At 43.3% G+C, this 72089-nt stretch overlaps 2 protein-coding genes across 2 annotated transcripts; one reads left to right on the top strand and one right to left on the bottom strand.

The window, feature by feature from the left end:
• Nucleotides 1–42612: 42612 nt before the first annotated feature.
• Nucleotides 42613–43920, bottom strand: LOC118793708 (small integral membrane protein 19-like). The gene is made up of 3 exons (XM_036551964.1): nucleotides 43636–43920; nucleotides 43147–43271; nucleotides 42613–42955 (listed from the first exon to the last, which is right to left on the bottom strand). The coding sequence occupies exons 1-3, from the start codon at nucleotides 43764–43766 to the stop codon at nucleotides 42894–42896; spliced, it is 318 nt and encodes a 105-aa protein (XP_036407857.1). The 5' UTR covers nucleotides 43767–43920; the 3' UTR covers nucleotides 42613–42893.
• A 612-nt stretch (nucleotides 43921–44532) lies between these two features.
• Nucleotides 44533–47667, top strand: si:ch211-175m2.5 (uncharacterized protein LOC568697 homolog). Its single transcript, XM_036551489.1, has 5 exons — nucleotides 44533–44635; nucleotides 45633–45803; nucleotides 46252–46351; nucleotides 46572–46702; nucleotides 47340–47667. Exons 1-5 carry the CDS (start codon nucleotides 44579–44581, stop codon nucleotides 47634–47636), a joined length of 756 nt encoding a protein of 251 aa, XP_036407382.1. The 5' UTR covers nucleotides 44533–44578; the 3' UTR covers nucleotides 47637–47667.
• Nucleotides 47668–72089: the final 24422 nt, after the last annotated feature.

Genomic DNA, 72089 nt, shown 5'->3' with positions numbered 1-72089 from the left:
TATATGCACATGAGTTGAGGAGGAGTGAGATCAGATTTAAATTCCAATGATGGCAAAAATGCTTGCCACCAAAGGAAAACATAAATCCCCACCAACACATGGACCGAGAAACAGATTCTCTTGCCAGCAACATCAAAGACAGATCAGATCGCCAGCAGATCGTATTTTAAATAGCAAATACGTGACATCTACAACTAAACATCCCCTTATTATCTCAACACATATTGGTTTATGTTGCAAGGCGATCGTTCAAACATTTTCTTTTCCAGGCAATTCCATATGGTAGTTTATGTCATTCAAGGAAAACAAAACAAAATGTAAAGGGATTGTTATTCTGTCCATACAATACAAGGATGAAGTGGAATTGAAGGAGAGAAGACTAGAATGAGGGTGTACAGCTGATTAGGTGCTGCATTATAGCAAATTTACCACAATCTTAACATTTAAATGGGCCTCTGGGACAACCAGAGCACAGATATATTCAGTATAAGGGTATACATGCTGAGTATAATTATTTAAATATCGAGGACAATTGTGTAAGTGTTGTATGTTAGAGTACACACATTGAGAACGATGATATAATATGTTGAATATCAGTGTATAAATGCTCATTATCTTTATAAATCTTGCATGTTTTGATTAAAAAAAAAAAAAAAAAAAAAAATATATATATATATATATATATATATATATATATATATATATATAGGGCACCTGTTACTTATGTAGAAGCTTGAGATATTTAATATTTAATGACATTTCTGACCATTATCTGCACTCTTCCCTCCTCATGATTTTACCTACGAGTCATAATTATTTTCAGAACATATGTCAAGGTTTATGAAGTTTTGAATGATTGCTTTCACAATGGCGTTCCGGGCTGACTCGAAGGTCAGGTGACATCCATTCTCATTGCACACCTTACATGGCCGGGCCATGGGCGCTGGGCCATGTAAGGTGTGCAATGAGAATGGGGCTGGGCTGTATCTTAACAAGGGGCAGCCTTGAAACAGCCCTCTGCTGGAAAGAGCAATAGCCATGAGAACAAGGTACTTAACCTGTTGCACAAGTGAACACCCCAGTTGCATAAACGGATGATATTTGAACTATGTAAGTCGCTCTGGATGAAGCAAATAAATAATGTAACAATGGACCATAACTCAGCTGGTCAAATCCATCAAGATAGGGCAGCTGAGCGGTACTTGACCATTATGATATTTACAATAAGCACAGAGTAGTCAATGTAGCGGAAAGCCACGCTCAGCCTGTGCCCGTAGATTTGTCTGCAATTACAGCGTCAGTAAGGAACTCGCACCAGGAATCAACTGACATGATTTATAAAACCTGACTTGCGGCATCATTGGTCAGAAAGACCGGGGTCATTGCATGTGTAATGCACCGTGGCTTTGTGATTGGCTAGCGAGCTTCTCTCACCCAATATCAAAAAAAGGGGTGAGAGAAAACGAAAACAGTGTTTGCCTTTTCAGGGATAAATAAGATATAGGGTGAATTTCACCCATGGAAAAAGAGTGGCTCGTCCCATTTTTGTAACGCCCTGGGGATTTGGCTCAAAAGAGCCCTCTGCCACCAGACGCACTGAGGACAAGTCACGCGCAAGATGAAGAGCCGGGTCACTGCACACACTGTGAGTCACCCAATGAACTTGCACAAATGTTGTCAAACACTGACACTGTTAATAACTGAGATTCGCTCAGCATAGCGAAAACAATTTTGTGACAGGTTGAGAAAGTAGATGGCTTGTGCCTGTCAGCGGTGTGTGATGTTGTGCGCTCTTTGTCTCTACAACATGAGTCATTGTAACCAAAAAGGTAGTGAACGTGCACATAACTATTACAGATTATTCACAAGCTCACGCTCCATGCCGTTCTCGGTCTGCACTGCAGACCCGTCGGTGGTCCAGTGGACGTGAAACACCACTCTTTCTCAAGAAGGTGCAGGGGCCCTCATCAGCTTTTTGAGACGTAGTGTCACCAAGAGGTGAGAGAACAAGGCTAACTGAAGAGCAAAAAAAAAAAACTTCTCATATGAAGTGAGCCTCGCGGAGTTCATTCACACACTCGGTCGGAATGAACTTGCTCTTCTCGCTGCCAATCAGTTTGCTCAGCCGGAATGAACTCGCTCCTGTCGCTCTCGAAGGCGGTTCCCAAACGCTCATTACAAGCCCGAGATAATAAGAGGGCCATTATGATGGATTGGCTGTGGAACCCACTGTAAAGCAAGCCTGCGATTTGCATAGCTCTGAATATAAACAGAGAGAGGTTGAGCGGTACTTGACTGTGTTCGGGCTGAAGGTGGCTGTGTTTGAACATCGCGTTTCATCAGTCATGTCTGTAGTGACACGCTTGTTCTCAAGAAAAAAAAAAAGAAAAAAATAAGAAAAAATGCTGGCAGATTACAATAAATCCCCGCTGTGACAGGCGATCAGAGGAGCTCTGCAATCTTCAGATGAGGAGACTTCCCTGTGGGAACACAAGATAAGCAATCAGATTTTTGTAAAACAGTACAAAAAATATGACCAGGTTGAACAACTGATAGTGTAGGGATTGAACACACGCTGCCAAGTTCAATTTCAGAAACTAACACAATGTAAAGACAACCCCCTTAAGAAATATATGAATAATAATAGATATCTTTCCTTTCTTCACATTTCATGAAAGGATGTGACTGAAAATATATTGCGTAGAATATAATACATATGACTCCTATAATGTTTAAGAAAACTCCTCATTGGCATCACCAAGAAATGTTCTAACTCAGCTCCAGTAATTAAACTTCCAAATGAGGTTTTCAGCCCCATTAAATGTTTCTTTTAAGTCACCTTTTGGTGACAATACAAATCTATCTGGAAATGACTGGCTCTGTACAAAGGAAGTGTAACACTACTCAACATAATGCATGACTTCCATGGCTGTAGCACATTTTCAGATCCAGATGTCTATTAGTTAGATATGGGTATTTAAATTCATTGTTTTTTTGGTGGGTGTCGAGTTTATGGAAAAGAGGAGGTGACTTAATTTAGTGACGTGAAGTGCATATTACAGTCTACAGCTCGGTTCTAGATACTTTTTTAGTGACAGTTGAGACCTCACTGTTAAATAGCAGAAGCACAAACAGAGCTAGAACTACCTGCATCACCTAAGGGCTTTGGTACCCTAACAGTAATGTAAGTAACTGTATGCCAGTAAAACTACTTTAATTTAAGTTTCAACCCTGTTACTTTACTTAATTTTTATACTTTATTTTTCCATTGCATTTAAGTAGAAATTACTGAGGTGCATGGGAGTTACAGTGAATTAAAAAAAGATTGATAATTAATCGCGTTTACTTAAAAGACAAAAGTAAAAGCTCTACTATGATTAAAACAAGCTAGAATGAGAAGACTAAAATTACCTAGTATCATCATTTGTCCTATATTGGAATTGTCAAATATCATCCAGCACTGTTATATTAAAAAGCCATTAATCAATCTGCCATGAAAGGGAATGATTTTTCTTTCTTTCTTTTTTTTTTTTGGTAATGTTCAGTTCTGGCTCAAAGAATATCCGGTTTTGTACAATCACGGGTAAAACTCTGTCCAGTCCGTTAAGCAGACAAACAGTGTCTCTGCAATAACGTCAGTGCTCTGCTGACATACCCAACTGTTTTTGCCACCCAAAGACACACTCCCACGCAGACATGTCTCCTTCCATCAGTGTGATCGCTGGAAAGAGCCCAGCTACATGAAGCCAAGAGCACCTCTGCAGCCATGCTACATACAACAGTGCACATTGAAAGCAATTATTCGTTAGGTAGAAAAGGAGACCGTTGCATTCCTGAAAGCTGACTGTTGTTTCTTTTCTTCAGGTAGCCAATAAGAGGCTCTAAAATCCCCTCTTTTGTGATGTAGGGCAGACTGGGAACAAAACATTCTTTATTCGGAGTAGGGGTCATGGCTAGCCGGTGGTGTTAACTTCTCTCTCTACAGAGGCAGTTTGCTTTTCCATAGTGAGGAATGTATCTTGAATATAAAAGTGGGGACGGTGTGATGTTAATATTATAAAATGGCCTCTTACTGTTCATCTAGGCCAATAATTGAGTCCCTGGAGTGAGAGCAGGAGCCCGTGTGGATGTGAGTGGGGTTGATGGTTTCTTAGATGTGCTCCTAACGATTGCCACAAATGCCGGCTTTCCATCTGCACCTCCTACTGTCTGCGCTGCTCGTTTTTGTCTGTTTTTTTACAAACCGGTGCTTTGAAAGATTTTCGTTGTAGTAACGGGGGTCGGCCTCCCTCTGACTACGGACAAATAGCAAAAAATGGCACAGGATACCTACATTATGCGAGCATTTGAAGACTCTCTTGCTGGTGAGTGGAGATATATCAAATGAGATATTCCAGATACCTTCTTCAGTGTATGTATGTTTGTATGTTTTTACATGTGTGCGTGTGCATGCATATATGTGTCTAGGAAGACCATCACAGGGGGAAGAGAAGTTGTAACCCATGCCATTCATTTACTACTTATTGTTCCTGGATCAGTAATGGGTAAGCAAGCACTGGACATGGCTCAATGAGCACTGATCAGAGATCAGTATTAACCGAGAGGGAGCTAGGGAGCAGGATGGAACATAGTTTAATGAATTTAAATGTTAATGTAAAGAATTCTTTTCTCAACTAACAAGGTCATAAAATCTGTTGATTTACATCCTTTTCCAGTCTAACCACCTTGGGCTTTGCCCTCAGATGTGAGCACTGAATTTAATCATGCTGCTATTTTGATAATCATTCAACAATACGCGATTGCAGTCGCTGGGTTTAATGGAGGAAGTGCTTAACATTTTCTCTGAAGGCTTACAGCCTCTGAGGAGAGGGCAAGCTTTGCTTACTGTCACTTTTGTCAGCTGTTTTGGCTTTTGTGCCCTAAAGAAATCTGTAAACAGTTTTCATCGAGCACCATCTTCCCATGAACTGCGCTGAAGTGCACCGAGGTTACATCGAATAGAGGCCCGGTGAAATATGTGACATTGATCCTTTTAAAGCGCACTGGGAAGACAGAAGGCAAATGCTATTTCAAGTGCTCTGTTTACGTTGAATTTCTTTTTTTTTTCTTCTTCAGATACCCTTAAAAAGGTGAAATAGCGTGCTCTCTCCGGCAGATGCTCAGGCTGGAAACAAATAAACAAAAAAAAAGGTACCACATGCCTCCTAAACCTGCTTATCACTTTTTAACTAATATTCAGTCATTTTGCCCGCCCCTTGATGAGGAAGGTGTTACTTGAAAGAAAGGAACTGTCACTCCTGTCTCAGTGGAGGAAAAATAAACAGCCCAAGTCAGTTTAATGGGGTTCCTTTCTTTAAAGCTGAAAGCTAGGGAGAGAGCTGCGGTTTTCATCTCATTTTGAAATTGTCAAAAGAGGAATAAAAAAGTGTAATACTCAATGACATAGTAAAACTACGGTCTGCGGGAGATGTTTACGGTGCGACAGGTTTCGTGTGGTTCTCGTGCATCCAGTAAATGCATTGTTTATTTCTCCCAGCTTTACGATTCCCTGGGGGGTTCGGCAGTTTAGCTGTAAGCACCAATTAAGCCCACACCAAGGTTACAAGGCCAGGAAGAATTGCACTTAAAGCACCATTTAAAGCATCAACATAATAAAGTGCATGCCCCCTGTTTTGTTTTTTTGTTTTTTTTCCACAACATGACTCTATCTTCAGAATGGGAAGAAAGAGAGGCGTTCATTTTTTAACCATGAGAGGCAAATCTTTAACACTCATTCATTTAAAACTCATTGAGCTGGTGCTGTCTTCACTTTGATCCCAAAATTCCTAGCTGAGTCAGGGAATGTGTTGCATGTATAAGTTTGCACCCTTTTATTGTGCTAGGGAACACAGAGATCTCTTCCCTTATTTCCTGTTTCTTGTCTGTGACACTGTGAGAGGGGTTGTGTGGAAAGGGGGAGGGCTGGCTCTGCCATTTTGGCACCAGAAAGACGGTCCTGTCGTTTTCCCACAGCCTGGGAGGCTTTCGGAGCGGTGGTGATGTCTCAAACAAGTCCTCACACCTGAGGTTACTTGGTAACCAACACAGGTGTGGCTCACTGCCTTAGTCAGGCTTTTGTGTAAAGACACTGCCCGTGCTCATTTGTAGAAGAGACCAGCATGGTCACGCGTCTCTCCTGAACTGCCTCCAGCCCATTTGAGAAAAGCAGAATCGTGGCCCTTTATTTGATTTTAAACTCTTTTTATTAATTTCATATTCACATCACCCTGTCCTCGGGCCACATCGCTATCTAGCATTGTGCCATATATTGAATACATATTTGTCAATATGCTTGTGGATTGTCAATGGCATCAAGAAACCATCTTATGCATGTGGTTTTCTGTAGTTTACTAATTGTGCCACAACTGTAAGCAAGGTCATTAGGTTTAGTTTAAGTACTGTTCTGTACTGTGTTCACCAAATGAGAGCAGACTCCTTAGTATGCAAGAAGGGACAATCTACGTGGAGAGTTCGACGCAGGTTGTCTTGAATTAATTATGGACTGAATCCTTTCTTTTTGACATTAGTGACTATTAATTAAGGCATGTTTGTTAACCTGCACCTTGCCTGGAATTAAATTGGCGTGCAATTTGTGTATATCTAGATCTCCTGGGTCCCTGACATTTTAGAGGTCCTTTTTATTTGGCAGAGAAAAGCTTTGTCATCACATTCACATAGATATGTCACTTTGTACATCCTTTATGACCTTAAGATTTTTTTTTTGAAAGACTAATATTATTCATTTCATTAAAGAAAAAAAGCACAAATGCAACAAAAGACTAAAGCCATCCCCACGGAGCTGTGCGTCCTAAAATGGATGAATGATCAACTGTGCCACCGCCCATGTGTCCCTGTTCAATTTAATTTCAGTGTTCTTTGTCTTTGAACAAGAAATTTAAGTGAGCTGCACATTTTAATTTATGATGCTTATGAACTGTGTGGATAAATTCCGGAGCACTTGCGTGAGACTGTTGCTGAAAAGGTCTAGAGACGTGGTTACACTGAATGTGGCCCTCTGCTTAATGCAGGTCAGCTTTGAGTTCCTTTTCTGTCCAGCGCAGCTGGTGTCCGTCAAATGGGGAGTCAATAATGAAGTCTTGAAGGAGACCCGCTGCCTCTGCTGTGTCAGGAGTTGCCCTGCTCACAATGCTCTAGACTCTGAGTATTAGGAACAGTGGGCAAGGATGCAGAGGCAGGTGCTGGCTTTGATGTGGTCATAGGAAATAATTCTTATTATGCCGTTTCTCCCCAGTGACACGCCCACAGATTAGTCGGCTAATGGGAGCGAGGCATAGAGGGTCGCTCCCTCCCTTGCAGAAGGGCAACTGGACAGCTAGCCTGCCACTCTCTCTCTCTCTCTGTCTAAATGTCTTGGCTGTGGCTCCTCTTGGTGCAGCAGTGTCCAACAGCTGCAGGGAGCTTCCTGGCATAAATGGGCTGGCCTCGGACGAGTGCGTGTCACAACCCCTCACAGTCAAAGTAATGGTGCATTTGGCAGGAAATTACCGTACGTGGCATTCACACAGAGGTGCGTATGGGAAGTGAAGTCCGGCGGAGCACTCCTCCGCCTTCAACTCCCATCAGCACTTGCTATAAATGTCTGAGCTGAAATCCACCAGGCTTTCAACACTTCTGTAGCCACAGACCGCTGTGTGCGACAGCTCCAAGCAAAATGACTTAAACTCACGAATCCCAGATTTGCTGGTACCTCACCAGCAGTGACAGCACAGGGGGCACAACCTGGGATTTGAACCCGTGACCCCAGGACTTGAAACATCCCCCTCCAGTAACAAAGAGGGAGCCTTAGGCGAGCTTCCAGCGGGCAAGGTGAGAAGCGTGCCACGAATAGCACAGATTCCCGAGGCAGCGGCGTCACGGCCGCCCTCCCTGATTGCCGCCACTGCCGCCACCGCTGCTGCTGCTGTTAGCTCACAGACGCTCTATCCGCCCCTCCTCATGCAGCTCCCTTTTCCCAGAGATACATTCACAGATCGAACTCGGAGCGGGAGAGCGCGCACGACCTGCCACCGAACAATTATTCCCCTCAGTGACGGAGCGCAGCAGCACAGAACCCCCCCAACACACACACACACCACCACACGCACGCACCCAGGCCGTCGTCCCAGGATTACAGAAAGGGGAGGGGAGCGTAAATCCTCCTATCTGTCCTGTACCGAACGCGGCTCCTGTTTGCTTTGGAGCCAGGCCCGAGAGGAATCCAATCTCTGAACAATCCTATTAGCCCGCACCACTCTCGCTCCTGCCCTGGCTCCGGACGGCTCCGTGATATTTAATCAACTTAATTTTTTTTCAGCGCTTCCAGTTTACCCCTGATGAAATCGATACTTTATTTATGTAAAAATGGAAATTATTTATGTACTTTGTTTTTTTTTTTTTAGTTCTTTTTTTTGTGGCTGTAGCCTTGTCTCCGGTTAGTATCATTCAATTTGATCGTCACTGAAGTCCAGTCAGTGCTGTTGACCTCAGTGAAGAGTTATACTGCCATCTATTGGCACAGGTCAGTACTGAATGTCTCTCTCTCTCTCCTGTGCAGGAGAAACATGGAGTGTCTACGAACAGAAGATTAAACTGAAATTATTTCAGGGTGGTGGGGAAGGGGAGGAGGGGCTGTAATCTTTTAGTGGCTGCATTTTGCTGTGTGCTTTTACACAGGTCTTGTGAGTAAAGGAGGCTGGTGTGTGACTCTGGGACAACCTCCATCCCTGCCATGACAACGAGAGAATGGTTAGAGAAAGCCATCGTATAGCAGTTTCATCAGACAGAAAGTGGTTTTGGTCTCAGCTCAGGATTATGGGTGTCCCCTGTGTGAAGTGCCCTGAGACAGTGTGATATTTAGTTACACTATTACCTTAATGACCATTTTGTGGATCTCATATTTGCCCTTAAACTTCATCATCATCATTACTGTTATCAAGACAATTACTCTTAACAGAGGCAACTGCAGACAGTGTGAGATGTTTCACTTGATTGTGGCTGTTATGCATCATAGTGTCATGCATCATACTGCGTTCCTGTGTGTGCATGTGTTTGTGTGTGTGTGTGTGTGTGTGTGCGTGTGTGTGCGTGTGTGTGTGTGTGTGTGTGTGTGTGTGTGTGTGTGCGTGTGTGTGTGCGTGTGTGTGTGTGTGCGTGTGTGTGCGCGCATGTTGTACACATGTTTGTGTGTGCATGTGCCGAGAGTCTCCTTCAGTATCGTGCGCTAATTATGCATCAGCTTGTGTGAGATGACTCCATTTGACTTTGGCACTAAAACGTGCTCTGGCACCTACTTCTTCCCTCATTTGCAGAACAGTCCAAGCTGCTCACCCAGTTTATGCACCGAGCGGAGAGGCTGCTTTCATCAACACCGAGCTCCAGAGGTGTTCGGTCAAAAGCAACAGGCAAGATGAAAGGCAAATCTTATTCTGAATTGCACTGTATCAAATATCCAGATGTGTGGTAATTAACCGGATAAGATGAAATAATTGTGGAATGACTTAACCAGTCATTTTGTTCCACGTGACATAAAGGCATCAAACGGCTTAGTTTCCACAGTTGTGGAATGCCCGCTTGCCTACTTGGCCTAAACAGGGCTGAATCATATGAATATGAATTATGATATGCATATGAATAATGGTCCTTTAAAAACTGGCCGCTGTAATCTAGCATGTCGGTCTCTGTCTGTCTGTGCATTATTTAACAGCGACAGGAGAGTCTCTGGGAAACCGGTCACGTGTGTCCCAGCCCTCCTGGTTGGGTCACGCCTGAGTGATGCCCACAGAGGGCTCCTCTTACACCCCCCCCCCCCCCCCCCCCCACACACACACACACACGCACACACATACACACACGCACACACACTGCGAAGCGTCTCGCGTGACGGAGCACCCAGCCGCACGGCCGGATCCGCGCCGCTCTCCTGGCCTCTGACAGACGTTGCCCGGCGCGGATCCGGCTGACCCCCCTCACTAGTTGCTTCCGGCCCGCGATTGGCTGGCGCCCCAGGCAGGAGCAGAGCGGCGTGTCTGCGCACCGGAGCGCTGCGGTCCTTGCACCCGCCGGAGACAGAACAGCAGGCCCTCCTTTCGAGGTTATCGAGGAATGCGCAAGGCCCGCCGTCAACAAGATCGATACCGAAGAGCCGGCACGCCGTGCCCTGCAAGGGCATGTAGAGGTACAACCAGAAGGAAACAGGACAGGAAGCATAGCCGAAGGACCACTGGCTATGACCCACTGTGTGGCGATAATCACCTTCAGCCCTTTTCTGACGAAAACTGGAAAATGGAAAGGAAGATTGAACACTTCAGCTGTTGTGACATAATTAATTCTATTCGGTGTGAGCTCGCTCTAGCTGACTGAGACCCGGGCAGCTGCACTTTCACGAGCATGAACTTTCAAATGGCACAACTCATCTTTGATTCTGCTTTAACGCTTTCCAGATCGCAAACCCATAAATGAGTGTTTTTTAATAGCTTTTTGTTGTATTTGATTTTTCCAACCTAAATTTTGGCATCTTCTCCTTGTCTTTCATAGTACAAAAGAAATGGCATTTGGACCCCTGTAACTTTGTTTACTCTACTAATGCATTCAAAAAAGAGGTGTAAACTTGTTATTATTATTGAGATGAGACAGAGATCACAAAAACCAACGGGCTACATCATGAGTTTGTGTTTGCGTTAAGTAGTACTGAAGATTACACTGCACACAGCACTGAATTGGTAATGCGCTGGCTGGCAAAAGCTGGGAACCCTCGATTAAACCTAATATGTAAGATTAACATTCATCCTGAGTCTTGCTCGAGTTTTTGTTCCGAAATAAGCACATCTTTATTCTCCGGCAGCACCCTGGAGCTGAGATTTTTGACCGAACCAGCTGCTGAAAATTCCTCAGAGTGGGGAACACGTTTTTTTCTTATTTCGCTCATCGATATACAAACACTATACCCTTGCCGTACACCTCATGAGCCTAGAGTTTATGTATACGGTGCACTGCTGTGTCTTTGCCATGCATCGATATGAAAAGCGCTTGTTAAGAGAGCCAAAGTAATGCAAGGACAAGGTGTTTGGCCTGGTTACAATCACTCTTTAGAAAAAAAAAAGAATTGGCAGGGAGTTGACAATACCTATCAGAACCAGTGATATAGGATTGGATTTTACAGTTTCCTTTGCCAAAAGGTTGTCCGTCGCATCACCTGGAGACTTCATCCTGGCCAATTGGCAAGCTTGTTTATGCAAAGCACTTTTAATGACTGTTGCAACTTCTTTTTTCCTGTAATTTAGAGGGGCATGACACGCTGTCCAGCACATCAATCTGCCACTTCAGTGGCATGCGCCCGTCGAGTAGCTGTAAGTCCTCTTCCCGCGGCGACGTTAGCCACTTTGACGCTACTTGGCGGCAGCATTTCCTTCTCTCAAGCAGCATGCCATTTGTCACAATTTCTTTTTTTTTTTTATTGCACTCACTAGTTAAGGATCCTCAAAGTAGACAGTGCGATGCCAGCACACAGGTGAATCCATATTAATAATCACAGTAATAATCAACAGCGGTTATCTTCATAATTAGTAATGGATTGCATTTGTACTGCGCCCTTTGGGGGGTACTCAGAGTGCTTTATGCTGATTCGCTCCCAACCATCACCAATGTGTAGCACCAGCTTGAGTGATGCTCAGCGGCCATTTTTGGCTAGAAATGCTTCATACATTAGATGAGGTGGAGAGGGAGAGATTTTTTTTGGCCTGTTAGACTAGAGCAGGGAGCAGGGAGGGGTGGTTAACTAGATGAGAGAGCCCGTTTAGCAATTTGGATGGGACATCGGAGAGCCCCTTTATTTTTCTAATAATTGCCACAAGGTTTTTAAAGACCGCAGCAAGCCAAGTTTAATGTCTCCAGGAGGGACTGATGTTTCCTGGCATTACGCTGCACTGCAAACCTGTTCAGGCTGCTACGCCACTTCACTGCACATAAAATCCTATACTGTTGCTAACAACCCTACAGGAAGCTTTAAAAACCCAAAGTATGAGGCAAGTGATGAGACGAAGAGACACCTCACCATCTGCAACTTTCTAGCCCCCCACCTCTGTGTAGCGTTGCCAACTTAGCACTTCTGTTGCTAAAAGCAGTGACTTTTTAGACCGCTTAGCACCTTTTTCTTTTTTTTTCTTTCTGAAAGTGCGCAGAGAGAAATGGAGTGCAGTTCAAGGTTAGTTATGAAGTTTGCAAAGGGGATTAATTAAAATGGCATGGGGATTTTCTCCCCTTACTGATTTCTGTGCCATCCAGTGTGGTCTGTGCTACTTTGCAAAACCAAGTGGCACCGCATGCTGTGCCCAGCAGGCCCCGCCCCTCTGCTCTGACTGAAGATTGACAGAAGATTGACAAGTGCACAGACCAATCGTGGCATTATGTATAATTGCTTTCCATTGGTGAACATGCATGACACCACGTCATGCGTGTCATGACATAAAGTGCCACTCTCTGGTGCTAGCAGTCCCTCTGGTGAAATCCGGTAAGAGAAAGGCAGTTGACAGTGCTCCCATGATCCTCCAGGCTGGGGAGGTCTCCTAAGAGTATGTTGAGATGACAGGTAAGAGGACAGGGGGAGACATCACTGAACAGAGAACAGTATGAGGAAGCAGAGTGGGTACCAGATGGCTGAAGCTTACGCTGTACACAATGTTCCTGATGCTTCAGAGCATAACCTCCCCCAAATCTAGAAATGACTGTCATGAGCAGAACCATTCACTGAGCCAGGGGCCCTGCCCTCTGAGTCCATTCTCAGCTGTTGTGCTAGTGGTATGAGTGGGACTTACAGTACAATCAACACCGACATTCCATAAAATTAGTAGAGTGCAATCATCCTCTCAACAACCTTGATGTGTGCAGAGTCAAATTATCCACCCATGAGTCCTTGAATCTACCCTGCCCTTTCCTTTTTGCAGATATTTTTAGATTTATTTATTTCATATACATTTTTAGACTTGGTAGATTTTAGCTTTTCTTAGATTTTTGTTATCTTTTGTGTCAGCGTAGTAGTTATTCTGATGATTCTGTTTTGTCCGGGGGGAGATTGGCAAACACTTGTTAATTCAATGAAATGAGACACTTTCTCAGTCCTCCTACGCTCCCAGTGGATCTGACTGGCTCTTTGGCCCCTCTCCATTTCCTCTCTGCACGATGGTACCTCACCCCCACACAGCTGCTAAACGCAGGGTTCTGCCACTCGCGGTCACGGACGCGACAGCCCCGCGTCCAGCCCGCTTTACTCACAGCATGAGAAGCACCCCCAAAATATGCTCGTTTGATTGGGAAATATGCTGACCACGAGAAAGCCTCCGCTGAAAGCCCGTTTACACAGCTGCGAGTGGAATGGAGAGCATATGTCTGCTTTGTCATAGGCGTCGTCAGTAGCTGAAGAAGGGGTGTGAAAAACTCACTGAGTGTGGAGTGGCAGTTATTTTTAGGATTATTTTCCCCCCACTCACAGCCGCAAACCTTGGAAAATGGTAGAACGCTGTGTTCCGTAATCCCTGGTGATGTGCAGACGGTGGCCCAAAACTCACTGCCTGTACCCTATAAAATTAGGGATTTCCGGAACCTCCTCGCTATTTTCTGCTCACCTTACTTTTATTAGCATGCTGTCTGTGGGATAGCGGATTCTCTGCCTTTATGTTTAACACAATGCACATTACATGCAGTTCTATTCAGGATGAGCCTCTTCATTATCCATTTGTTCTTCGTAGCTATTAAGATGACAGATTGGTTTTAGCCTGTGACTTAAAAGGTAATCAGACATAATCAAAAACAACTCTGGGGCGTTATTTATTTCTTCTGAAACTCATCCTGCGGTGTAGGTCTGTGTTCATCCAACTCGGTCTGTGTGTGCATGTGTGTGTGTGTGTGTGTAGACGCAATGTGGATGCAATTATTGCGACATCTGAAAAAAGAAGAGCATAAGGACAGAACATTTATTGAGGTGAATGGGTATTATAAAATAGGCAAAAATTATGTAATGTTCCAAACCCAGGTTTTCAGCTTGCAATTTGCCTGCCAGGGGTCATTTTACAAAGGTGGGAGAAAAATGCCTTTTGGGTCAGCAACTTCACCTGAAATGTTGCACCAGTTAAGCTTGTTCGGAACTGACTCATTGCCTCGTCACTGATCTGTTAATAGGGAGTGCCCCCTCAACTGATTCATTGTTTGCATCTCAGTCTCGATTTCAAATCTATTGCTGTAAAGTTGTCATTGCATGATTTGCTGTGCCCACTACATCCTCAAGACTCTGCCACAAGAGGCAAAGCCGCAGTCCAGAACCTGCTGTCTGAGACTTGAGATGTAAATGTTGTCAGAACTTTAGGCACAAGTGCTGAAAACATCACCGCATACCTCTGTGTTATTGGGATATTTTCAGCTGAATGAAGGGTGCTAAAGGAGCTCGTTGTCATTGTTATTGTTGCTCCATAGGCCAGCTGACACCCGCTACACGCTCGGCGACAGTTTTTGGCTCCTGCTTTAACTCCTGCCACGGCGAAGTCTCTTTCGCGTTTGACATTAGCAGCTTGTCAGGGCGCAACTGGCCATCCTCACGCTGTCCTCACCGAGGACTCGGAATCCAGCAACCCTGACAGCTCCGGGAAATTGCAGCAAAATTTTAGAAAAAAAAAAACCTCTTTTCAAATATCTTGCTGACAGTACATCTGTTGTAAAAAAAAAAAAAAAAATGTCACAGCGACACAGAAATATTTGGCGAGGAATGAGCGGACTTTGATGTTGTACCTGTGAAGTGGGCTGCCTTCAGGTGTCTGGATCCAGAGACCTCAGACTCAAGATTCAAACATGTTCAAAGGCTTTTTTTCGCCATTAGAAGCAAACTCAGAAGCAAACTTAAAATACCTACAGTACCCATAAAGTGGTGACATAAAAAAGAGTTTAACTGTTTTTTTTTTTTTTTTTTTTGCCACCGTCCTTTTTGTTAAGGTTTCTAAGGAATCGATCAGGACCCCCACCCCCTGCACCATATATGCAGATACACCCTGCGATGTCAATTAAGGTCATTTGCGTTGTCTCGTCCCGGTGATTTACTTCTTCTACCGTTCTTATGAAGCGCACCTTTCTAAAGCTATGGAGCTCTGACTCTGACAGCCTTTGCCAATATGAATTAGCATGGAAGCTACACACCGTGAACAGCGTATTATATTTTGATGAGGCGCACTTATTTAATACATCACATGTGCAAAGCTGTCAAAGAGTCTTATAGCTGGAGGGGAATGTGCGACTACTAATGACTCGGCTATTGTTGTCGGTTGATTTTTATGCTTTGCAAATCGAGCAGCCGAGCTGCTTTACATTCTACGCTGATGGTGCGAGGCTCTCAGAGGTTCAGATAAACAGTCCGGTTGAAACGAGGTGCCCGAGTCCGTGACGGTCCAGCTGCGATTGGTGCACCGTGGTTGGAGCAATTGGTGCACTCCTGCAAGGTTTCATGGAGGGGGGGGGGGGGGGGGGGGGGCATATCCCAGCATCCCTGCACTGCTGCCCTCCCGGCTGCCGTGTTCGGTCAGCAAACCAAGCAGTGCTGCCAGACCTCTGGCCAGCCCAGTATAACTGTGTTCTTTTTTTTTTTTTTTTTAATCCAAGGATCATATCCGCTCCCTATCCAGACAGCAGGGAGGAACGGATATAGGCCGCGGTTCCTTTTTTTTTCAGCCCTGTTGTGATCTGAGAGCTAATGCCGGTGCGTGGAGGCATGATCTGAGCATGGCGGTTTAAGCCCTTAAATTCCCAGGTATTAGAGTAGCTTTTTTATTAGCTGGGGCTGCAGCACTGTTCTCCTGTCAAGCCTACCGGGGCAACTCATCCCAGGGCGAGCGAGAGAAGGCTCCCGGCTCAGTATGCTAATGCCGTCACGCCTGTTTGCTAGGCCGCCACACTCCTTTGCTTCCTCCCACCAGACTCCCGCTCCCTCTTCTCTCCCTCTCCTCCTGATCCTCTGCGACTTGGCACGTTATATCCGACTTGGAGGTGCAAGCCCCCCCATCTCCCCCCGGCCCCATCCCCCACCACCCTGCAGCCGTGGCCTTCCGTGCCTGTTCACTCCTGTGTGAAAGAGTTAACCGCATGAGGCTTGGCAAGGTCAGAACAAAATTTTGGGGAGTGTTTCTGTGCCCCCCAGTCCACAAACAAATGCCGTCGACTTCTCATCTTTACAACCTTGACCCGCCTCTACACACCTCCACAAAGTTAACATTATGACCAGTAGACTCTGATATGAGGAGTAAAGAGGAACACACCACAGGCATTGATGGCTTATTACAAAGAGTTCATTTGCCTGATCAGGGCTGTATTGTTCTAATAGTTTATATCCAAACAATAGTAAATCAATAAAAACGAATTGCAGAAGAATTCAATTAGTGTTTGGACACAAGGGATTCAGCATATATAAAGAGGAGTTTTTTTTTTTTTTTTTGCTTTTTTGCTTACATACTTCAAAAGGCCTCTAGATCCATTCTGCTCCCACAGTGCAAAGCAAGTCCCCAAGACACCACAATGGGAAACTGCAAGATCAGCTGCTCATGCAATCCCATTCATTGCTTGGCCACAGTTGTTGTTGGTTCAAATTTAGCCGGTCCTTTCTCATCACAGAAAAGGGGTTTATGACAAGCGCGGGCTGTACTCAAGAGGACACGCACAAAAGCAGACAACCCACCTTCAGATACTAGTGTCTGCATTCCAGGTGGTCACCGCTGTAGAACTTGCGAACAGGACGCGGACAGCTTTGCTTTTCCTTTAAGAGAGGCCGTGCCAGAGTGGCCCTGAATCTCGATTTACCCCGATGCACCTGTCAATACACCTGGTGAGACACTCCTGTGTATGGATGCCAGAGAGATGCCCTGGTTGAAATCCTGCTGCTTTATAATGTGCTGTTGTTCTCTAATGTAATTAAATGACGCTCAGCTCCCCGCTTCCTCTAAAGAGCCACAGTGCCACCTATCGTTCGCAAGGCGGCCTCTCTCCCTGAGAAGAGGCAGAGCCTCCTCTCCGTCGGCAGGAGCCGTCTCCGTGGAGATGAGGAGCGCCTTTCCCCCCTTGAACACGCCTGCGAGATGCCACTGCCGAATTTCAGCCCTCATAAACAATAGCAAAGTGCTTGAGATAAAATGTTTGCGTTTCAGATTAATTGGGCAGTCAGCAGGAGACGACCCCCCTTCTCCGCTGCAGAGCCCCTACCGGTTGCAAATTAGCTGATGGATTAAAATGGAAGTGCGTCTTCGTTCAACGGAAGGCACTTTGGTCCAAATGCTGGCTGCCGTGTGACATTACAGTCCGTCCCCCCGTCCCCCCCGTCCCACTCCACCCCACACAGGGGCGTGGATTCTGCCTGCCACATCGCCACGTTTAATCTGGTCACCACACGTTCCGTGCAGAACTGGACTGATCGAAGATCACCTTTGTCCGCCTTCATATAGTCAATCAATTTCACCAACCACCATTAGGAGGATGATTCAAACAACTAAATGAGAATGTCTAACCTGTTCAGCTGTAGTCCTGTGTCTTTGCAGAGCCTTTTTGAGTAGTGTCCGAGTCTTGTGTGGCATCGATACCAGTCTACACTGCATTCCAGTTTAAAAAGATGATTAAGCGGACATGATTTCAAGTGAATTGACATCTGTGTCACCCCACTAAAGAACATGTAAATCCTTCATGAGAGATCTGAATCTGTACAGGAAATACTCAATACTCCATGAATAAACAAAGCAAAGTAAAGATCAAAGTCAACAAGTATACAGTTAATGTAGGTATATATCATTTTGGACTGAAAATATACACACTTTTCACATAGTGGAAGTTGCAACGCATGTAATAATCCTAGTGTTTTGTAATACAGGATGGTAATCTCGTATTTAATGGTTTCTTTTCCACCTGGCAGGGGCTGGGGAAGGAAGCACAATGCTAAAGACACTCGCCCACATTCTTCAATCCATATCTGTAGAGAAAAAAAACCTTAAAACTCAGAGTGTTGACAGCTATCGATGCTTAACCTAAAATATCCTGAGTGCTCAGCTTTCATCTCTGCAGGAAGCCCTGGTTTCATGCGAGTGGCAAAACAACTGGCCCGTGAGGACACGGGGTATTATTTCAGAGCTCATTACCCAGCAGCCACGAGTGTCCGGTACGTGCATCCGCAATCACGCGGAGAGGAGGCAGATCCGCTCCTTCATTAGTGGGCCCCGCTAAAAGAGAAGTCGACGGCACCGCTGACAGCTGGCGCTTTTTGCTTGTCAATACTTCTCTCCACCGCCTGCTAAGAATTCGGTTTCTGTGAATTCCAAAAAGGAGCGGCCTCCTCTTTGGTCAGACAGAATCTAACGCGTTGAGTAGAGCGCTGGACCAAGGGTTCTCGGATTTGAATCCCGCTTTCCTGGGAGCAAGGTACTTTCTATGAGGTAGCTATGAGGTGTCACCTCAGTTGCCATGGTAAAAATGCAGATGGATGTACAAGACGTTAAACTGTGACCATTGTCATTTATTTCAGACAAGAGCACACGCTAAGTAATCAGATAATAATGTAACAGCAGTGTACTGTACACAACAGCCAACCAAGAAGTCCTGGCTTCAGCACAGTTGGCCTGGACGTCCCTCTCATTCTTTCCCTTCAACTGCGACCGTGGTCTGTGCCAGTCCTGCTGGGACTCACTCTCAGACTCGGGGACGTTTATCCAAGCAGATGGAGAGCAGTGGGATTATCTATTTGCAGCGTGCCGCAGAGGCGCCAGGCCGCGGCGTGCCACAGTGCCTTGGCGACACTGAAAGGCGCTTGCCTGGGGGCCCTCCGAACTGGATTGCGCATCACTGGCAGCCAGCTGAGGGCCCGCGGTCGCACAAGGGGCCCGCCAGGGCCGCCTCGCCCGGCGGAGGGCTGGCTGCTGTGTGTTGTCATGGCGCCGACGCAAAGTGGGACTCCGGCGGGGAGTCTTCGTAAAAGTCTCCCTTTGAGTAGCAGAAAACCACACCTCTCCCGCCCCCTCACCAATCAGATTTGCCAATGGCACCGTTGCCATCAACGCTGTCAGACGTCTGCTCAGTATGTTGCTGTGCAAATAAGTGGAGGCTGATTGTGTAATGTAAAGCAGAACTCTGGGGATAAACAGCGCCTTCACGGATGAGAGTGAAAACCCTGCAACCTGTATCAGTGGGTCCTTCACAGAAAACTCTGCTAAGCATTCAGAGGGATCAAGGGTGTGCTCAAAGTGCAAGGCTATATTGACAACAGCTTTGTCTTCTGTGTATGTGCTCAAGAATATCAGCCATGAAGCTATATCCAATTTAACCACTTCTCACATCCTATGAAAAGCAGCATAGCTCTCATAATGATATAGCTAACTAATATAAAATGATATCCCTTGCATTAACACATAGTGTGACTTTACAACAGACAACAGCTACCTGTACAAATGTATTACATTTGTGAATAATGAATAAACTGAGTCAAAAAGGAACATTTTTGCTGATTGCTGGGTTTACCTGCATGTTTCTTTGGCCACCCTAATCTGACTGCTCTAAGTAGCCCTTCGCAGCGGTACACAAAAAAGAGAAGCCGGAGCCTCACCGCTCCGCACGGCCGAGCAACACGCCTTCCCTCAGACTGCCGCCATGCATCTTCAGGAAGAGCAGGAGCCGCGCGTTAAAGGTCAGGGGTGCTTAGCTCGTGCCACCGAATTAGAGGACATAAACGCTGACGAGGGGCTTCATTTCTTCCACAAGGCAGCCATCAGGGCCCTGTAATTGTTCTTCGGGGAGCGCTAGTTACCACAGTGTGACTGCTCCTCTGTTTCAAATTACCACCGGGGCTGTGGTTAGGGCCTTCCCAGCTCCTCCATCAAACAGTAATTGAATCGCATCCAAGTAGGCATTAAAGTACCAGTCAGCCTCGGAAGTAGGTTTTTCTTTTTTCCCTCCTTCAGCCAAAACATATTAAAACTCAGATTTACTGGTGGAGTAAATCTGGTTATACCAGGAAATTTTCCTTTGGATATACGTTTCTAAATGTGCAGTTGTACTTTCTGGATGAACTCTGAACACTGTGTCTCCAAAAAAAAAAAAGAATTAATAGAAATAATAATCTGATCAAAATATTTTATCATATAAATATAAAAGTTGTTACTTTATTCTTACTATAATAATGAATATCCCTAGTTTCGACTCATCTTGAGCAGCTTGGTGTTTCAATGATAGGACCCTACTTTAATATATATAAAGGTCAGCAGAGGTATTCTGAAAACAGTCACATCTGGTCTCAAACATCCCTGGCCATCTGGGCCAGGTCTGAACCAACATTATAGACCCCACACCTGCATAAGCAAACAGCTCATAAAACGACAATGGGAGACGTTCTGTTGTAACTGCATGCCCCAAAACACCTGGGCTAAGCTGTTGTCAAAATGTTTGAACTGTCCTTCCTGGCAATACAAATCGGAGTCGGGGCTCGGGGTCACGAGAAGATTGTCCCTCGTATGAAGATGAAGGACTTGAAATGGCTCTGTGATTGGCTTGTGCATCCACCTGTGCATGTAGGAGCACTGGAATCACAGCGCTTGGCATGTGTCTTGGCAACTACCCAGGTGTGCATTCTAGGATGTTACACCTTCTCTAAAATAATCAATAGGGGGAGTTTTTGGAAGTGAGACCTACTTAAAAAACAACACTCAGGATTCTGAACACTGTGAGCTGTTCCTGTGCTGAAATGGCACTTAACACATTTAATTTTAACAAATAGGTTTCAGAAATAAACCTTTAAACCTTTTTTTTAATCTCTACATTAGAAACCCAAGCATGAGAAAGCTTCTAGGGAATTTTCTAGAAAGGTTGAGAAATCATTATGACTGTTTTTCCATTACAAATTCAAATGAGACCTATAAAAATGTACCTTTTAGCAAGGAATGAGATTAATAGGTACTAAAAAAGGATTATAGGACATTGGAAGTATTGGTGCGATGTCTGAGCAGGTTTATAATCTCCAAAAAGGTCAACAAAAAACCTGTCACATCGCAGAAATAGTCCAGGAGTTATTTAGGGAAAAGGGTCAATTTTACTGTTGGATAACACTGTCTGGTCTTTTACATTTAATGGACTTGTCTGCTTCGAGTCCTCCCATTATCTATTGGTGACAGACGGTTAGAATCTGTGCTGTACTCTAAAAGGCACCTGGAGTGGTTCAGCAAGGAAATGAAACCCAGGAAAAGTGTTTGTTTGGACCCACTATATGTTCAAAAAAACCTTGTAAGCACCACACTTTGCACATCCAAATAAACACTTTCCTAGAGGCTTGCCTGAAAATACGTAACATTATGGATTTTTTTTTTCCCAAAAACTTCCATTTAATGTCAACCTCCAATACAATAAAGGTAAGGTAAACCCTCCGTGCCCTTTAAGCTCAGGTAGGGTGGAGTGGCTGTATATCCTCTACCAGGAGATATAAGGGAAAGATGGTTTAAAATGTATTATCTCTATGGAACTTTTGGGATTATAAATGCGTACAGTATAAATGTGTCCAGATGTACCGTACTACATCTTTTTTTATCCTGCCTCCATTTGAAAGTGTGAGTGGTCATCATTTAGAGTGGAATAACCTGTGCATATTTGGGTGGAAGTGTGCATGTAGGCGAGCAGTGTTTGGAGTGAGTCTCAGAAACATCCTCCGAATGGAGAAAATCCAGGAGAGAAGATCTATTGAAGTCGACCAATGAGCAGGGTGGAGGGGAGGAGCCAGTGGTGACAAGGTGTGGAAGGGCAGAAATTAGGCGCTGAACCTCCCCGCACCCCTGCACTGCTTCTGTTCCTGCCGCTCATCAATCTGCAAGTGAGACCACCTCCTCTCTCCGGTCGCAACGCAGTGTCCCACAAAAAAAAAAAAGGGCTGACGAAATCTTGACAGGTCTGATCTTTGAAATGTATTTAGGTCGTTTTTTTTGGGGAGACCCAGATTCATTTTAGCGGAGTAGTTTTAATACCTGTGCCAGACTGGGCTGCCTGAATTTACCAGCTGCTGATTATATCGTATTTCCCAATCAAATGGAATCAACAGTGAGGGTGACCTAGAATAACTGGACACAGTGGTGTCATTCTGTGAAGCAGTGGGATAGCCAGTTCAAGGGAAAGCAATGCATCTCAACACTGTCGTATAAACAGATACATATCAATTAGGACAAACTTTATGAAAAACAATGAATAATGATGTCATTTGTGCATGCCACAAATACAGTATATGACATTGATTATTTAATTGCATTGATAGTTCTTATATGTGTTCAACTCCTCATAACACAGTCTCTCTCCTGTCAGCACTAACGTCATATCTCTTCAACCCAGTTATTATATATGTAATATATGTATCACATACAGTATGTATTAGAAAACGATATAAATTTTAGTACTTTTGGGATTTTGAAACTCCATCTCCTTTTGCTGCAGATGGAGGATGAATATGATTAAAAGGAAAGACAGCTGATTGAAGGAGAGGCTTTCAAATCAAAATTTGAATCTGTCCATGATGTTGTGAAACCTCGGTCCATACTGTACCTCTGACACTGAAGTAAATACGCTGACCATTGCTGCAACCCTATTTCTGTCTTCTGCATTCAGTTCTGTTTATAAACCAACCACGTGTGCATGTTCACTGCTTTGATTTAGCTTTCAATTAGCAAAACAATGAGGAAAGCCATCACTCTTTTCACGGCCAGGGAGAACCCTCTGTTTATCAAAGCTAAGGACAGAGATTTATGCCTGTTACCCACTATCAGTGATTCATGTCTTTCCATTTGAGTGCAGGAAAAAAGGAGAGTTATATCTGCAACTAGCTTTATCGTGTGACACGAGCACCTGTTTTTGAGCCTACGGGTTTACACATACCCAGCTGTGTTCGTTTTGTACTCAAATCCACACTGAAAAAACGTTTGATTGGGTCGGGCCTATCCCAGTCATCAGCGACAGCAGTACAAGGACTTGGGTCGCCAAACATAACCAGCCGGCTTCTGAGCGGGGAGAGCGTTCTCTCCGCTCGCAGGTCCTCATGAGGGTTCGTTTACCCAGAGTGCAGCGGGAACCCTAATACTTTATGCATGCATGCTTGCGACTGTCTGTGCCCTGCTAGACCCGGCTGACAGAGCGCTGATCCCAGCCTGCTTTGCTGCGCCGCGTCTCATGTGTCGAGTGACGGCGCTTTGATCCGGAGGGGGCGCGCCAGTAACGATCTCGTTTGATGATGATGAAATCGCGAGCAATGTCATGCCAGTTGTGTGTGTGTTAACTGCGAGCACTTGATGTTTGCCAGTCAATTAGTACAGAAGGTTGGAACACGGGCCCCAGGGTGATATCGGAGTCCCACATAAATCTAAACACTTTGGATGAGAGAATACTTTTTTGGAAGACTTTTGGATATGTCTGATTTGAGGATGGATAGACCTGATATTCAGTACATGCTTTCATTATTTATTTACTATTTATTCTCTATTTTTATTCTTATATTCTGATTTCCATTCTTCTTAAGCCTGCCCCACAAAGACGAGGAGGTAATTTGGTTAAGGGCATTAGCAGATGACATTAGCACACACATTAATTACTTAATGTTCTGCTTCACCTGAAGACGACAATAAAATCATTTGGAAACCCTTATAGAGGGGAGTGTTAAATGTGAAGCATTTGTTTCCGTTTTCTCCATCGAGTAGCGGCACACCTAAATGCCTGCACTTTCGTTGCATCTCGAAAGATTCATTTAAACGCAACCCCCTTTTAATACAGAATGCTCTAATGAGATGTTTTGTCTTTCTTTCTTCCTAGTCTGTGGTGGTGGTTGGGGGAAATATGAAAAAATAAACAACGCGTTTCGATCTTTTTAATAATGCAGGTTCCAATGGGAGGTCGGGCCTTGAGGTTACTCATTCCGCCGGCTTTGAAGGAGCCGCTGTAGCAAAACTCGGCGGAGGAGTAGGCTAGCCGAAAGCTGACTTTCGCCTCCTTTTTTTTCCCCTGCTTGTTGTTTCTCCAGACACCCGTAAAGGTCACCGAGTTGAGCGGGACACACATTTGCTTCTGTTCTTCTTCGGAACCGGCGGTATTTGGATGCTGGTGAGTGCCGCAGCTCTGCCTTCAGAATGCTGAAAGCCAGACCACCTTGTGGTGTAGCGATAAGAGCGCGGTATGCTAAACCTTAGGGTCAAGGGTTCAAGTCCCGGACTGAAAACCTTCTTCTGTACCGTTGAGCAAGGGTATAACAGAAGGGCACCCTTTCCTGGATAAGCGCGTCTGCTTAAAAAAATCTATTAAATACATATCATCACTCATACTTTACATTTATCATATACAGGGGTAGAGCTGATCTGTGGCGGTTTGCCAGTAGTCACAAGCTGGAACGAATGGGTATGAGGCCTCCTTCGAGTTGAATTAGGGACAGTGAACACGCTTCCTCCTCTGGCGCTGTGCGGTATTGTGTCTCAGTAGCTGGTAGCGGCCTGTTCCCCTGCTGAATGTATTAGCGGAGTGCATTAGCCGGGCTCATCGTCAGCGCGCTGTGTCGGCAGGGCCCGGGTCCGGTGCCGGCGGAAAGCCCTTTGATGTGAGCTGCGGGAGATAATGCGATTGCAATTCAGCACTTAAGAGCTCGGCGCTATGACAACAAAGAAATGAGGGGGATGGGGTGGGGTGTGGGATGTGGGGGGGTGGGGTGGGGTGGGGTGGGGTGGGGTGGGTGGAAGAGAAGAAGGATTTAATCAACTTCCCAGCGGTCGGCGAACAACAGCAGCGTCCATTCGCCCCCTCCCAAATCTGTCCTGCTCAGGCTGCGCAGCTAACGATTCGGGTCCGTTTCCCACTCTCGCGGACTCTAATAGAAAGCTGGTGGTGATGAGGATCGTGCTCCGCGGACCCCTCCCCCAGACGCTCCCTCCCTCGACCACCCGTGCTTTGTACATTCTGTTCCCCTCGCTGCTGTTCTCCCAGGCTCGCCGCGCTAACCCGGAGCCCGTGGAACGGCGTGTGCTGAACCGGGGTCGTTCATTAGCCGCCGCCGTGCGGTGCTGCCAAGGTGTGATCACTGAGGTGTGCATGTAAGGTCAGAGGAGCAAGAGGGAGGCTTGGCCTCACCCTGTCTGGAGAGAGCCGACAGACTGCGGTCTTCCAGTCTGTCTGAAAATGATCCAAACCGCAGAGGGAGTCAGGGCCCAGCCGGTCAACTCAGCTACGCTCCTCTAAACTGAGAAGGATTAATTCTCCATTTTTATCACAGAAGCCAGAATAGTGAAAATAAAAAAGGCAGAGACTGAGTGTTGTTGGTAATTGAGCATTGTCCTCCACATACCCTGTCCTTTGATAGTTGACGTACAGGGATGATGTTTTTTCACTGTGTATGTATCTCATTAATGTTTATTCCATTTCCTCATATCCCTCTTTGTTTTTATGTGAAATTTGGTATCACTTTATAAAGTAGGTGACATGAAACTATTTACATTATCAAGTCAAATGTTTGCTGCCATCTGTGAATACCAGGATGAGGACCTGCCATGAGTAGTTTATATGCCCTACATTATTTCGATTTTCTATCTATAGCTCCTTCAGAAAAATAGGTGAGATACATAAAGCCAAAGATCAGGGTGTATGTTTATTGTTATTATTGTGTTCTATTCATAAGACACATGTACGTTTTAACTGTCACCTTTCTGCTGTATCTGTGCCCTAAAAGTTCACTGATACAAACTCCACCAGAACAAAATGTATTCTCACTTCGAGATTAATGTGGCAACAATTTCAGACATACCACAACATTCCTAGAATGTGTCAAGCTATGAGGCACTTTCATGTAAAACAGATATGTAAAAGACACCAAAAAATGGACGCACTATGAAATTGCACAGTAATCCCGCAGGCCGGGAGGGGTTGTTTGCTAAATTGATCTGCAGCCGGCTGCCAGGAGAGGAAAAGGATCACATTCTAACAGTGACAGAGATAGATTTCATTGAACTGCACGCGCACAATTAGAGAAGAGATTATTGAAGAACAACAGAGATCGGTCTGCAGTCACACAGCACAGTTAATGGCACACAGGAGCAGACAAAGGCCATTGCCTCAGTCTATGCAAATAACGATGATGAATTGAGGTTATTTATGAAGCTTTTCGCAGAAAGAGCTTTCTAACTAACAGCAAACATTTTAATGAAATTTAACAAAAACTTCACAATGAATGCACACACAGACAGTGTGCACAATGAAAAACAGCCAAGTATAAACCAAAAATTCCATTCAAAAACATTTCTGAGGCATGCCCATGAACAACCTTTATTTAATGTGATCTTCAAATCTTCTCTAATAGGTGTCCTGTTTCTTTGGTCAATCATGTGAAAGTGATAGCATTTTCTATAAACTGCAAATGCTATAAGGCCTGACCATTAAGGCAGTTACAACCAAGGGAAAAAAGGTGGATCGCAGTGTGTTTCATTTTTTTTCCCTTTGTAGTAGCAGGCTAGAGATATCTTAGTGAAAAGATCCCCCATGGTGTGATCAAATAAGACCCACCATGGTTCCTCACCTCAGGTGTGGTGATCAAACTGCCCAGATTAGAATGAAGATAGCTTGTTTCTTGCAAACTCATGATCGTGGTAACAGGGTGGTTGTGCATACGTAATTGTTTTGTTAGCTTTGCTAATTAGCTTTGTCTTAATGTCATTTATCAATTGAGGTGGTAAGTGCCTGACCACCCGTATAAAAAGGGCGACTGTAGTGGGACAAGACAGAATAGTGGCCCTGTGATGGGTTTAGTGCAGGAGGAGAGAATAAGGTTGCCACCCGTCCCGATTTTACCGGTATTGTCCTTTTTTTATTTGAGCGACTGTCCCAGGAAATTAATAGTCTTTCCCAGGACATGAATTGTCCCGGTTTTTTGCGAAAATGTACTTGTAATTTAGAATTTCATAGTTTCAAATAAAACCTCATTTGGTTTCCTTCTACTGCTATTCTGTTTTCTTCCTGGTTATGTTTATACATCTAATCCTGTGTCCATAAACGGGTAAAAACGGGTAAAACACAGTGATGATTGGCCATGTCTATACTTTTATTTGATTGGTAACGGAAATACAAAAGCTTACCTTATTGCCTAGCAACTTCCCGGGCTGTCGGTCTGCCGCGCGCATCCACATCCACGACCCACCGTGAGTTCAGTAGCTAGCTAGAGGTAATGTTATTATTATTTTTTTAACTTTCTATTGATTTTGTAGGTTTTGTGAAAGGGGGGGTGGGGTGGACGAGGAGGATGAAAAAACAAAATTGGACGAGCCACCAGCGTCAAAGAAAAAACGATTTACAACGTACAACTCAGACTAGTCGAAAAGAGAAAAATTTTCTGAGTGGGTAAGGCCCACCCAAGGAGACCCATTCCCTGCCACCTGTGTTTTGTGTCCAGCCAAAATTTCAGTTAAATATGAAAGAAAAACAGCACAAAATCTAGTCATTTTCATTTTTATGACAAAAAAAGGTTCACCAGAGGAAGACAGGATAACAATAGCGGAGCTTAGCAGTGTAGGCCTATACCACAAAGCGCTTCACGGCCACAGCTACTTATCCACGGATTGTGGCAATAAAGTAAATGCGAAAAAGAGGTGAGAAATTTTTTAGGTTGTTTTAGGTATTTTTAGGTTGTCCAAATTCATTAAGTTAAATAGTTGTTTATAATCTATTATAATACATCTAATCATGTTTTCATTTCTAAAGGGAGTATACCTTTGGACATATCATTACATTTTATAGTAAATTATAATTAGACAGTATATGTTTACACATTAAAGTAAAAAAATCTATTTAATGTAGAAAGGAAGAGCAGCAGACAAAGGAGTCCAGAGTGAGTGCAACTGTGTCAGGGAGTGTGTGTGCATCAGGACAAATATAGGTAAGAGAGGCAATAGGGAGTTCTACAACTGTTAACATAGTATATTTGCAAATATGGTTTAATCCAGAAAAAAAAAAAAAAAATTGCCCAAGTGTCTTGGTTTTTCACAAATCAAATGTGGAAACCCTAGGAGAGAAGCACTCTGTGGGAGTTAAAGAGCAACAGTGAATTTTAAATAGAATGGAACTGCTATAATGCAATTTAAACTGGAACGTCTGGACCAGTCTTGGTGCTTCTCTCAAAATAGTCTTTACCAAAATGATCTGTGCACTGCCCAATTGTTATTGTTTTACATAATGGATGCAAACCAGGGCTACCAGAATAGCCTTTTTAAGGTCAAATTTGACAGTTTGGCTGTTTGCTTGACTGGTTGGCTGAAAAAAAAAAACAGCAGTGGCCACTTGGCCTTTTTGCTTTGGCTTTTTCAGATTTTTTTGTGATCCTTATCCATATTCAGCTTTAATAAATGCACTTCTGGTAACTGCATTGGCTTATTTGTTATGCAGTTATATTGTGAGCGATGACGTGTAGCCCATGTTTGTGTGAGCACAGCAGATTTTCACAGCAGAACTGTGAAGAAGGGCTATGAATTTGCCCCTTTACCTTGGATTCAAAGGGATAACACAGGGAATACGTTTGGCTGCTTTGGCTTTCTCTGCCTACAGGTTTTGCTGTTAGAGTCTGGAAACCCGGACACAAACATGCTACTGTAAAGTACTGTCAGGCATTTTGAAGAATCTGTGCAATGTTTCGGGGCAGCAGTGTGGCACAGTGGTAAAGGAGCAGGACTCATAACCGAAAGGTTGCCAGTTTAATTCCCCACTGGAGCACTGCTGCTGTACCCTTGGGCGAGGTACTTAACCCACAATTGCCTCAATAAATATCCAGCTGTATAAATAGATAACATTGTAAAAACCTGTAATTGATGTAAGTTGCTGTGGATAAGAGCATCTGCTAAATGGCAATAATGTAATGTATATGAGAGGGTCTCCACCGAACAAGGTGATACATCAGAACACCTAGCCCATATTCAATTGTAAGACTTTTGGAGGCAACCAATGAAAGGGTCAAACGACAGCAGTTTGAAAATAAATGGAAACATTGTTAGTAAGAGAGATATTAATGATCATAAGAATATTATAACAAGCCATTCTAAGCAGTCTAGCAGGAATACATTCAATAGAACAAGATGAACATTTCATAAACATTACAGTTTCAGTCATCTAAAAAGATTCAAATTTTACCAAGTAGTGACACGCTGAGGCAATTAGATATCGACCACAAAGCAGAAGCTCATCTTTTCATTCATTTATTTTATTGATTTAGCCAGGATAGGACTCTCATTAAATGTATTACTGCCTTCAAGCAAATTCTGGCTTCTACACAAAGAGAAACACTGTCAACAGTTCAACTAAAATTACAAGCAACTGGTTGAATTAAAAAGATACACAGTGATAACAATGACAAAGACAATATACGAGTGTGAAAGTCCAGTTTGAATTAAGTAGCGCTGTCTTGGCATATTTTACATTCAGTTTGAGCACAAGAAGGTTTGTCAACTTCCATTTGGGAATTCATGCTGCTTCTAGATAGTAGAACCATAGGCTGCCTTGGTATGCTGTATTTTGTGGCCTTTGGAATTGAAAGTAGATGTCATTAGTCACTCACAGTTTTGTCTACCATATTGAAATGTAAACGAATTCCAACTTCATGTGTGGAGTCAGGCTAAGTCAAGAAACGGGGGAAATGGGGAATTCGCAATGGTACTAAGCTAGATTCTGTTACTCCCTGGTGCCACAACATTACAGTCTAAGACACTTCACAGCTAGCATTCTCAGCTGAACCAGACACTGTGACAAACATTACAACTCCGGGTAATTCAGCTCAATCCCCGCTTGGTGACAATATTCATCGCAACACCTGCTAACATTAAATATTAATAAACCATGCAGCCGGATTTGCCCTGATGGTAATTTGAATCATTTTGCAGGGGATACCCCTTCAAAGAGAAGTGGGATATTGAGCATTGATCAGACACGTTTACAACATCGCAGGCAATTTTTCTGTCCAATTTCGACAGATCACACTGAGGTTTATTGGAACGATGACGGCTAAATCATGTGTTGCTTTGGTATGTGGGCAGGGTTGGGACCGGCTTGTCTATAATGTGCAGTCATTTCCTGGATGAATACAGTGCCCACAGTAATTGCTTTGCATCATGTGCAAGTCGGCAAGCCACCACAAAATCTAAATTAATAGCCAGAGCAAAGCAATGATGATAACACACTAAAAGAAGAGACATCTTTAGAACAATATAAAAAACATGCATTACAAGATAGGATGCCATTTGTAAAGTTGACCTCAAAAGGTCAAAGGTCAGGTGGATAGAAAAAACAAGGCCACTTAATACAGTAGTCTACTGCTATATCAATCACAGAATGCAGGAAAAACCAAATCATACAGGTTCATGCAAATTCTCATGAAAGCAGGAAAAAAGGACCCACACACTGTAAGTGAGCAAACAACGTTTTGAACAAAATCTGGTCTTCACTGGCCTCCATTTTAACCTGAAAAGAACCAGACTATGGTCGAAACCCAGAGGTTTGCTCACTTATGCTCATATGCATAAGTTCATCCATGTGTGGGTCCAGATTTTCCTATTTAAATTTATGATCTGCATATGTATTTCTTAAAGCTCATTTATCCTTTTAAAAAGAGAGGAAGGTATGAAAACAAATGTATTACTCACTGTGTATAAAAATAATCACGATAACCTGTAAGTCTCATGAAAGAGACACAGTATTAATGAATCTCCCCCAGGCTGTACTTTTTTCCCCGGTTCTTGTCAGGCAAAGGCAGACTGAAAGAGCGAGAAATAAGCATATTTATGCGTGTATGAAACAAGGCATCTCTGAATGAACATTCCCTGGCTTCTTGGAGATGTCAAGATGACAGCCCAGTTTTAAATAATGATGCAGGGGGGAACCGGGAGCAGGATGGGACTCCAGGAGAGAGGTAATTTCCTCCTGCAGCTGAGAGGAAAGGGAGGGGGTGGGGGGTTGGTAGGGAGGGAGGTAGGGGAAGACACTCACTCTCCCTCTCTCTCGCCCTCTCTCTCCCTCTCTCTCGGCCGCTCTCTCCATCTCCCCAAATGAGATACGAAAATGAGATTTTTCTCTGGGATAAGATTAGCCGAATTATGAAACACCATCGCACACTTTTCATTCATAGCTCATCCAAATGGATGAAATGTTATTAAATAACTATGGAGGGGGGGGTGCAAAGGGAAGTAACAGGGAGGGAGGGAGGGAGGGAGGGAAAGAAAGATGTCTGATCGCGAGACAGGGCCAGGCCCGCCCCCACACCTGCGTGGAGGTATATTCATATGAAATATAATTGAACCTTTCTTCTCTGACTAATGGAGGCAGATACAATATTTTATTAGCTCTGCCAGGTGATATATTACCGCAGTTCCCTTGGTAAGATTGCATTAAGCTGTTATCTGCAAGTTTTTTTTTTTCCTTTCTTTCTTTTCTTTCCTTCTGCCCGGCTCCCCTGGCATGTTTAATCACTCCGGACGAGTGGGGGTAATAAATCGGAGGGATTAAGTGACCTCGAAAGCCACCTGGCTGTAATTCTCGGACAAGGCTGGAGGGAGAGAGGAAGAGAGAGAATGAGAGAGAGAGAGATGAGAGTAGCTACCTTTGTGGCGCGGTTATCATCATGTTGTTGTTATCGTGGTGTCGTGCGCCTGCGTTCCCAGCCATTCTTTAGCTGTACATTGTGAAGTCATGCCGCGATAAAGCATGTATTTTCTCCGGATTTGAGGGAGGGAGAGAGAGAGGTGTGGCATCTTCTATAAAAGGCTGCTGTTTCACTGTGAAAATAAATATAAATCTTAGCTCCCAGCGAGCTGGCATGTCAGAGCTGCCTCTCAGCGACATGGCACTGTTTATTAATAGCTTTCCAGCTGACTGGAGACAGTTCATTACTGCGGCAAGATTAATCCACACCCTTCATAATGGCAAAATAAACGCTTTTAATTGCGTGCATTATTAAACAATATTAAATATTAGCGAGGCGTGCCTAATAATTTTTTTGGGGGGGAGGGGGGGGGGGGGGTTCAGTCCCTTGACCTGCTTGAAGGCGAGCAAAGCAGCAATTCACCGCGCGCAAGCGACGCCGGTGATTGACAGGTGACAGAGGCGGCAGCAGTTAGGGATGCATGCGGCTGAGTGGAGCCTCTCCTCTGTCAGTGAGGACCCCTCTGGGAATCCAAACACGTCGGGTTATTTTCTCATCAGCGGTTGGATTTTGTTTTTTTGTTTTTTTTTGCCCTCCCGTTCAGCAGGCCACAAAACATGGCTGTTAATTTAGATAAGCAAGTTTTCTTTTTTGAATTTAGCCAGCATGTTTTTTTTTTCTCTTGTTGGGACAGATTTAAATTGCCGATAGAAAATATCAACCAAATAAAGAAAAAGGGGAAAACCTCAATTTTAAACCCAGCTGTCAAGTCTCATGTCTTCACAGGAACACTCCTGTCTATAAGTACCGTCTCCACATGAGTCCAGAAATATCAGCAGAGCAGTGAGCAACCTCTGTAAGAAATTCATATGGATTTTTAAATGCTTCAAAACTGTTCACTACCCCAGTTAAGGAATTAGGTCTTTAGAAAATCTGGCTGTTTTTTCCTTTTCTTCTAATGGTTTTACTATGTAGCGGTCAGCGGTCAAGAACACCTTATGACTTTACATAAGTGCCAGTTCACTGGTCAGCCTAAACGCAGATCAGTTGGAGAATCTTCTTTCATCAGGTGTAGTTGGGATAGAAATGAAGACCAGTGTGCATTGAAGAAAAGATGCCTTTTTCTGACTGCAATTGCACTAGTGTTATGAAAACCTGGCAGACATGCATAAATGCAGCAGCATTAAAAACATTTAATATAATCATTCAAAATAAAAATTGTCATTCCTTTTTGTGGAAACCATCAAATCATACCGTTGGACATTCTTGGCAGCAGCTGGCAAGCATTCAACCGAATTTGATTCAAGTGCTGTTTTTCAAAAACTGTTTATTTTTTTGTTCTTTTTGCATTAGTCGTGGGGAAAATCAGGTAGACAGTGACATGGCAAGAACTAAATTCGTATAGCAATGCTATAAGCATCATTATAACATCTTATTTTTTGGTGTGTGTGTGCGCGCATGTTTATTTTATTGGCTAATGCACTGAAACCCATCCATTTTCTCAGTGTGAAGGAGTATATGACATGTAATTTACTAAAGTGGGCCCTCTGCTAATGTAATTCATCCAGTGCTGTCGAGGAGACGGGAGGCCTGGCCTCAGATGCCCTCTTGAAACACTGTTTTTTTTGTGCGAAATCTGTCTCAGAGCACCAAACCATGCAGGAATAAATATTCCTCATCTCCTCCCACCAGCCCCCCTCCCCCAACATCGGCTCCGCCAAGAGCGAACTCATGGTTGTCTGCTGTGGAACTTCGAGACAAATCCGAGGACGCCTCTTTCTGTAAGTCTCAGCGCAAACATCAGACGTGCAAGACAACAATATTACATTACACTCACTTTTCCTAGATTGGAGTCTGCATAATGATGAAGCATACAGACCTGTGCGGGAAGGCCTCGTACTGAGATGCGGGAGCGATCGGTTGGGGTGAGTTTACTGGAAAAACAGGTGTGCTGCGTGTGCCCTCCCCCCCCCCCCCAGAGCAATGGCTTTTTAATTTTGCCAGCAACGAAAGACAGCGCTAATCCGTGAAGCCAGGAGAATTAGCGGGCCGCCAAAAAAAATGCTGTCACTTCATCAACAGATCGCTATCGCTAGCCGTGAGCGACAGAGGGGAAACGACACCATCACCGTATGAAGCGCCGGGATATTGTCTCGGTAGCCGCGTTAATGAAACGGTTATCGTCCCCTCACATCTCAGGGTGACTCTAAACGGGGGGTGACGAATGGCGGGCGTCGAGAAAGCTGGCAGGGTCCATCTACAGCCCCGCCCCCCCCCAGAATGACTGACTCCAGATCAGTTTGACATTATTGCTCTTTTTCTTTTCCCGAGAGCTTGGAATCTGCTTGACAGTGTGGAAGCTACATGAATGGTGTACATTTTAGGTATCTGACATGAGTGGATATTTCATATGTATCACCCCAAAGGCACAGCTATTAACATGTGTTGCTTTAAGCAGGCACCCATATCTGGGACAAATTATGTATCTCAGGTTTGTATTTTACCCGCTTAACCAACTCAGACTGCTTTAATAAATGTTCAGCTAAGTGTCTAGCTAAAGGGTACTGTTCAGTGGTACTGGCTCACCTAGGATTTGAATCCACAGTTTGTTCATACAGTACAATTTTCACCTGTTACAAGTCCTGCTCCATAATGTCTAAAGCAGACTTTCACCCCAATTTGAACACATGAAAAGGCATTGTACGTTTGAGCCAGCCTCTACCATTTGCATTCCCCTTTGGGTCAATATCATAGAAGACTCTTTCCCGCCTTATAAACATCACTCACAGTTTATCGAGTTCTGCATTTAGGCTCTATAGTTTTCCGATAAAGGCAGATAACTCTGGACCATCTCTCTCTGATAAAGTTGTAATTAAGCAATTAACTCTTGATTAACTTGATTGATGTTTCCCATGAATATTTCACCTCAATGGGATTTCACTGGTTAAATATTTAAGGGTTTGTAATTAGTGAATTAATTCAGGGATTAATTGAGCTGCACATAATGATCCTCTAATGAATGGATGCTTTTAATTACTGCTGTTTTTTTTAATATAATGGGGTTATAGTAGGTCATAAGAGTTCCTGCATTGTTTCAGTGATCTCTTTTATTATGAATTATATGACTAAGAACACCCTTCCTTGAAGTGTATTTTCGTGCCCTGCTCGTTACGCTGAATAAAGAGATTGTGGCCAGGATAAAATGCTAGCATGACGGATTCCTATCTCTCTGCCAATCAGAAAGCCCACCTCTACTCAGGGGAACCTAAATGTGGATAATTTGTTCTGTTTTATTTGGTTCAGGTTTGTTGGTATACAAAAATAAAAAGTTTTTATTAACATTAAATATTGTTCCACAGCAAAGACCCTTAAGCTTTGAAGGTCACAAGTACCTTTACACACATTATAAAATGGCCACTGAAGAATCAGAGTCAGATCCCACATTGCACACTGCAATGGCTATACTATTTTATGTCTGTGGAACTACTTTAATGCTATAAGGTGTGTGTGCATTGATACAATTTACTGACACTAAATGTCACATTACAACACTTTGTATTACAACAATTACAACAATTAATTGAATCTCCATCTCCTCACATGCTAATGCAATTATGCGCAAAGTGGGGTAAAGTGATCATACACCACACAAACAAGTTTTTAACTGAAGCCCCCAGGATTCAGCAATGATTAGTGTGTTGACGTCCACTGTTCACGGAACCTAATTCGGGAATGAAATCACCATGTGTGCATAAGTCATAAGTGCAACAAAACAATTAAAGACGATGACAAACTCTGACAAAGTCATGCTTTGTGCTAAAATGTTGGTTCAGAGTCCAGATACAGGAATTATAACCCATTATGGGACAGAGATTAGATTTATACCACAGAGACAAGATTATCACAGATGTGAGATTACAGAAATGAGCTAAGATTATATCAGAAATGAATTAATAGGATAGAGATTAGATTAAATCACAGAGCTGAGATTATAGTGCAGAAATGAATTAATAGGATAGAGGTGAGATTATATCACAGGGGTGAGATTACAGTACAGAAATAAAATAATTTATAAAATAGACATTAGATTAAATTGCAGAGCTGTTGCACAGAAAGTTAAGCAGATTCAGTAAATATGAATTTCCAAACAATAAAAGTTTGCATTTGATGTGGTAATAGTGATACTTTTATTTGGCTTTGAGTCCAGCAACGGGATCGCATCTGTCCCAGTCCTTTGACCCCCAGGTGGTAAATGGGATCTTTACAGTTGTGGATGGGAGCAGTTTGTCTAGGTCTGGTTAATTGCATAGAGATTGTCTGAAAATTCGCCACCCGACTCTTCATTTGGAACTTCAATAAATAAAAACCCAGATCTTGGTTTCTGCCCAATCAAGATCCTCAAATCCAGAAAGATATCTCAATCAGGAAATGCACCATTGGTGCTGATGTGCAGCATTGATTTTAGTATGTATTTAATACACAGATTTAAATTAATTAGAACTTCAGTTTCCTAGTAAGATATACTGTATTATTTTTCTATAAAAATGCATTTTAGGAAAGTCCATTTGCATGTATTCCTTTCTGTCCTGTTCTGAACCTTATAAGTGTTTCATAATTTCTTCAGGGCATAGAAATAATCACATTCATGTTTTTTATAATTATTATTATTCAGTGTGTCATATCATTTAATAATCCATCTTCCAAAATAATCAAAAACAAAGTATTTATGCTTGGAGAATTGTAACATTGGGGAAATAATAAAATGTATTAGTGATCCATTCAGGAAATTATCTTGGTTTTTGAAATGAAGCAAAACATAATTGCTTTTTTTTTTCCTGCGTTGTCTCCCGGGTTCGCTGTTTTAATGTCTTTTCAATAATAGAAACCCAATTCTCTTCTGTATTGCATTAAACACAAACTTCAGAAATTCTTTTCAGCATGGATCGTTAACCTTTAATACCGTGTGGTGCGTTCCCCTGCCATTATGAAATGTCAGTGTATAATTAACTGTTTTGTAAACATGAAGGCAGTCACGTTAGATGACTTCTGCTATGAAGATATAATGAAGAGTTATTCCTTCTCCATTATTCTCCTGAGGCCATCACAACTCTGATACAAGATATCATGAGGTAACCGAGTGGTAACCAAGAGTGAAGTGGATTTTAATTTAAGCCTGACTGTGTCGATGTGTGGGCCAGAGTGTGTATTCTGTGAGAGCCCAGCATCTGAAATTTGAACGTGTCCATCTGTACTGAGAGAAAACTAACTGTAAACTAACATAGCGAGTGCTGTCCTTCCTGTAATGTCCCTATTTATCTGCCATTTGCATTGGATTCACTCACCCAGGGTTTTTCTATGAGGAAAATAAAACCCAGAAAATGACTTATTGGTTGGACATATTTAGCATTTATAAATCAAAGGCTGTTGACTTTGTATGTTCCCAGAGAGTTTATTTTCAAAGTCTTTTTTTTATTCCCCAGAAAGCTTCAAATTAATTTCATGCACCAATTAGATATGCATGTTAAATGATATTTAGAAGCTAAACAAACCAACATTTTTTGCTAAGAAAAAAAGTGCATTGAATTCCCTTTTTAACAGAGCCACATAAACCTCTTCTGTGGTGTCAGGCTGCTTAGTTTTTAAAAATATATCAACATGTCAGGATTTAACAACAGTAATTTTGCCGTTATTACAAGGCGTAGACCTAATGAGCGAGACCTAGTTTCTCTTCTTTTTTGCATTTGAGAATGTAGTCCATGTGGGACAAAGAGACACCACCTGTTTCTTCATCATATTCACCTGGGCCCGAGGCAAGAAGCCTCTGCTAAACAACTGTTGCATTTTGCATCTACTTTGAATGGTCTGTGCAGGTTTCAGTGAGTCACTCCAAACACATAACTAAAATGATACCAAAAACAAACCTTAACTGCAGTTCAGGTACAGGGAGGACTATGTCTCTGATTGGGGCCCACATCAATCACTCAGGAAACACTGAATTAGCTGGTAACCTAAAGAGGAGATAGGAGTGCACATGATTGGCTATAAATAATCTCTTACTTGTGTATCTGAGCATCAGAGTTGATGGCAAGACTTGATTCCCAAAATATGAAAACAGGACTGGAGATTTCTTCTGCGCCACCTGACCTATTGCAGAAATCTAAGAGGAAATTACTTTGAAACAGTATCGTTAGTTCATATCTCCAATATTGAGACCCCCCTTAAAAAGAACAAAAAATGGTCAATATATGTTTGTCCATCTTTCCTGGCTTTTTTGTCACTCTTGCCTCCATGACTCACTCCATAAATATGACAAAATTAGGTGAAATGAATAACTGCACTGTGAAAAATTCAGTTGGTGATGCAGGTTAATGTTTACAGATCAGAACCAGCAAATATCTCCCACAAACTGAAAGTATTCTTTTTCATATCATATAATTTTTATAGGTACTTTTTCCATTTACCTTATTACTACTGTATGTCAAATGAAAATGCTTTAATGAAGATATCTGTAATAATAAAATGAAACTAATTTCAATGACAGTCTCCTATTATTGATGTTATGGTTTATTGTTTTACCCAGGAAGTAATGAAACTTAAGATTGGCTTTCAAAAAAGGAAAAAGATTATGACAGACTTTCATTTCCAGAGTTTTTCTCTTAATTATATCTAACTGCCTTTTGCTAGAGCATGTGGTGCATTTTGTTTTTTTCCTTCAAATGCTGTATGTCTGTTCTTCATTCTTCCCAATCAACAAGCTTCCGGTCTGTAACGGAAAGTTCCGGTGCTGTCTGGACTGGAGGGGGCCACACCACAGAGTGTTCATGATGAGTTAGCAAATCATAACACCTATAACTCCAAAAATGCCAGAGATAGAACTTTCAAAGTGAAGCATGCAGAGCTGAATATCCGGCCAATATATAGTATATCTGTGGCCTGATCCTGCTCGTGTCACGTTACAACAAGCATAGATGAGCCCGGTATCTGCCCCCTGTGCTCTTGTGGGGATATGTGAAAGAATCTCTCCATGTTTGTGTGAGGATGGAGCATGTAATCCCTGCTGTCTTTGTTCACAGAGGCCAGACAGGGGCAACAGTGATACCGAGGAGCTTGTGTGGAGTTCTCGGGGTCTAATCGCTGCTCGATTTCAAACGGAGAGGGCCTAATTAAAAGGGATCATCCACAGCGAGAGATTAGACTTTAGAGTAAAGGCGGATGATCCGCGTGCGAGAAATTCACCGGAGTCATCCTGAACCAAAAGGTCTCCAGTGCTACACGAGCTGGATAAACACAGACGTCACTGGTGGGGAAAGATGTATAAACTGAAGTACGTCACAAGCGCAAGATGGAGCAGGGCAGACCAGGTCTGGTCCACCTATCTCTCAGTTAATCCCGAGCAGCATTATAACAGTGACTCTTGCCCTTTAGATTGCTTTCCTTTTTTAGTTGAATCTAGGGGCCATTGTTCCCTAATAATGTACGTAGCAGTTCATGCAATGCCTTGGTAGTTTTGATTCAATCCCAAGAGATAGCACGGTGCAAAATTAATTTGTAAACCTTTTTTGATTGCACAGCATGTCCTGAAAAGACTTGGTGGTTTTTATTTGATCTAAGGATGCATCCGTTGACAGGAGGAAGATCAATAAAAGTGAATGAAAAGTTAAGAATGGTGACTAAATTATATGCAGTGCTTTCAGCCTGGACAATGTGTCATCATATTCCTACCTTATGAAAAACTAATGTGTTTTATCCTACAGCAATAGTCCTTATTTGTCATGTAATTTTACAATTACACATATGAGGGAAGCAATAATATATATTTTGGAAAACATAAAACACATATTAAGACAAGTGTAGTGCATCCTTTAGCATTGTGGATTTTGCTTTGAAAAGAGAAATGAGGAAATTGCACACTCGCTTGCACTCTAATTGACATTAAATTCAAAAAGAATTCAGCATTTTGGCACAAGGAGTGCATTCATTTGGGGATGGTGATTTCGTATTTTAGAATGTATTACTTCTTCATTGGTGAATGTTTAGGAGGGTAGCAGGACTTTCATTTCCTCCTTTCAGCAGAAATGCTCTCATTCCACAAGGGAACATTCTGGCATAATTGTGCCTCTGTTTGCTTTAACAAGCTCCATTATGTAGCCCCTGGAGAGTCGGAGACCAAAAAACAGGACCTACTGAACCAGGCCTTTGAACGGGTCCTTTGAGGTGAATGGGCCAAAGGACAAACCAGGATATGCGATACTTCAATAAGGTAAGCACAGGGAGGAATGGGGATACAGGTTAAACTGCTTTCTCTGTAGGGCCCTGCATTCTTTTCCAAGAACCTGATACATACAAGCTACCATTCTTTTTCAGGAAGTTGGTTCTCTGTTTTTTTTCCAATCCAAAAAAAAAAATCTTTTCCACGCTGGTAATGTTTACGTTAGCTTTTTATTTCATTTTAAGATGAAAAAATCACGCTGCCTTAAACTGAATTGAGCCTCAAGTCTCAAAAAAATAGGTGGTACAACTTGTTCAGGGCCTCAGAGATAATGTCATAATGGTTCAGTAATAATGGATTTTATGCATTTGTTGATGAGCAATTACTTTGCCAGCTAACAGGCAAAATTCACTTAACATTCCACAGGGCAACAGAAGTGTTTTCAGAATGTTCCATTAGTTGGGCATTTGCCACTTTAATAATCACTGCTATTTAGCTGTGAGCAGGATGTAATTACAGTTGAATGTTCTCAAAAAGATATTGGCTGAAATATATTGTGCATTTGCATCCTGTTACTGAGTTTGTAATAATATTCTTCCCACACACATATAAACATATTTGTTTACTTTTAACAACCGCTGGACTGTCGTAGTTGTGAAAGTAATAAATCTGTCCCTTGCTCAAATGCATGATTGAGTAATTAACATTAGCAGTATTAATAAACCCAGGCCTTACTACCAAGCCCCCCAATAGCATTCTCTAGGTGTCCATGAGATGGCGATGTTGGCAAAAGTTTTCATCACAGTCCCTCAGAAAGCTGTGGTCAGCACATTCAGTCTGGCCCAAATCCGCCAGCCGGTTCAGCAGCTCCAGTTATCCAATCAGAACTGGACTTTGTAAAGCACAGCCATCAGGAGTGTCTGCTGTTGGCCAGAAGAGATTACCGCTTGTGGCTCCACTCTTATCATACTGCATATGCAGTATTCTTTCACTGGCGTTCTTTTACCATCCCCCTTCAATGAGGATACGCTTCTGGGTAGCTTATGATCCCACCCATACACATTAGAGGGGGGTCTCTGCATCACAGTAGGTGTTATAGCAACCACACAGGGTGGGATTTCCACTGTGCAGTGTCAGGGACTACTGTATTCAACTAATTGCCAGTTTTGGTTCTTTCATACTGTGGTTTGCATTCATAGTCACAATCTTCAACTGTTATTGATTATCAGAAGACCCCTCTGTCAGCTGTGCACACAGTACCCACATTTCAAGGTAGAGAGTGTGTTAACTTCTAGGCTGTAGCAAAGCCTCCTGGGTATGTAATATATTCCGGTCTTACTCCTTAATTTCCCTGTACCTGGAGCATGCTAATGCATGGTAGTGAGAATTAGGCTTATGGTTTATAGGCTGCAGATTCAAATCTAAAAACAGGCACAGCTGTTAAACCCTGCATTGTATCTGTAAAAATGTAACACTTATTTATGTCCCTGCACAATGGTATCTGCTAAGCGGATGAACAGTAATAATATTAGTAGAGCAGTACTTCAGTATTTTTTTTTCAACAGGATATCCTTAACAAGAATTACCAACACAAAACTTGTTCCCTTCTGTGTGTGACTGAATGCAACCCGTTTCCACCATGATGCTGTCATTGGTGAGTTTTCATTTGTTTAAAGCAAAAACATATCTGAATAAACTCATGCATAAATGCAGTACCACAAAATGCACCATGATGCAAATAACAGGGGAAAGCAATGGCATAAACAGGGACTGTAAAGAGGGAGAGAGATTGTGATGACCTGTATCAAACATTTTCAGAGATGTATGGGAAGGTATCACTTCACTGATATCACACTTACTGACACACTGAAACACCTTGTTGGTGAAGAATTCGGCCTAGACCCCAAAATATATTAATGAGTATAAGTTTACAAGTTTGCAAGCCTGTTTTGGCTCCGCTGATGTTTAACCGTAAGAGACGATGGATTGCTGTGTGTTTAAAATACTTTACACACTCCCAGTTCAGCACAAACTGTACAAGGATAAGGAGACAGTTTGGGGTGGGGGGGGGGGGTTTGACTAAGGCTCCAGTTAATACCCCTACTCTTTGCATAGGGGGTCATGTGATCTTTAATGACTGCAGCCAATCAGGCCCTCCATTTTCATTTCTCATTCAAGGGACGGCACCTTTCACAGCACAGTGCCCCCATCACTGTTTTGAGACACTACTTGATCTAGGGGAAAGAGTGCCCCCTACTGGCCTGTTGGACCCACTTCTAGTAGCAACTGGCTTTCCCAGGAGGTCTCCCATCCACGTACTAGCTAGGCCCAGCATCACTTTGCTTCAGATGTTTCATAGAGGAAGGATTCATGACGAAAAGACTGCTATTTTCCTAGCTGATGCACATCGGCAAATTTAAATCAAAATTATACATTCCGCATGTGAATAAGGTATTGTCGAGTTAATCAGGGTAATAGCTAGATGGACCGTTTCTGGAGGCAGAACGTTTTATGAACGGCTATAATTAATAACCCCCTCCAGCAGCCTATGGAAGCCTTACCACAATGGCCGTTCCGAAATTCACGGAAACCCCTGATGTGAATTCCACATTATCGTATCTACAGGGATTCTATATCGTAATATTTTCAATGAAATGTCACATTCAGTTCCCGTGTGAATCCTCGCCTTGTTATCAGGAAGATGTCTCTGCGATTTCCTCGCAATCTTCTTGCAATAGATAGCAGCCTAGATGCATACCTACTCACAGTATTAAGATTTTACTCATCGCCAGAGGGCGGCTCACAGCCACTCCACGTTATTGCCTGTCATTTTCTGAATAAGCATGCAAGAGCGAGTTTGTTCGGAATGGCCATCGGTGTGCATTTTTCATATTTTATTTACATATAAAAGAATATATAACGTAATAATACAAAAAAGCAGAATAAAAATGAGCATGCAGTGTTCTCTCCAAGTTTTTTTCACTCTATCGCAAGCTGTACACTCTCCGCTTGACCTTGTTGGTGCTGATCGAATTTTCTTGCTGTAAAAATAAGATTAAAGAAATACATTTCAGTGACGTTATATTACCACATTACCTACGATAACACCTATACATGTATCGGTATTCTGACTTCACAGTTATGCCCTCCACTCTGGGTGGTCATCGAGCGCATCTATTCGTTTAGCCTCAAATGTTCACAGGTTCACATGTTCTGAGTGAGGCTTGCTCACCTAGGGAATACATCTCCAACTGTTGCCGTAAACGGACTTTCTGCAGACTGTCGTAGAAATTTGGCTCCGGCGACGACCCGACGGTGGGAGGTAGCGTGAAAATACGCATGATCTTTCTTTTATTTCTGTGACGAAGCAATCAAACAATAATAGATAGTAAGCTTACTTACTCACAGCTAACCTTCACAGTACGACACAGTCAGCTACCTACGTTTGCTAACAGACTACATCAGTAGCCAATGTAGACCTCAAAATGGGCTAAGCTTAAACGATGCCATTCATATGCATCAAGTGGGACAGCCATCACTGCATAAAAATGTTTGGATCAACATCATCAAGCATTGCTCCGTAGGCAGTCATATTGCTAACCAGTAGTTATTACAGTTGAATATTAACTGATGCACAGCTATCTATGCAGTTGTCCAGTGAGATATGTCGGATATCCATCTTTTCCGGGTAGCCTGTGAAAGCGACAGCGATGACACTTACTTTCTAGCGTACATTAGCAAGCCAAAGCTGACCAGGATAACAAGGAGATACACATTGGTCGCCTCGTTCCATGCTTCATGAACCGAATAATCAATAGTTTCCTCGTTTGACACCATCCCGTAACCACCCATGGCAACCAGCAGGGTAGCTATATTCTGTGTCCACCCCGATAAATCATCTATCACATAAAATCTATTCGGGCAAGACAGTTACCTACACATCTGTAAACTATATGCGATGTCACTTCCGCCGAATTATTAGCCCGACGAGATTCGAAATTGGAAAAGAGAGGACATGTGATTAAAAAATACCATCCGGCCCCTAGAGGTTCCAGGCAGACGTTTCCCGTAAGTAATGATGTGAGACAAGTTTTGCTATGTAAATTGTGATGGAAATGTTAGAATAGCGTTTGGAGAAACTTTTCCTAGATCAACACTTATGGGCCACTTGCGCTTCGAGATCCTAGAGAGATTGAGTAAAAAGTGTGTGCCAATAACAGACGGCAGACTTTTCCTTTTGAAATGTATATATTTAAAATATTGATTGCGGGTTACTGTGTGGGTTATTGCGCCGCATGCCGTCGTGTCAGCGTGTTATACCAAGCAAAATACGACGACGCTTTTCTAGGAATATCAGAGTGATACCAAAGACACTGCATAACTCGGCGTGTAACTCTACAAGAGATCCATCTGCTACATCGTATAAAATGCTGCATCTGTGTTGACCGTTAGTATACGGGAACTCTTTAGCCTAGCAAATTAAATATAAACCGGAACTCACTTTCCATGTCTCGTAATCAGCGTCTCAGTGGGTGGGCGGGACAAAGGAGAGCGATTGGAGGTGTGTCATGAATCGTGAACAGTGGTTGGGTCCCAGGCGAACCAGGAAATGGTTCACTGGTAGTGGTCTGAGATCGACGTCGTCATAAACATAGTTTAGAAATATGGCTTGTGGTGCAGGTGTTTTGAAATGGATTCGTCAGCCCATCCAAGGACTTTTTGTAAGTGACTTTACAATAGCTTCGCTGGCCAATCGAGCCATCTTCTTTTCTGCTTAATGCCCATTCTTTCGTCATTTAATGTATGTACTTTAGGCTGTCTGTCTTTCCCTCTGAAACTTAGCTACTTCTTTTGGGAGTGTATTGGGGTGTGTTGGGGGTTTTCTACTTTGTAGTATTGATAGGTAACGTTAACATTAGCCAACTAGCGCAGTATGTGTCTAGATATATATGCAAGCAGCAAGCAATTCATCGTATCTATGTACTTTGCTAGCGACTTTGTTGCTTGGAAAGGTTAGTTGTAGACAGGCAAGCAAATATTTAACATTTTCACACAGCTAGCTTTTTTCACAGGTAGCTAGCTTTCTTCCTCGCCTGTGGGTTTAGGGCAAGTGGTTCGTGGCACTTGGTTAGTGCCAGGTATGTTAGAATTTAATCCTGCTAGTGAGGCTAATCTAACCATGGCTGATAAACCATCAGTCACATTTAGCCCTGGACTGATACTGCACGTAGCATGGTTTTTTTTTCTTCCTTGAGGTTATGAACCGAACAGGTTTGACTACACAGTAACTGCTCGAAATTGATAGCTACGGTTATTAAACTAATTTATTTTACCTCTGACCTCTGGTTTACAATTTCGTTGAATTTTTATGTATATTTTTTGTGTATACACAAAAAAACACTCTTTGCGGAGGTAACGAATTACAAATCCCTCTCCGCGCTAAAGAAGTTTAAGTCACAACTAAAGTCGTAAAATTGTTGTGCATGGCTATGCCTAAAGAACCATATGTGTTGATCACATTAAAGTCGCATTTCGGCATCGAGCTGTCGTCAGGGTGCTAGACTTGTCACCGGAAGATTGTAGGTTGGAAACGTGGTTGGGTAGGTAATTCACCTACATTGCTTCGATAGCATGCATGTAAAATGTAATGCTATTCGCACAGATCATATGGCATTTTCGTTGCATATGTAAATCACCCAGCATCTGGTTTGTCATCAGGCCACGCTTCATAAAGTGGGCAGATGCCAGCACACGGGTGCCGTAACCTCAGCCGTGACCCGCAAACGGTTCTCCACCGACCCGCCAGAACAGATCAGCCGGTACCCTATCCCATATAAAAAAGACCTTCCTTATGACATTGTGGAGTTGATGGAAGAAGTGAAGACCAAGGTTAGTCGTGTGCTTGTGTGTGTGTGTGTGTGTGTGTGTGTGTGTGTGTGTGTGTGTGTGTGTGTGTGTGCGCAATATTTTTCATTCTCTGAAGGAGCAGACATCTATAAAGACGCAAGGACTGAACAGAATATTTAAGGCAGTGTATTTTGGATTAGAACTTGCAAATGTTTGTAGACCTTTCAGCAAAAATGCCTTTGTTTTAGTTCCGCATATTGCAGTTATATCAAATTTTCACCATACTGCCCCTGCTTGTCAGTGGATTCATTACTGCTTCATGCAGTGTAATTTCTGTCCCAGGAGATTTGCTTTGCCAGTGTGTCAAAGAACATCTGCAGGAAGTGTATGCATGTGTATCATTTAGGATGGCAATGTGACCACAGAGTTAATTAAGGAGTGCATTAACAACATCAGAGTAACACTTCTCTTTGCTTTGCCTTTATTCCAGGGTGGATTCTTGCCCAATGTTTTCAAGGTCCTTGCTCATCGGCCATCTGAGTTTCGAGCATTCTTTGCCTACTACAACGCTCTGATGAACAAAGAAACAGGTAGGCAGGAGGTTTCCTCCTCGCTAAGAGAGAGAAGAACCAACTCACGGCAATTCCAAATGGTGCCAGAATTGCCGCTCGTCAAAAGCCAAAATATGACAATAAAACAAAATATAATTTAGTAATTGAGAACTAAGGGGGTGTGGATTCGAATGACGTTTCTGAAAACGAGTAGCCGCCTCTTATGAGTTCATCTCTGTGTTTGCGCGTCTGGCTCCAGGCAGGCTGACGAAATCAGACCGGGAGCTGATCGTGGTGGCCACCAGCATCCACAACCACTGTCTCTACTGCGTCGTCTCGCACAGCGCCCTGCACCGCATCTACTCCAAGAACCCCACGCTGGCCGACCAGGTGACCGCACACGGGTTTATGGAGCAGGGGATGATATAAGTAGACAGGTGGAAGCGTGTCTTTCAGGGGTGTAAAAAGTGCGTTCCCGAAGGGGTGTGTGTGCGCTTGTTTGTCTACCAGCCAATTTCGCAATTGGTTAATGACTAATATACATCTACTGTTAGTCATTTAGTCAAACCTCTCGTCTAGAGGAAATTACAAAAGCTCATACAAAAAGGTTAAGTTAAGAGCAGAAATGATGCTAAATCTTAAATGTCACATTGCAATAGTTAGGAGTTATATAGCATACCACATTCTGTTAAGTGTCATAGCAGGTGCAAGAGGTAGTTTGAGGATATAGCAAATGTATTTGAGAGCATAGTATGAAAGGAAGTTATTTAAAGCCACAATATTCCCATACTGCATGACACCACAGTGCATCCCCAGTACAGGGAAAATGTAGTATCCGTCTGTGATTCAACTGTGGAAACAATTGCAGCTTTGTAATCAATGAAGCTAATTAAGGCTAATGCAGTAATTAAGAGATTGCAGTGTCAGCCAGTCCTGACATGGCTCTCCAGGAAGCAAGTCTGACTCCCCCTGTTTGCGGTGCGTGGGAAGTGGACGCAGCAGGCTCACTGTCTCCCTCTGGTGGCAGGTGATAGTAAACTACGAGAACGCCCAGCTGAGCCCCCGAGAGAGGGCCATGCTGGACTTCGCCCTGGCCATCTGCCGCAGCGACACCATCACCGACGGCCACTTCCACAAGCTGGAGGAGCACGGCTTCGACCGCGAGGACGCCTGGGACATCGCCGCCATCGCCGCCTTCTTCGCCATGTCCAACCGCCTGGCGCACCTCACCGACATGCGGCCCAACGTCGAGTTCTACAGCATGGGGCGCATGCCGCGGGAAAAGGGGAAGGGCGAAGCCGAGGGGCAGCAGAAGTCTGCCTAACAGCGCGGTCCCATAATGCACCGACCCCCCCCACCCCACCCCGGGCCCCTTTACACGTGTAACCCCCTTCCCAGGTATCCCTCAGAGTTAAAGGGCACCCAGGGGCTAAAGACTATCAGCAGCTTCCATTTAACATATCGCTTAACACTTATCTGAGCTTTACGTTAACCTTTAGATTTCTAGAAAATACAGAGATTTCTTTGAACTCTAGCAGCAGAGAAAGTGGTCTGTTGCACACACTGAGCACTTAGTGACCACCTCAAGGCGGTTTATTTTTGCCATGTCCAACCAGATGCCTTCCTGGGTTATATTTTTCCACGCCCTGGTTGCCTTTTAACGCAGACAATTGCCGTCAGCCCAGGTTTGTTAGGAACGACATGGGATTCCACGGTCAGTTTGTTTGGACCCCAATTTAACCGAAAAACTCCACACCTCTGCCTTTCACAGATGCTGGTGTGAAAAATAAGGGGAAGGCCTGATGCAGCTGTGAACCTCCCCCTCAGCACTAATTCCAGCAACGTTCCTAATTGACAGGATCTGGGGCATGCATTAGTTTTCCTCCTGTGGCCATTGTCAGACCCATAGGTCAGAATTGGGTCATTTTGAACTGTATGTCTGTGTTTGTGTTGGGGGGCACCGAGACCGTTGAGCTGTGACACCTTTCCTAAACACAATATGTAAACATGAATAAAATTGTGCATGTTTATTTGATTTCCCTAGTTTGATTTGTCAGGATGAGGGTTACATTATCAAAACAGGAAGCGACATTGTGAAACAGGAAACTGAGCCTTTGTTTTATGTCCTATGTTAACCCACCAAAAACATTCACGCACTTCTGGGGAAAGTTGAGGTGTTAACCTTGACAGGGAAGCTAATATACTGGGACAATGAAAAAGCACCAGTTTTCCTGCATTTAATGTAGTTGGCAAACGTCTGTATGTTGGTGTAACGTTGTTAAAACTAGGTACGTTACTTAGTACCCCATGTTAATTAGATCCTGCAGCTGCTAGTATCTAATCTGTGAATATCACAGTAGGTGGAGCACTTCTGGAGAAAAGGCCAGAAGTTTGAAGTAGGAAGTTTGTGGGTGGCACTGAATAGGCCACCACAGTGCTATATGTGCCGTATGTAGACAGAGCCATTTTTTTGTGTGTGACTTTTTTTTTTTGTTTCACTGTTTTCCTGAGCCACCCACACGATCTGGTGTCATGACTGCCACAGGCTGTAGTGTTTCCGTTCCTGATCCAAATACTCATCTTTTTTATGACTCTGGTGCATAAACAAGGGCTGAAAGGAACTCAAGAAAGCACAGTGTAATGCTCCACAGTGATGACAGCCACCTCTGAAACATTGTTTCATTTTGCCATTTTAAAAAGTTTACACTGTGGAGCATTACAGTCATAACCAGTAACACCATAGGGTGAAATGTCTTTATCCATACCAGTCCTTTAGCCTTATTTTCATGTCAAAGGATGAGCTAATGATGTTATAGCACGCAGGTTTTGGGTTGCTTTCAGTTCTTCATTAATGTATTTTTGTTTTTGTAGGCCGTTGGTCCTCTGAACAGATTACACTTCTACGCAATCAAAAGTCTACCGCTCAGGATTTTAAAAGTATCAATTTTACCATACGGTTAAACGTTTGAAGAATATCACTACTGTTTTCTTCTGTGAAAAGAGTCAAAATGGGTGCTTTATTGGAGATTACACTCTGAAATGGCAGATTAACTGTTGGCTGCTGTTAGCAATTGGCCCCAAGCAAATGCAAAATGCAAAAGCACAGTGCAGCTCACAAGTTTACAGTGTGTTGCTTTCATTGCATTGCAGCCGGGAATGCCCTGAAAGGACGACTCTAAGTAATGCGTACCATTGCTCTTATATCTGAAGTGCTCTATTTATGTCAAGCCTGTTTGCAGAAATAAATGTTTTTTTTGCTAAAAAAGCAAGTAGTCGATCTGTTTGTGTGTTTCTTTCCAGTGTACACATCTCAGTGTTTGATTTTTTTTGATAACTAACCACTCCCCTCTTTCCTGTTACTGACTGATTGTTAATAGGAAGATAAAGGTGACTCAGATTTCCACCCACTGACCTATAAAATGCAATGCTTTTAAACCAAGTCTGCAGATGGTGGAAGTGTGTTCGTTTATCCACCAGAGGGCGACATATCCTAACATTTCTGACAAATGCAGAAGCACGCACACATACACACACGAGCAGACGTGTATATGCATGTTTTTTTCATGTGTGTGCATGTTTTTTTTTGTTGTTTTTTTCTTGTGTGCGTTTTTGTATGTGTGTGCTTCTGACAGTGCTATTTTCTTTGAATGCTCTCTGAGGTCTCTGGCCATATTGAGTAGTACTGTTTATTAAGCGACTCTAATTACAGCACCATTTACTGCTCTATCAGTGAGCACACACAGGACTCCTTCTACCCCCCTCTCTCCCAGCCCCATCAAGAGCTGCACTGAAAAAAATAACCACTTTTTTCTCAGATACATGGAGGACAGAATGGCTTAATTGGACATACTCACCACACAGTTCTATACATTTCAATTAATATTCACTTTAGCCTGTTGTTCACAAACTCAGGTGTGTTTGATCATTCATATTTGCGTCTTACTTACTTAAGTGTTTCAATTCAATATGACTGCATTTATTGCCAGTGGGGCAATTAAGAAGGCAATGTGATGATTTACAGGTAAATCCTAAAGCATAGACGGTACCATGTAAAAATAATATAACATAATGCAAATACATACGGTGCCGATATGATTGCAAGGGTGTATGATTTCAAAGTGCAAATGCGGGGATGATATTTACATATCATCCAAAGTACAGTTTTGAACTGCAAAGCAACCAAGAACAGCGATTATGTCCATGCGGGAATACATGGAAGGGTTTGCTTCTCTCGTTCTCTCCCTGCAGAATCCTCATAAATGACATCTTATTGTTTTATTTTAATGATTTTTCTTAATCTTGTGAGACTGCAGCATGCACAGGTGCATTGGAGCCAGACAGTCCCTGTGGTATGGTCCGAACTTGTGAAACAGCGAATACCCGGCCAAAAAAACTAGCCCTAAAGTGGCCTGACTTGTGTTTACTGCAAGGGCTGGTTGTTCTCATAGGGCCTCTTGAGCTGTTTAAAATACTTGTCTCTTTCTATTGTTATATTTCTCATATGGCCTTTCTAATTTTAATACAACACCCATGTAGTATTATTGGCGCTGTTGCTGGAATCTATATACAGTATTTGTATATGTATATAAACTCTGTAGGCTGTGCGTGGGAGAGTGTAGCAGGGAAACATGCTATTTTGCTTTTTAGACATTTCGTAATGCTTTTTTTTGGCTGGGTTTGTGTCAAAGCATATTGCTCAAGGGCACAACAGCTGTTTCAGTTCTGGGGTGTGAGGCGTGGAAAAGCCCACAGCGCTTTGAGTCCAGTCATACCGCTACATCACATCCTGTCTGACTTTCTGTCTTTCCTCTGTTCTTCTCTTTAGCCTGTTCCAGAGGCGGAGCCGATGGCTCGTTGCAGAGGGGGCGAGGACCTATAGTGAGCTCTTATACAGCCTATCATAGGCTGTATGGAGATGCAAGACATATCCAAGGGAAAACTTATGTGGACGGAAGGGCGGAATGGAGAGAAATGCGGGTTACAATGAGGTGTGCTATTTCAGCACATCTCATTGCGTGAGACCATTTTTGAATACCACGGCTCCGTCAGTGAGGGAAATAAAATAAGACAGCCAGCGATCGCCTAGTTTCTACTTTGGGACTTGAACAGAGGGCGTAATTTTTCTGTTTGTACACTTACACAAGCATACTGGACAGCGAATAGTTTTCTGTAACTCTGTTGTGTCTCTGCTCATTCAAAATAAATATCACGGCGGGAAACTCTGCTAGGGGTCGGTCGAAACAATTACGCCCTCAGTCTGACTTTTTATGTTTTTGCCGCAATCAAGACACACAAACAAACTTTATTTGAGATATTCAACTAAACAACAAAAATGCATGTTCAGTCAGGCAGATTGTGCCCATGGTGGGCCTCTTTGTAACTGGAAGAACCGTGGGCCCGGGGCAGCCACACCCTCTGCCCCTGGCTCACTCCGCGACAGGCCTGTTACTTATCAGCCTCTACATTTCAGTGACAGAAAGCATGTATTTTGCATGTATGTCCACCAGAGGGCAGCATTGCTCCTCTGCTGAAGATAAATGGTTAGGATGTGCGTTGTTGAGACAGCAGTCATTCTGAAAATGAATCCCAAAGCTTGACACATGTGACACAACTGGTGTTTGCATGTCAAAGACACTGATGGGTTAAAGAGCACTTCAATCACAGAGATTTCTGTTAAACGTGTGCTGCTGGAAGTGATTTCTCAGACTGAATCAAGGAAAGGCACTTTAGCTTATTATGGAGATGACAACACAGGACGGCCTCGCTCACCATATTTCTGTGAATATGTGTGTGCTTGTTATCCAGTAGACAAGAAGCTTTAATTAGCTTTCCCTAAATAAGTTGTGTTGAACAGCTAAGCCATCATTTACCATTCTTGAAGCCATCATTTTAGGATGAACAAAATCAGACAAGCATCACATTTGGGTCAACCTTGTGTGTATCATGGAAAAAAAGAGCAAAACTGGAACCACCACGGTCAATGTCCAGGTGCATTAATGAGTGACGTGAAATGTAAGCCTATCACTCTAGATAATGGTGTCTACTAAAAATTGAACACCCTTTGCTTAACTTCCCGATATTCTGATGATGTTTTCAAAGCCACTGCGAATATGTTTATTTATTAAATGAGCCCTGTATGACAGCATATTCATAGCCTCAACATTTTCTGAGTAGCAGCTGGGTATTAAAAGTCTTTGGAGGGAAATGTCTACAGTTTATGTTATTTATTTATTTAGTCAAGAGCACACTCTGGCTCAGTTTTCAACTTTATTTTTAAAACGATTTCCAGATTTTTCCTCTCTTTGAACATCACGTCCAGGCCCACAGTAGGACACCGTGTCATAGTGAATGTCTGCTTTTCATATGATGTTGGTCATAAATCCAGTTTTATGGCTTTCCCATTATCACGGGGTATATATCAGACAGTAAAATCTTGCTCTGAATTATTGATGTTGTGGTGAATGGCTGCTCTGGCATCCTCAAAGTCAATTACCTCAACGTAGCAGGAGAGTCTTCCCAGCGGAGGAATATGTCAGTGAATATCGAAGAACCTGACAGTGAAGACATAACAAACATCTGGAGCACCTGTGTGTGCGTGCGCGTGTGTCTGTGTGTATATGTATGTGTATCTGTGTGTCTGTATGTCTGTGTCTGTGAGGTATTTTGAATTAACTGAGAGAATCATTTCAGAGTGTTTTGTTTGTTCGTTGGTTCATATGTTTTGTACTGACAGTGATCATGGTGATTGTAGTCATCACAGTGATTATTTGGAAAATCCCTGCCAGCAGGGAAACAAAATACTATATGTAGAATAACCTGGGTAGTGAAAAGAAACACAGAGAGGGGCACCTACAAGATTGGGGCAAATCCACTGATGGGACACAGCCCTTGATTGGACAAAGTCACTTATGGAACAAAATCCCTGACTGGACAAAGCCACTAATGGGATACTGCCCTGATTGGACAATAGCATGGATGGGACACAGCCCCTGATTGGTCAAAGCCACTGATGGGTCCCAGCCCTTGACTGGACAAAGCCAGTAATTGGATAAAGGCCCTGATGGAGCAAATCTCCTGTCCCATGGCACAGCAGGGATCCAGCTGCCCCCGTTGTCATGCCGTCACCGCGACACTTAACGCCGCCACCGCACTGAACCCGGGCCCGAGTGTTTCTGAACGAGCACCTCCCCCTGACCGGCCCAACCAATGGTGCTTCCCTCGCTGGCGTATGATCGGGATTCACAGAGCTCGGGAGCCACACGGGCTCAGACCCAGAGGATTCGGAGCACCTGTTAGCGACAAAACAGCGCGGTACTCGGTAATCAAAGCAACATTACTCACACGCCCCCCGGACCGTCCCGCAGGAGCACAGCAGCTCACCTCAAATGGCCGGGCCTCACACGCAGGAACAGGCTTATGGCAAAAAGAGATAAACGCCAGCACAATCTGTGAGTCACGCTGAACCAACATTATTCACACTGCAGCCCATTGTATCATTGTCAAATGAGACATCGGGTGTACCTTAGAGCTGTCAAAGCCACCCAATAGGAACGATTATACGGTATCCCACTGGAAACAATGTCCTGAGGTGATACACTCCTTCTTGCCATGACCACATTTGAACAGATTAGGGAAATGTGACCTATTTCTGACAGATGAAGAATGTTCACAGATAGTGATGAGTGTAGGGGCACTGCATTGCTCAATTCTTTGATGTTTGCCTTGGAGTTAAAAATCTGTCGTCATTGTTGTCTTCTATTTGTTTTTATTACTCCCTGTACTATGTTGGGGTAGTCTGTAATTTATCTTATCCTTCGCAATTCATCTTCTGTATCAGCACTTAGGATTTTAGAGGAGGACAATATACATTAAATCTGTTATTATCAAGATAATTACTGTGATTATGGTTATTAAATGCAGAGTTCGCAAGCATACAATGCATGTGCTTTGTAAGTAGCTCCCAGTAAAGTATTTTGTTTTTATTTTATACTTATTTTTTTAATTTATTTTGTGTTTTGTTTTTTTGGTATTTTTTCCCCATCTGCAAACTCAGGTGTGGATGAACAGTTGCCAGTCATGCATACATCAGAACCCCCGCAGGAGGGGGAATTCCGTTGTGTGAGGCCAGTTTTAATTTTAAAAGGAGCAGGGGCAGTGATGTTGCAGTTCTTCCTCTGAAATCAATAAGTTATTGTCCAGGGACTTAATCTGAATCCTGACTGTTTCGAGTTTTCATAATGTAGGGATCTGTGCATCCTGCATACCTCTTGGCATTCCAGTTACACACTCATGAACAGGAAAAACAGACACTGTGACAGATTTTGGGGGGTTGTCTCTCATCGTTCCTGTTGAGGTTGAATTGATTTTTCAATCAATCCTTTGTGCGCATATGTGTTGTCCTATGAGACGGTTCTAGAACGCAATAGAATGTCGGTCTGGCCAGGCACTCAGCTGATATTTTAAATCACAAACTGATGGCTACGTATCCAAACACAGACAGTATGCATCAGACAGTTAGGGGGGTTCACTGTCCCCCCCTAATGTCATCCCCTTGCTCCTCTATAAGCTCTTACCCATGCCTGAAAGACATCCTACAGTACAGGTCAGGGTACTGAATTCATTGAATTCACATGATGTCACGGTTCCCAGTAAGGCCCAACCAAGCGGGTGTTAAATAAGTCTGCAGCCTCATTAATCCGTGAAATGCATTAATTGAAGCAGATGAGTGCATGGTGAGACCACAAAATAGAAAGAGGAGAATCTGACCCAAACAGGGGATGATTTAAAATGTTATTCTGCATGCTAAAGTGTCTGTGCATTGAGCCACTCAGCTGATTCAGTTCTTCTTAAACACACTAGCATCTTAACTCACTTGTTGTGGAGTAGCTTATCTAAACACAACAGTGAACGTAGCTAATACGGTTGATTCGCGTTTGAAAAATAAAACAAGGGGAAGGCTAACATGTGGATGAAGAAGTTAGAGGAGGAGCAGCAGAGGGGGTATCATGGCAGTTATGAACCATGAAATATTCCTGCATTAGTCATAATTTCATTTTTCTCTTCCATCCTCCAGGGCACAGACATTGCCTACCCGCACCACTGCTTTGTGGGTGGTCACCTCCCCTTTCTGTAACCCAGCCAGGGCCTCGGACGAGAGATTCATTAACTAATTAAGTATTTAAACAATCATCTGTGACTCACTGCGATACACCACGGTGAGCATGACTGTTGCATATGCAATATATATTACTTCATTAGTCAGAAAGGTGCAGGTAGTGAGGTGTTTTACATTGCTGAGTATTGAGTGGTGATCATCAAATGTCAGTCCAGTTGAGAAGAGCATGTTTACAACAAAGAAGCAGTGAATCTTGCAATCCTGTGTGAAGTTTTATCAATCTGGCAACCCATGTCTCCTTTATAACACATTTATTAACATGTAGTAACAATAATTGACTAACATGTAAAAAACAAACATATTGTTGAAGGACTGATCAACAATAAATATCTTAATTTATAATACATTCATATTCTTTATTAAACATTTTAAATTGGTTATATGAGGTTGTATATGTTTGCTGTCCCGAGGAAAGTTGCTGATACATTTGAGTCTCTGCTGAGTGAGAATGTCATATTGAGACATTGCGAGACAATTCACATATAATTTATTCTTCCTCAATGCATCAATCTGTTACAGTTACACTTTATGAGGCAGTGGTTCCACCTACATATTCTCATAGTTTTAATGTTGACATGCATTAGACAAGTTTAGAACCACATCCACAACGGCAAGCGATGTGCACAAGATACGAATCTCAATGCCACATTTTCTATGCATTAGACATACAGAGCTGCATATTAACACCTTTACTTTCTGGCGTCTTTAATCCCATCCTCATTATGTCATACATGTGCACGCAATAACACATGAGGTGAAGACACAGCCACGAGCACCGCCCGCTCGAGCAAGGTTACACCATAAAGGCACATACCCCGAAGCGCAGGTAAGTGCAAACCCTGAATATTTATGCGGGGAGGCAAGAGCAAATACTAAATATTTATGCAACAAGTAATAATTCATAGAAGGGAACATAATGGAGCCGTCTTTAAAATTTAGATGACCTATATGGGCGGCTGATGATAATGCGGCCGCGCGAGCGATCCTGGGGAAAAGGGGGGGAGGGCGGGTGAGCTGGGGGGTGAGTAACTGTTCCTAACGGGCGAGGAACGTCTGAGGTGCCCAAAGTGCTAAAAGACTTGAACATGTATGTGGGCCACCCAGATCTTAAGCGGAGGGAAGTCCTTAGGCATGTTTTTGCGAAGACCATGGGGGAAGAAAGGATGAATAAATCAGATCTTGTGAAAAAGCCCCCCCGGGTCGAGAACACTGGAATTTCAAACAGGGACTCGGGAGGGAGATTTCTAGGCAGCTCCTTATGTAATTACCTGGATCTTACAAAACCGGTGTTCTTATCCAGAGCTCTAATAAAAATCCCATGAACCTTCATACTGCCACGTGAGCCATTTTCCGCAACCCCTCCCCCCATCTCCACCCTTTCTCTTCATTTTTTCCTTTTAATTTGCTCACAATGCCTTGTGGTCAGGTGTGATGTCTAACCCAGTCTCCAAACTAAAGCAGGAATGTACTATCACAAAGGCAATATACTGCAATTGTCAATAGAACTACTTTGAATGTGTTTCATTTGTCTGTAAATTGTTTCTGCTTAACCGATTTCATACAGAACAAAGTAAAACTCCTCTGCAGTCATAGTGGGCTATTCAAAAATTCAGCTCAGATTGGTACTGCTTGATTGGATCTGTTTTTGGTATAATCAGACACCATTTTCTTCTAAATTGTCACAGAGAATCAAAAGCTGATAACTGTGTGTTAAATGTACAGAGTATCCAATTGAAGGCAAACCTGAAGAAAACATTTTGTGGAAATTTCTTCTTTTTTTGGCACCTCCTGCCACCCAATCCCTGCCTCCAGGTACAGGAGGTTCCACATGCTGCATCCATGCCCTATGTTAGGTCCTCCATCGTGAGGAACTCAAACAAGTTCACAGGTGAAGATTCGCAGGTGGAGGCAGAACCCCAGCTCAGGTCCATAGGTTCATAGGAAGAGGCAAAAGTCCCACCTGGGTTTCCAGGTGAAGCTAGAATCCTATATCAGGGGATAAATTTGACAGCAGCTTTAAAGAAAAACACATCTGCAAAGGTGATTTTTAAAGGTGAAAATGCACTATGGAGGCAGTTGTGCATCAGCAATTAAAAGTTATAAAAAATGTCAGCGTCATCATTTTTCAGCAGTTTGCTGAGGAATTAATATCCCTTCTCATAAATTTCTTTAGCTATGGAACTGTTCACAGTTCTAAGCCTTTCTAACCCACCACCTGATCCACGCCCCCACGGGGCACTTGGGGGCTTTCCCCAGCAAACTGAACCTCCAGCAAAGCCTTTGTATTTCTACAAACAGCATTGATTTGTGCTGTATTGCACTGAACCAGATATGTTTCAAAGCCGTAATTGTGTGTGCATGTGTATATGTGTGTGTGCGCTTGCGATTTTATACTCACCCTGAAGGTGAATGCTCAGCCCCATCCAACAATGCCTTCAGGGTTAATACTGATTGGTGTGTCTATAGTATCTCTCAACTGCATGCGTCCCCCCTGGCCATATATTTCCATGAGGCAGTGTGCACCAGTCCTTTGATGCAAACTGCCCCCCCCCCCCCACCCTTTCTCTTTGGCCATCCCTGGGCCCTGTCTGAATTCCCTGTGGCAGTTACACAGTCAAAGTTCCCTGCTGCTAGGGAAAAGTGTGTCACGTGGCATCAATGCCTTCTCTAACTGCGTCAGCCGTGTCTGCAAAGTCACTTGAGTCACATCACGAATCAACCATATTCCCAGCAAGTGACAACTAATCATGTGGCATCAAGATAAATCAATCAATAACCCTCTTAAATATCAAGCGTTAGATTTGTACCAATAGAAAGCTTAGTTTGACTACATTGCTCAGTGAAAATCTCTGGAAAACTTATTGGACACCTAAAGCCATACAAGTAAAAACTGATATTAATCATAATAAGTGGTAATAGTGAGTTTTATGTGACCTAAGTAAGGTCACATAAGTGGTCAAAAGTTAAGTGTTGAAGTAAACCCATGGCACTTCCATGCCAAGTGGCAATACAGCTATGGTGTCTATACCTGGTCCTGGATGTGAATAATTTTACAGATATCTCTCTCTGCCGGTAGCTGATCTGGAATAACAGGTGATTCAATTTCCTGTGCCACAAATGGCCCAGGTTTAATCTAACCACGATGTGCTTTGTTCCCCATTAAATTCTTTACTCAATTAACATTAATAAAGGTTAATCTGCATCTATGGTTCTAATTAAATAATTAAGAGAAATGCACAGGTCTCTTGTATACTCCACTCTGAAACAGTAATCTTATGTCTGCAACCTCAGGGGCCTCCCCGAGACTTCCCTTGGGTTCAGAGCCGGACTGCAACTCCAGAATGAACATGAACTGGCTGTGTGTCCTGAGAACCCGGAGCTGTCATACATGAAATGCATTCTGGGTAAAACGAACCTAAGCAGAGAAGCAACACCGAGATGCACAAATAAGATAAGGAGATTTTGTGGTTAAAAATGCATTCCAATTTCCCAGCAAAAAATTTGCCCTACTAGGCACTTTGCAATCAAAATGGGATGGCTGAATAAAACTGACTGTTTTCTGGCACCCCAGTAGTAATATCAAAGTGCGTGTGAGGTCAGAGCTTTGGGCCAACCCTTGGGAGAACACTTCCCCTGCTATGCACAAGGGGAAGAAGGGTAAGTGACATCACTGCACACTGCCCTGACCCTGACCCTGGGGAGCTGCAAGGCATGCTGGGTAGGGTGTGGGGCGTATCTCAGTATCCCAGCCCTCCCGCCCTCAGGGTACCAGACGGTGTTCTGTAACTCATCAATAATGAAGACAGTATTTATTTAAACACTGTTGTCTCAGAGGTAGTCAGTAGGAGCCCTTTTTCTGTCTTGTAAACCAAATTTCATTGTCAGAGCAATATTTCACCCGTGATGCTTTCTCTGGAGAAGTTAATGTGGCCTCTGCTTCCTCTCCTCCCCCCACATCTATAAATACATGGCTATCAATTCAGCATTATGACGGCAGATGATTTTATCCAAGCATTTTCCTTTGCTGTTCTGCTGCGCTGGCACAGTTAGTAAATGGTAATTGCAGCGATAGAGGTTGCAGTTTACAGTGTTTGGGTCAAAGTAAAGGTCTGCCTGGATGAGAAGCCCTGCTGTGGAAATCAATAAGGTATTGTTTGCATAGTAGATGATATGATTTCAGTCGGGGCAGGGAGGCATGACTGTTTACACAAGGACCTGACAAACAGAATGTCTCCCTGGATTTCTTGGGCTGTTTAAGGACAAAACACCAAGTTGAACTTTTTTCAAGATGGCAAAAAAACATGGCTCAAGGTACCTTTTGTAAGCCAAGCTATACATTAAGTGACAGCTTCGCCTATGAGATTACACTGTAATTAAACAATTATCAAATTCCAACATAACCTGTAACCCTTTCCAACTTGTCTTCCTAAAGGAGACAGTGACCAACACATCTGGCAACCAAACTCTCATCATAGGCTGATGCTCTAAATAAATGCATGTTATTCAGAGAGTAATATGGTTCAATGTATCAATCAATTAGTGCAGGGGCCTCCAGCCTTTGTGCACCAATACATGTTTGTACACTTTTACTCTTTTTTTTCCTGTAATATTTGTACGTGATCCCTTAATGAGAGGCATACTGGGTAATCCCAAAGTACCATGGAGAGAGAGAGTTTATAACAAATCTCAATTAGGGAGCCATGGCAGCTGCCCAGACTGCTCTGGCATGACGGATGGCACATCATAACATCTCAACCTGGCCCTCCATTATCACCTAACAGCTTATTTCACTTGCCTATTTACCTGTAGCTCCATTTCCTTATTGACTTCCTGTTTTCATGGCACCCTCAGATGCCAAGGTGACACTTGCTGTCTAATTGACAGGCAGGGGAAGTTGACAGGTGCTGTTTGTCAAGCCGGAGTTGTGCCCACTCAAATCAGCTGTGGAATCTGTCTTACATACCAGCTGTTTGAAAAAAAGTTGCAAAATCCTAATAGAAATTTTGAATTTGGACAAGAAGTGTTAACTAAATTGACATGGGTTGCATTTTCATCTGGAAAAGGGAACTTTTTCAAAGTGGAAATGTGTCTGTAACTACAGCACCATTCTGTCTTGCAGGACAAGTTTACCTTGTTTTGGTCTGGGCAGCAGGAGTTTATAAAGTTTAGGAACTTGAATCCCAGGAAATTGCAGGCTTCACTTCCATGTGGGATTTGACCTGTTAACTAGAGACGTCAACTGCGGTGCTTTAGTATATATAGGTGGCTGATGGCAGAGAGGGCAGGCACAGTAAACAAACCACAGTTTTATTTTTAAACTGAAGGCGGGGAATGGGTCCAGGAGTCTACTCACCTGACACCTCGGCTATTTATAGACACTCTTCTACACCCAGAAGGGAGATACCTGCAAGGAGAGAGCTGCCACTGTTGCTGTGGCAATCAGGTGCCCTGGTGAGAGTCTTTTCTGACAAGGGGATCATCGTCGCCCTTGAGGGGTGTCTTTATCACCTGTGTGACCTTGACACCTTAGCTTCTCATGACTACCTGCAGGCATATCATCACAGGCATGGAGTGCTTTAGTGTAGGGGGCTGCCAATCCTGGTATACCTTAATACAGCATTATCCAATCCTTGTCTACTAAAGTACAGCAGTGATCAATCCTGGTGCACTTTACTAGAGCACCATTCACTCCTTAATACACTTTACTACCAGTGTGTCCAATCCTGGAGTAATTTAGTACAGGGGTTTCCAATGCTAATTGTAGTCTATTTGAGCACTTGTTTCAACTAACCACTGCCTTAATTGAACAAACTCAATCACTTCTCCCTGTTGTGAGATGCTTGCCCTTTAGTAATATAAAATTGGCTGTGAACCCTTTGGGAAGTCTCAGGGGCCTGACCTTGCTTTGGGGGGTCATTATAAGCAGACCAACATTACCGTAAGTATCATACTGGAGCATAGGTTTTGTATTTTCCACTGGAGAGTTGTGCTCTGTTCTTTGTTTACACATTTATTCCAGCTCTAGAACAGTCATTGACAGGTCTGCGTTTCCTGAGGAAGAGAAGGGCCTGATAGGGGCCTCTTGTTTTCCTTTGACCTATTTTCCCTCTCTGTAAAAGATCAGCGAAAAGGCAAATGTTTCCAGTCCCACCTTGGTGCCCACATGCTGCCAGGGGCAGCGGAGCCGACAGCCCAGGCCCCTTGGTCCCGGCTGCGCCGAGACGGGCGGTGTTCAAACGGGTTCGGGAGGGCTGCCCCCACACTCTACTGGGCAACGCAAAAACAGGCCAGCAGGAAAAACAAGGCCCTGACCTATCAGCTGCCTTCGTTGACCAGACACACTGGTGAGAGGGCGACTATACATGGCCCGGGCAGGGCTAGCCCGTGGCGGAGGAAAAAGCAATCTGACACCCATTCATTGCTCTGGAGGCTCATCTTTGACACAAATCAGAGCCTCCCTAAAGGTTTAGCCAATAGCACGTCAGAGATTTCTTAGGAGCAGGGAGGTGCACAAAGCTGCAGATGGCCCACAGTTCAGCCCGTTCTGCCGCCGTTATTAACCCCACCCCGCCCCAGCCCACTGTGTTTATACACGTCTCCCGCCACCACACCGACGGCTGCTTCCATTATCGCTGAAACCTTCTCCGTCTCCTTGGTGCATTTGTGAATTTCTTAGGAGGCTGCTGGGCCTGAATGTTTTTGCCCATCAGTGACACTTCGCCTGGCTGTCGGAGGCGTCTGCAGAGACATATTAATAAGTAAGGGCATTACAAATGCACCATTATGAGTGGCTCAAGGACCGGTTTATAGGTGGGTGATGGCGGCGGCTAGGCTGGGATGTACCTTTCATTCTCAGCAGCTTAATGAAAGGGAAGGATTCTGCTCCTGCTGAACTGTAGGTGCTGGACCCATCCTGTCTGGCCCAGAGAAGGCATAAGTGTATATGACAGTCTTGATCAACATATGTAAAATCAGTGTGAACTCTACATACATTTTGTGGGCAGACATTTAACAGAGCATTAAGCGGGTTAAACAACCAAAGCTTTTTCTCTTCATGCTGTGAAGATTCTCACTCTGACCCGGATTGATGCAATAATCGGGGTATGAAGTCCCCTTACTCCTGCTCTGTGACCCCCCCGGCATTCCCTCGGGAGTCCAGGATGGGGGGTCCCAGGAGGGCCACAGGACATTTGGCACAGAGGTTGGAGGGGGCAAAGGAACATGCCAGATGTGTTTGTGCAAGCATTACACCTGATAGTTTTTTTTCTTTCTTTGGGTGAAATTTCACACGCTGACACAGCTGTCAGGGGCGTTCTCCTCTTTTTATTGGTTGTCTTTTTTTCAGGCTTCGTTGCATTTAGGCAAATAAGCCTATTGATTTTAAGTATCCTCTCTGCCAATACAGTTACGTCTGGCATTGGTTTCAGCTCAGTCTAATCCCAAAGTGACTTGTCCATAACATTGCATAACAAATGTAAAAGAGTGTTATGTTTCCTTGTGTATTGCGTAACGTCTCACATTCTCATCAGCAGCCACAAAATTTATAATGTTGTGTAAGACAATAAAAAAGTTGCTTAGGTTTGTTGCAGTCCCAAAGCACATTATGCTTTGGTGGTTGGAGACAGAACAAAAATGAACAATAGAAAATAGAGACCATGCCATGCACTGCTTTTTCAGTTAACTGTTTTCTGCATCCTGTTTGCTGGAGTGAAGACATTTTGTTCTTCTTAAAGCAATGAAACAGAGAGCTATTAATACACAAAACAAACACGAAAAAGGAAAAACATGTATTATTCATTCGTCTTACATATTCATGCACTGCAGTCAACAAATTCTCTATGAAAGCAGATTATAAGGAATTAATGTGCATGGCAAACCCGAAGCAGTGAAACTGGAATATGTCCATAATCTGAAGTGAAATGAAATGAAGGAAAAAGAAAATAAAACATTGAGCGGAACATTCGATGGATAGAATTGAATAGAAAGGTTACAGAACAAGAACCAACACAGAATCCTAAGAGTTTGAACTTCACATAAAAAAAGAAAATTCATCTCCTTTTTCTGGGTTTACATACATAATGTGTGCTGTTAGTTCAGCCAAAGCCTGCTAATTGTATGAATGAAATGAAATGTAATAATAATAATAATAGCAATAATAATAATAATAATCACCACCACCATCATCATCATCATCATCATCATTATCATCACCATCATTACTGCATTTCAGAGTACCCCCACTGTGTGATATGTCATCCCTAGAGGCAAGTTCATCAGCTGTATTTACATTATTGGCTTCACTTTCTTTGTCATTGCCATTGTAACCACATGTTTGCGTACTCAGAGGTCCCCTTGGGGCTCCCTGTGTACTGATGCATTGTGGGTAGTTATCAGCAGGTGACAGAGACTGTTGTGTGGTTTGGATAAGGCCGGGGGCGGTAGGAGGGTTCAGATTTGTGGATAGCTTTGCTATTGTCATCTTAACTGGCTCTTATTTCTTTGTTGCTGGTGACCCTGGTACAATGCAGGTCATGTTCGGTCTTTTCCAATGCAGGTCAAATGTTATCTCATGCGGATTTATTCTTTGTGTTGCATTTTAGCTCCAGCGGTAATGCCAAGGCAAGGACTCCTACAACCAAAGACAAACATCCATATTTTATATTAGTCAATGAGGACATTTTAACCATAATTGGAAAAAAATTATTTATTTGAAAGGTACAGGAAATGTGGCTTTTACTGAAGGTTGGAGCTAGCTATACTCTTATTTTGAGCTTTATAGGGTATGACCTAAAGGGTAAATCAATTTGGTCAAAGTCAGTGAAGAAAATCCACTCTTAGCAAATGGATGGACACACAATCTCTGCTTTCTCTCTCTCTCTTTGTTTTCTATTTGTTTTGCTTGCACACTTTTGAGAGGAAAACATTTCAGGGGAGTAGTGTTTCTGGGGGTTTCATTTTTTTAAAGCGACTTTTAAGCCAGGGAATGTTTCCTGCTTAAATGCAATCAATAGAACCACAGTCAGTCCCACTGCAATGCATTTCTTATCCTATCTTTCAGTTGCAAAGTGTGGTAATAATGTATTCTTTTCACTCCCTGCTACATTATGAGTTTGAGGGTTGCTGACATTTTGTGTGCAAAAAAAATCTCGACTCGATTTTGTAAATTCTATTTAAACAGTCCAAATGCATTGTGGTCAGACTGCTGGAGTACAACACTCAGGTTAAGTGTTTTCAGTTGTTTATTGGGAGCATTGGAGATGTTCCATTTTGGATTATTGATTAACTTCCTCGTGTAGCGGGAGGAGGTAATCCTGCAAACAAATTGCACAGATGCTGATTGCCGTATACATTCTGCACAAAAGGTTAACATAAAACAGGAAGCAGACCCTTTGTGTTGTGGGGATTGTTTGCCCCTGAAACACAAGCAGGTTTTTATTAGAAAACAGGGATGGATCTCATTGAGGACACAGGGTTTGGGGGCAGTTATTGGGACAGGGTTAGTACAGTGCACCCTGGCACAGAGGTGTCAGTTGGCAAACGGTGTCAGCAATGGCAATCCCAAGGGGGGTTCTGCCCGCAACGGACTACGGCGACTTGCATTGATGCCCACCTTCATTGACATGACGCCCCTCCACTTAACTAGGTGGAGTTATGGCTCCCTGGAGTGGCACAGTGGCATGGTGCTCATCACCAGCTAAATGGGGAAGAGGAGGTGAAATACTGATGCTGGTCATATCACGCTACTCCTCTGTAGCCACTGCATTGGGACACTGTCACAGTCTAGCTGTCTGAGTATCTGCAATGGCCGGAAATGAGCCCGCTGCATCGATCTGTGGCCCATTAACCTGAGCTGAGAGATTGCAGAAGGGCAAAAGAAACAGGGCGCAAAAATTGACAAAAAAGGGGTGGTTCACGCTTGTTTTACAGTGAAACCAACAAAAACTGTCTACATTGCTCTCTCCCTGTGTTTCTCGCTGTGCACGCTCTAAGTTGTGGAGTTTCACGCCAGTAATCCATGCGAATGTTTACGCCCGGGGTGTCCTCTGTCAAACTGCCCTCTTTGTTGCTCTTGTGTCTTCGTAGCTCTATGTGAGTGCAATCCCAAACCTGACTCCTCTCTTTCCTGACAACGCTGACCTCCCCGAATGTCAAGAACTTTTCTCCCGAGTGAACTGAGGCGACATGATGCAACCAGGGGACATATTGTTTCACTAACAAGTTATCACCACATGTCAGCGGCTTCCAAGAGTGATGGCGTGTGGGATGCTGACAGACAGATGGGTGCAAAGATAGAGGACTTTGAAGTTGTGAATTTCAGCTATCCATTGATGTAGTCTTTTCATTGAAAGTACTGTGTTTTATTAATAGAGGACAGTGTGGTAATTCTGAATGCCTGAAATATTCATCTATGCAGACTGTAGAACATCCCTAACTTTTGAGTAGCTAAATGTACGCATGTGTGTGTACTCACCTGGGTGATGTCATGATATTTTGTGGCCAATAAGACTCCAGACAGTGAACTTGTCAGGGGACATGATAAAGACAGCATCATACACTTCTGCATCCCTTGCTGCATTAATATATTGTTTTTGGGAAAATCCAAGCCTACAATGTACATTCTGTGTACTGTAATGCTCATTCTATGTTGAATATTCATTTTCAAATATACATATAGATACTTAAACTAACAATCCTCAGTTCATTTGCTTGTTCATTTTAGCAATAGGTAAATATTGGAAGGGGTAATGTCAGACTCCTAACACTTGAAGCATAAAAGTCCAAGGTATAGTACACTTGAAGGAAGAGGCATGACCTTATATGGATGTGCTAAATACTTACCCCCTCATGGTCCGCCCACCCCTGACATAATTCAAACAGGCACCATGTGGCTTCCTCATTGGCTGACCGCCATGAAAGGAAACAGCAATCCCAGCAGCACAAGACAATCTACCATGTCTTTATGGGCTGAAATTCTTCAGCGCTTCAGGAGAAACGGTTCACCCAGAGCATTATCTCTACCAGGGAAAGTAGCAGCTCCTATGTCATAAACTCAAGCTGGCAGGCATATTCATTGGCGCCTTTTTACCAAGCTGTGCTGCAGTGAGGGGCCCTTAGCGAAGGATGTTTACCTCCCCGCCCCTGTCCGTCCGTCTGTCCATCCGACCCCTACCTGCTGCCACGGAGTGTTCTGGAGTCGTAGAGCATGACAGGCCCTGCTGTGGGGGGGGGGGGGGGGGGGGATTGGTGTCCAGGCACAAGACGACATTGCCACGGCGCTGTCTGCTTGCTTGTCTGCTGATCTCAGGGCTAGAAGTCAACGATGTCCACCACTCCCTGACTGCCCAGCTCGGGGGGTGGGGGGGGGGGGGGGGGGGTGTTGGTGGGCTGCCCTTGTCCCTTTAATATCTGTCGTCCCACACAGAAGAAGCGAGGTCACTTGGAGGCTCTCTCCAATATCTGTCAGAGGAGTGCTGAGCTGGGCTGAACCAAGCTGTGCCAGGCTGCATCTGTAATTGAATGGCCTGTGGGCAGCCAGAGCGAAAACAGAATATTTGGCTCCTGTTTAAGTTTTAATATAGCCTAGTTCTTCAGCTCTGTGCTTCGGATAAGAGCGTGTGCAAAATGAAAAAAGAATTCTGGTTCTGAAATGAATTTCTTTTCTTATTCTTATTCCATTGGTGATTGTTTCACTTCCTCTGGTTGCTTTTGTCTCTTCTGTTCTGACAGAACTTGTGTGTGAGCTGATACTCTTGAGCTGTTTCTCTGGATGAAAAAACTCAATCTTCACAACAGCCTCTTCTGTCCATGGTTTAGGACGAGTGCTGCCTTTGCAAACGGTTCAGGACTGCACTTTTGTAAGTTACTCGGGATAAAAGTGAGGCAAATGTAAATGAATAAATAAATGTGAATGTGAACTATCATACACCAGGCAACCACTCTTGGGCCGTTTCCATCAAGTGTTGGACACACAGCCAGTATGAGCGTCAGTTTATAGAGCTAGATATTTACTGAACTCATACCTTGCTCAGCGGTACGTAATAACTACCATAGAGCAGTACCGCACCCAAGATTGGAACCTGCAACCTCCTAGTGGATCCAGCTGTTCAACAACTGCACTTTTCTGCCTCCAGCGTGTTTGCTTATTTTCATTTGTTTATAATGATAATTAACTGTAATGTTTATGTAGCTGCTATTGAGCTATTACTCAATGACTTTGCATTTGTACACCTGCGTCTTACCTACCTGGAGTGTGATACATCGAAGCCATGGCCTGGTCATGAGTCCAGAGCTCCATCCCCTCGCTCTTCTCTGTAAATACAAACGTGCCTGGTAACAGGATGGGTTGTGAGCCATCAGGTGGGAGCCAGGGCAGTAGAGACGGAGGAACGTGTGCCTCGTGGAACAGTGCGATCTCGCCGCGGCAAACAGGATGGTTTGTCATGGCAGCGAGGCACAGGAAGACCCTGTCTGACACGCGGCCGCGGCTCGCTGCGGCCACCTGCTCCCTGTTTTCCTGCGCTGAGGAAACAGGCAGCATCAACCGCGGCAGAGGGGTTAAAGGTGCCATCTGGACCGGGCTGGGGAGGACACCCTCGACTGGAGCTAATCAGAACTGATGACAAACGTAGCCCCTCCCACCATCAGTCCAGTGGGTGGCGGTCTCATAGCCATGTTGTGCTGGGCTGAAATATCAAAATTCAAACATTCAAATGAAATTTTCATTAAAAATACCCGAAGTACGAAAGTTCATTAACAACAACAAAAAAATTTAAATCCAAATGAATAGATGTAAATGTAAATCAGAAGCCCATTTACTCAGCATGCACTTGGCATATCCAGTTTAACACTTCCTGGAGCTCATTGTTAAACATAATTGACAACTCATAACTGCCTATTTCATTTTGTTGCAGAGCATGTAGCTGAAGACCTCATGTGAAGCTACATTTCAGACCAATGTTTATTATATTGTGTTTTATGACAGATGGCCTTGGTTAAATACAGAACACAAGTAATGTGTATGGGGCCAAGCCTCAGTTTTGTAATGTATTTTAAATCAGAAATTGTATTATGCAATAGCTCTGAAATGTGCATGTGCACTTGTAAATGTGTACTTGCTTTTTAATGTCATGAGTGTTGTGTGAATGCAAAAAATGCATATTTTAAAATGTAGATTCATATATGTGCAGTCTTTGTCATTTGTTACTGAATTATACAGCCTTAGACATATTTGTAAAGAAAAATGCACTTGTTTATATATAATTAAGTATTCATTACAGAATGTTTGAATGTGGCTACAAAATTCTTGAGTATTTAAAGGTTTGTTGTATGTTACCTTTCACATTAGGATCTTTCTTATTTCTTTGAATTCATAGCCTTGTTAATATATACTCTGGTTAAATGCATTTCTAAATCTATGAATCTTAAAATTGATTTATAAATGTAGAGTAGTATATTTGCATTTCAGAGAGAGACCCTAGGTGACCATTAAAAATGTAAAAGACACCATCCTTATATGTGTGATATTTCTGTTTTCCCTGGAGATGCTGCATAGATGCCTATGGCTGTTAAGACCATTTTGCATTCAATATTAAAGGTTAAAATCTAATGAAAATAACACGTTCTAAAATCATGTTAAATCAGCATTTGTTGCTTGTGTTTGCGAATGACCATATAATTTCAATATCCTCTCGACTTCATGGCGTGTATGTCTCTTCTATATTCTGATGTGCAAAAGTGAAAGAAGATATAATGAAGACTCTATCGCTAAAATGAACAAAAAATATCAATATGACTTGGGCCAGTGTGGCACTCTATTGACATCCACCTTCATGTCACACTACTTGTTGATGCAAGGCCTTTCCCAGGTGACACTGTTCTGTCTGCCCGCACTCAAACGTCGGAGGCTGACATGCTACACTTCACGTCGTCAAGGTCATGTGACCAGTGAGGTCACACATAACTAGAAAAACAACAACTGACTGGATCTTGCCACTGACCTATGCACATGGATTAAAGAGACATTATAAATGCGTCTGACTCAATGTATGGTTCCACTGATTCATATCACCTGCTGCTTTTTTGTGGTGATAAATAGATCTCCTCTCATGTATCTGTGTCTGAAGCTGCCTGCCTTTCACACACTTGTCCTTACCGAGAGGTTAATGGAGAGTAATGAGTAATTATAGGTGATTATTAGCAGCAGAAATAGCATCAGCAGAGCTTTATGCTACAGCAGGGCAAAACGATCTTGGATAAAAGGAAGTGTTAATAATGAATGGATATGCCTTTAGCCCACCCGTTTAGGTGGCTCAGCCTTAATGCAGCCTCTCTCAGTGGCATCAATGTCTCTGTGGGGGTCCGTGCAGCATAGCATAGGCAAAACAGCTGGGCTAGCTTTCCATGAGAGCCGTGAGACTCTGGCATTGACATGCTGTGTTCAGCAGAGGTTAAGCTGCAGGCGCCGGGGGGTGTCGGAGTGTTACCTTGTCCCGGCCGCGCATTTGGAGGAGATGGATAAGTTTCGGACCGTGCGAAATGGGGTCAGTGTGATTATCGGAGCACACTCTGCGGGTTAGCGCACCTGCCCCGCACCTGTTCCTTTGGCTCGTCTCCCTTGACCGCCTTCTGGACACACTGATTTTGTTCATTTATTCAAAGGTCCCGCACAGCGTCGCATGGTGGAGAGTCTGGGCACTGCCCTTTGAATCAGCATTCAATGCTCTGAAAATATTTGACATTCCAGGTCATGTCCTTATGTGTTGAAGTGTGTGCCAGCTGTTCTGTAAAATTACTTTGTATGGAGGATAAAGGAAGCTATTATGCCAGTAGATGAACCAATGTACTGATTCGACTCACAGGCCAGCAACTCTGTGCCACTGTTCGTTCATTTCATTTGATTCATTTACAACATTTTGAAGAATAATAACTTCATAATTATTTCACTTTTTTCATTCAGTTGTCAATAATCCAGTTCACTTTCTGTCATTCAAAGTGTTCCAATCACCAATCTCCCTGGCAAGTTGTGTTGACAGGTCAAGGTGATGTTAACGTTCAGCATGATGCTAATTCACAGTGTGCCAGCGCACCTGTTCAGCATTCACATGCCGCCTGTGGCTTGCCGTTTCCCATGGCAATAACACAAATTGAAATGATGGAACAGTGAAAGCTACTGACACACACCTGGAGATTAGTGTTTCCCTTTGACAGTTTATGAAAACAGCCTGCCTTATGTGATTATCATATCACATCATATAGAGCTAGTATGTTAGTTCTATTTTATTAAGCCTACAGTAAATGTAAATTCACCGAAGTGTGTGTTAATAGTCATCTGAGGTGAAATATTACTATCACGGGTGACACGGTTGTTTTGCATGCATATTCAATAATCCACTCTCATGAATGCAAGGTGTTGCTCGAAATCAGCACAGTGGAAATTATTTCCCAATTTCCAAGACATCAGTTTCATTTTATTCTTATACCGCATGCCTTCATTGGAAAATTGCCTTGGGATGGCTGTCGTCTTTGTTGTCATTCAAAGGGAATGTCCGTAGGGGGACCTACTGAGAGTAGTTATTCAGTTCAAGGTTCTCAGTGTCTGAAATAGTTTAAACATACAATGGCCTTGATTTACTGAAATTCCTTAAATGTGCGTGTAAGTTATACTGGTTTACAAGCAGTGGGACATAGTGTGCCAGAAAGGTGCATTTAAATGACTGAAGTGCTATGCTTTGGCATAGCAGTCACCACTGTTCATGTAGTACAAGAGCGGTTAAGCTCATCGCTCTCTTTGTTCTCGAACTGTTGGTGGACCATCATGGCGGGCCTTATAAAGCACAAAGTCACTAATTTCCAGTTATTTGCCTCATCTTGTGGTACCCAATGTATTTGAACATTGTAGTCAAACTTGCCAATAAACCACACATGAGTGGAACCTCTCTGATCCTGGAGATATCTCACAGGATGGCACACTGAATGCACCCTGGCCAGAACCGTGGCTCTTCCAAGTGTGGCCAAAACAGGAGGAGCTGTAGCACCATGGGCATCATTCATCTCGTCAGGAGTTCAGGAACATGGACAGCGTCTGTCTTACCAGGGGTCAGGACCATGGACAGCATCCGTCTTACCAGGGGCCAGGACCATGGGCAGCATCCTTCACATGCTTTGCAGGAGAATGCAACATCTGAAGGCAATGGACAATTAAGCACACCTGCAGTTAATGGGCAATTAAACATACCTGCAGGTAGTGCTCCATCAGATGGGAACATAAGAGTTTCCACAACCAAGCCAAATTCTCTAGGGGCTTAGAGGAGGGTTAGCGTTTTTGATTTTTCAGTTGATTGATTTGTAACCGAGGAGTTCTTTGTTTTTCCATTAAGAAAAAGATTCAAGGCCCTGCTGGGGATAGCCTCCACACTCTTGGTTGTATCTCAGTGTTTGCTGTACATTCAGTCAAGTATTCTTCATTTTCAAGGCATTTTTAATCATGTATACAAACCAAGTTGGAATGTAGAAAACGGCACACAAACATTTGCCTTTGATTTATTCTGTTCCTAACCTCACTAGGTCACAGAGGGAAGCATGCAGGGGTGGTCTTCCAGTGTA

The sequence above is a fragment of the Megalops cyprinoides genome, chromosome 18, assembly GCF_013368585.1.
Source record: "Megalops cyprinoides isolate fMegCyp1 chromosome 18, fMegCyp1.pri, whole genome shotgun sequence".
Lineage (NCBI taxonomy): Eukaryota > Metazoa > Chordata > Actinopteri > Elopiformes > Megalopidae > Megalops > Megalops cyprinoides.
Note: the sequence above shows the minus strand (reverse complement) of the source record. Positions and strands in the feature narration are given on the sequence as shown.

Excerpts from the sequence above, each read along its gene's own strand:
- LOC118793708 (XM_036551964.1), bottom strand. The coding sequence starts at position 43,766 with ATGGGTGGTTACGGGATGGTGTCAAACGAGGAAACTATTGATTATTCG. Across the intron at positions 43,272-43,635 it reads TTGCTAATGTACGCTAGAAA|AAATAAAAGAAAGATCATGC; the intron begins GTAAGTGTCATC and ends GCTTCGTCACAG. Across the intron at positions 42,956-43,146 it reads GTTGGAGATGTATTCCCTAG|CAAGAAAATTCGATCAGCAC; the intron begins GTGAGCAAGCCT and ends TTATTTTTACAG.
- si:ch211-175m2.5 (XM_036551489.1), top strand. The coding sequence starts at position 44,579 with ATGGCTTGTGGTGCAGGTGTTTTGAAATGGATTCGTCAGCCCATCCAA. Across the intron at positions 45,804-46,251 it reads TGGAAGAAGTGAAGACCAAG|GGTGGATTCTTGCCCAATGT; the intron begins GTTAGTCGTGTG and ends CCTTTATTCCAG. Across the intron at positions 46,703-47,339 it reads ACCCCACGCTGGCCGACCAG|GTGATAGTAAACTACGAGAA; the intron begins GTGACCGCACAC and ends CTCTGGTGGCAG.